We start from the raw sequence: 50969 nt of genomic DNA, 5'->3' as shown, positions 1-50969 counted from the left end.
GATAAACAACTTATAAAACACTTACAAAATGTATAAATGCATATATGCAAACCTAGAAATTATTATAGGTATAACTATCAATATGTTGAACTAATTATCGGTATTATATAATGAGAAAACTCAATGTCTCTAAACAATTGAATATCACCTATAAATATTTGTTTAACTAAACATATGAAACATATAAATATAAATCACACGTGATAGCCAACCAAATTCTAACCTGTGTATGGATATATTTGTTTTTAATATATTAGACATCCAAATCCATTCGATTTGAATTAATATTATTTGAAATTATTATTTTTGGATAAATCAATTCAAATTTATTCAATTTAAATTTTCTTATTTAACTGAGTATTTCAATTACCATTTAATTAAAAAAAATATTTAAATATCAAATAATACTATTTAATGACTAAAAACATTTGTAGTCAACATTTAATAAAATTGAAACAAGCTAACGTTCATGTTAATAATAATAAAAAAATCAATATAAAAATTAACCAAAACAATAATTATGACTGGCTTAGGTAAAAAAAAATTAATTCACATATGTCAACAGATAATTTTGCTAGCTTTGGCCAATAAATTCTTGGTATATCAAGTAAGAAATAAACTAATTTGCAAAAAAAAAATCATAACAATTTATATAAAAAATAAATTTTATCGATATTAATAAAAAAACGTGATCGAATTAATTAAAAAGTAATCATCTTAATAATATTTTAATCTCCCAAACTAAAATTAAGCCGAAGAGAAAATATGAAAACTAAATATATAAAGTAAAAAACATGAAATTTTTTAAATTTGTTCTTTTTAAATAAAATTTTATATTTTATATTTTTCACTAATTCAATTACTCATGAAATTTTAATTTTTTATTGTAAGTTAAAATCCTTCTTTAAGGTCAAAGAATGTATATACTAATACTATAAACACATTTACCGTACAGAAAATAATTATCTTTGGATAATCTTTTGGAAAAAGAAAACACTTTTCAATTTATTGAATTTTCACTTTTACCCTTATTTGAAAGTGACATTCCCGCTTTTGTCCTACTTTGAAACTTCTTGAAAATGCAATCCGGAAATAGAAAATGTATTTAGGAAATATTTAGTTTATGAAAAAAGAAAATATATTCCTGATTTTTTTTTTCTGGAAATCTTTTTCAAAAGATGACTTCAAAGATTTATTTTCGGAATAATAACTTATTTGAATGATTTTTTTGAAGAAAAAAGTTTTTTTAACAATTTTTTAGATAATTTTTTTATAAGTTGTGATTGATTATTTAAAATATACGAAATAAAAAAATAATAATACATAATTTATTGTCAAAAAAATTATTAAAATATAATTACTTTTTTTTTAAATATTTTCTTTTCTATCATTATTTCCCGTCACCTTTCTTTTTCTTCTTGAATCTCTAGATAAAAGGGAAAATATTATTTAAGACACCTAAATATTTTTATTAATTTAATTTTATCTTTTTTTTCTTGAAAAAAATGCAAAATTTAATATTTTTTAAGATCATTTTTACTTTTAAATTCTATGTTAAATAAATGTAAAAGTGGATAAGTTACTCTAACAAAAATAAATAAAAGCTACGAAAAGGAACAGTTAAATAAATGAATTTGGTAGCTGTGTTGAAAACGTGGGTTGCTGTTGCTATCATGGTGTTCCTGTCGGTGGCATCCAATGATTGCGAAAGGGAAGGAGAACAACGACCTCTGGTGGTTATGGTGATAACAGTGACATGCATAAGGATGAGCAACTTCTCACATCATTGTTATAAAAAAAGGTTGATAGAGTAGTTTCCATCCTCTAATGACGTCATCGGCTAAAACAAAAATTTTGTAACGTAATTGGCACCTTAATCGGGTACTGGCTTCCCTCGAAGAAGAAACATGAAATAAACCTGAAGGTGACAGCAATTTTAACTTTTTAAGAAAGTTTAGTTATTGAAAAATTTGGTAAAATTTAGAACTTCAAAATACCCACATAAAAGGACAAAGGTAGTTGAATCATTCAAGACATATTCACACCGCCTTCATTGCTTGTTGAAATGGTGGTTGCGACCTGCAACCTCCGCTTCACTTCTTTTAAAATGGCCGAAACAGGGGACGCATTGTAAGTCCAACACAAAAAAAAAAACAAAGAGAAAAACAGAGGCTTAACAAAGCATAGAGAAATGTCCGCTAATCCAGCAATACTGCAGAGTGAGAAGTTGACCAAGGTAGGCTTATCGTTCAAACAATACTTTCTCCTTCGCTTCATTTTCAAAAATTATTCAATTCAACAATGTTGTGGCAGTATATACTGGAGACTAGCGTTTACCCTCGAGAAGCCGAGACTCTCAAAGAGCTAAGGAATGCCACCGCAACACACCCTTGGTAATTATTCTCTGCCACAATTCTGTCTCAAGACATGTTGACATTATTAAAATCAACAAAGACAAAGTCTTTTATCATAGTTAATGTCTCGGTTGAAACTCGAAAGACTGCTATAAGTTACAGTTTTTGGTACGAGGCTTAGTCAGAATTATAACCTGTTTACTTTTACATTGCATCTTGTAGATCTGCTTCTTTTTTATGTTTCTTGCTTTTAGCTTCTACATCGTTTTAATGAATTTGTGGTGTGGTTATTGTGTTGATCGTGGTCCCCATTCTCAGGATCTACCTAGAGTTTTTCACTCATCTGAATATTTGCGGTAGCAATGTCTGTGCTCAACTAGTAAACAATAAAGGGATTTGTTTCATAAATTTAGTTACCATTTTCACTCTGCAGGGGATTTATGGGCGCTGATCCTGATGCGGGTCAGCTAATGGCCTTGCTCTTGAAGCTGTTGAATGCTAAAAAGACCATTGAAGTGGGAGTTTTTACAGGATACTCTCTTCTCCTCACTGCACTAACCATTCCAGACGATGGAAAGGTTTGCACTTTTCTTTGTTATTTGGTACGTTTAATATGTCTGTTTTATGTCACCAACTCCATTGTCTGTGTGGTGTAGATTATAGCCCTGGATCCAGATAGAGAAGCTTATGAGATAGGACTACCATTCATTAAGAAGGCTGGTGTAGAGCACAAGATCGACTTCATTCAGTCTCCAGCTCTACCTGTTCTTGATAAACTATTAGAAGACGTGAGTATGATTCTGTGTTGCTGTCATGTTACTGACATAACAATGTCATATTACGAGACAGAAAATTGTCTATAATAAATTAAGACCCTAGTTTTTGTTTTTTCTTTTGTTTCTTTCTCCCTTGTACGTAAGAGGATCTAACTCCTTTTACTTTATAGTTAGTTTTTGTTTGATATTTTGGTTCTGTTTCTTCTGTTACAGGATTCAAATAAGGATAGTTTTGACTTTGCCTTCGTTGATGCTGATAAAGATAACTACTGGAATTACCACGAGCGGCTTCTTAAACTGGTGAAGATTGGTGGGTTAATAATCTATGATAACACCCTCTGGGGTGGAACTGTTGTCTGGCCTGTAGAGGATGTTCCAATACCCAAAAGAAAAAACAGGCAGGCTGTTGTAGCTTTCAACAAAGCAATTGCAGATGATTCTCGTGTTGAAATTTCTGTTGTTTCAATTGGTGATGGCTTCACTATTTGCAGGCGTGCTGAATGAACACCATTCCCAATTGTTTCGTGCTCAATAAACACCATTTCCGAATGTTTCGTGCTGTGATCCAAGTGAACTTAATGTACTGTGTTTTTGGTTTTTCATTCTGCTTTTCCTGTGGATGTTAAAATTGATTTGCCTCAAACTGTGGGGTTATTTGACTGTAATGTGAATCACCGAGTGTTGCTGTTTACTATTAATAAAATAAAATGTGTGATTCTTGGCCTACAATGGAACGTCAAGTTTGGTATCGCAGAAATAAGGTGGATACCTAAATTAGTCCAAAAACAACATCGAGGACACTTCAATCTCACAAGAAAAACTAACCATTGAATTTCTCAAGATTATAAGATGAAACACTAATACACAAAATAGCTAAAAACATCTACCGAATATAATTTTGAAACCTCTATACAGTGACTTTCTTCAGAAATTAAATTGAGTTGTTCAAAGCTACACATAACCAACAACCTATCACTAATTTTCGTAGATAAAAAATTAATAATGTTATTATATACGTAACAATGTAAGGGCAAGGATAGAAGGAATTTACAACTGCTACGCAAAGATCGAACGTTACAATTGAAAATTTACATACTTTACAAATGAACTGCCACACATATCACAAATGTTTCTGCACACATCTAAAATTAAAATATCAATAAACTTACTATTTTGAAATTTTCATATCTAACTAGTAATATGAATGATGCCGATGTTCACTGTCTTCCATGAAATATTAGAACAAGGTAATACTTAGAAATCTGGAGCTGAAATTTTCACTAGCAGAGGTATTTCTTATTTCACCCTAAATTGGATGGCAAATGCATTTGTACACGTCTATTTCAACATTCGTAGTTTACTGACGAGCTGAAAAATGTAGCAAAATAATTGGGCTTGAATTTGTTAAGCATATCATAAATGACTACTGAGAAACAGGGATGGAGATTAATTAAAACGTTGTCATCGTTTACATGAAATATCTTCTTATCCAAAACTGCAATTCTTGAGAAAAAGGAAACCACTGCGTAGAATGATAGAATTAACCCTGGACTACATGACTTGGAACTTGAAGTACATTAAGAAATAGGAGGCATAACATTCCTTCATGTTTAAAATACCATTTAACCAAAACAGGACTAATTTCCACAAAGCATCGAATGCAATTCATCATACTCTCCATGCATGAGCTGCTATCTTATAACATTCATACAGGAAAAAAAAAATCTTTGAATGTTTATCTGGAAACATAACTGAACGTGATACACAGCCAAAATAGCATGGCAACGATCATTTCAGTGAAAGTAACCAAGAACCTGGCCGCCTACATTCTTCTTAATGGCTTCTTCATGATCCAAAACACCGTCAGGAGTAGTAATCACAACATAACCCCACTGCACACAGCAATAGAAAGGCACAATTATCTTTTTCCTTTGATTTCCATTGACATATCATTCTTAAAACACAAATTATAACAACCACAATCAGACAAAAACAGCAGTCGGAAGCTGTGACACGAAAACGAATCATTAACATAAACCAACCTGATGAGTAGGAAGAGTCTGCAATCTGTAGGCTTCAAGATCCCTTGCCTTCATATCTTTTCGGTATGTAAGAGCCTTGCAATCGTTAATCCTACCTTGTAGTTCAACCGTTATCCTCCCCACTCTATGCGGATCATAGACTTGAAAGTCTTTGATATAACCTATTAGGAATTTAAGCCAAATTAACTACACTAACAGTGGCACAGTACAGAGTAACTGTTAGAATCTTAAAGAACTTTATATCGGTTCATGGACCCTTGCAATCTTAAAGATATTTCACACACGGAAAGTCATGCTCAGACTCAGACGGAAAAGGATGACAGTAACCAAATCAACAACGAAAGTCATTCAAACTCTGATGACATAAATTTCAGAGACTGAAATCACTTTTGAAAAGCGAATTCATACCATTTCATTATTGCCAGATTTGAAATTGTGAAGCAGTTAAAAGGGGTTTCGAGTTTTAGAAAAAAGAATACAAATTATAAAAATAGTGGCTGGAGAAAGAAAAGATACCATGGTTTTTCATGATTCGGAGAAATGAAGACATAACAGTGGAAATTGGCTTGAGTTCCACCATAGCTTTCCCTCTTCTCTCTGCATTCACCATACTCCTCAAGGCATCGTTCAGGATCCTCCTTCCCATCTCTCTAAATTCTCTAACCAAACCTCCTATTTCTCTCACTAGGGTTTTCGAAATATAGTTAACTTTATGGCAAGGGCATATTCGACATTTCGCTTACGTCAAACTATGTAAATAGTTAAAATTCCACAGTCACCCAAAAAGGATAATGACGTGGAAATGAAGTGGTATGGGGTTTTAAGTGGAGGGGTTCATTTTGTGATTTTAGAATCTGAGTTTGGGTGTCAAGAACCCTAGAGAATCGTCTCCCTTTCCAACCACTTAGAAGTGTGCCTATTGTCCATCATTGTTGGATTTTACAGTTCGTCATAATGTCTGTATGTTGTATAGTCGTCTCTCCCACTTAATGATAAGCGTTCGCCGCTGTCCAACTGTATCGATAACAAAGTCAAAATAAGTGAAAAGTTCAAGCAAAGATTTTGCACAGACAGATCAACTGTGAAAATGACATTCAAAATGAATTTTGTCTTTGCTACCATTTCCTGCATTTTGATTTTTGCAAAAAATGGTTCTTTGAACATAAAATTCTATATAAATGGCATAATAATTGTTTCGACATCAATTTTATGTTCAAAAATGGTTAAGGAATAAATTAGAATGACTCTTGTCTTTGTTACCGATGTAGTTTCTGCACTTTGAGTTTTACAAAAAGATAGTTCCTTGGATATGAAATTCTATATAAATGACATAATAATTGTCTCGACATCACTTCTATATTAAAAAATTGTTAAGGAATAAATTAGACACTTTAAGATGAATGTCATTTTTCATAGTTAACGTGTCTCTCACTTATTTTGCTTTTGCTACCAATGCAGTTTCTGCACTTTGATATTTACAAAAGATGGTTTCTTAGACATGAAATTCTATATAAATGGCATAATAATTTTGTCGACATCACTTATGTTCAAAAATCGTTAAAGAATAAATTAGGCACTTCAAAATGAATGTCATTTTCATAATTGACCTGCTTGTACAAAACATTTGCCTGAATTCTCCACTTATCTTCTCTTTGCTACCAATGCAGTTTTTGCACTTTGATTTTTACAGAGAATGGTTCATTATACATGAAATTCTATATAAATGGCATAACCAAATAGTCCAACGACAACGAAACGGTGAAAACGCATCCCTTTTGATGCTTGTTCCTTCCAAAGGTTCAAACGACAACAAACACTTATCGATGGATGAAAGGAATACGTCAACGGCAATACTTAGACGAATGGTAAACTCTAACAACGCATGTAAGAGAAAAAACGATTATTTAGGTTCTCTCTAACCCAAACTCAAATTCTAATTTTGAAATCACAAAATCAACTCTCCACTTGATATCCTACCTCACTTCATTTCCACGTCATTTTTCATTTTCTAATTTATATTCCATGTGATTTTGCCACGTGACCTTTGTCAAAATATTCTCAATGTTTTCAAACTATCTTTATCCACCGAAAAACAAAACGCAAACACAAACTCTTTTCTCTCTCTCTATGTTGAATGCAATTGCGCAATTCGATTGGCGATGATGGAGGAGCTTCCGGCGTCGCTGTTGGTGGAAATTGTGAGTCGTTTAACGGACACTACCGATGTGGCGCGGTGCAGGGCGGTGTCCAAGGGTCTAAACGCGGCGTCATACGAGGTGCGGTGGCTGAACGTGGTCTGTTCCATGTCGCGCTACCTCAAGTCCCGTTCGCCGGAGACCAAGCACCTCGTCACTCCCTTCAAGACCGTTTTCTCTCACCTCGTATTCCGCTCCACCTCCACTCTTGACTCCGTCTCGCTGGGCGTCGATCGCGCCCTCGGTGGCGTCTCCTTCGACGACGTCGAGGATGAGTCCGACGATCTCTACCTTACCGACATGAACTTCATCAGAGAGTGGCTTCCATCCATTTCCCACGCTCTGAAATCTTTCTCCGTCTCCGATTTCTGGGTCCAGTCTTGTTGGCGCCGATCCGAAGCCTTGTCCCTCATCTCTTCCACCTGTTAGCTTCTTGATTCTCAATTTTTCTTTCTTCATACTTTCTTTCTCTTACAAGAATGCGGTTTCTTGCGCGTGTTTCGTATTCTTTCCGTCAGAATTGGTGTTTCAATTTGTGTTGAAGATTAACATTTGTTTAGATTACTCTGGATGAAATAATATTAAAAGAACCTAATGGTATGTTTGGAAGGTAGAATTGAAGAGAAAAACATAATATTTGAACTTTTGTTAGTTACATTTTTTTTCCTTTCATTTTCTCTCCAACCAAAGAAAATAGTTCATCAACGTTCTTTCCTCCCGTTAAACGTACCATCAATGTCGAAATTTGAGTAGAAGGGAAATATGATGGAAAGAAATTATTGAATTTTTATTTTAAAACACTTTCTCTTAAATCAACCAAAAAAACGTATTGTATTCATTTATATCTTCTTTCTGTCCATCCAAACATCCCATAAGAATATGAATCTAAGTTTTATTTGTCTCTCATGGAAATTTGCAATGTGTCTTATTCAGGCCATAATCTTGGGAAATTGGTCGTGAGGAATGCGTGGTTATCCGTGGATGGTTTGTGTTTGATGCCAACGTTGAGACATTTGACCCTTGAGTTTGTGAGACTGGATGATGAGGACTTAAGCAGGATCAATGCTTGTTTCCCTAATTTGACTCAACTCAGTCTTATTGGGGTTGGTGGACTTAAGGAGCCTAAGATTAATTTCTTACACCTTACCACTTGTCAATGGTCGGTCTCAAATGCTCCACTTTCTTTGATCATATGTGCACCTTGCCTTGTTGATTTTGATCTCAGATGCATCAAACCTAAGTTGGTTGTCCTTGAGGCCCCTTCCTTGTCCAATTTTAATCTCTCCCTCGAGAATACTGATGATCATATGTGCGTGAGTAGTTTTCTCCCCTCAGCGGCCATTTTGCCCCTCAGCGGTCCTCCCGTGAGCTCCTGAGTGCCGCTCAGCGATAAAAGTTGAAAACTGTTATTTTCATGCTTAAAATTGATACTAAAAGCAACCTTTATACTTAGAAACTAGCTTGAAATCATGCTTTTCTTCATATTTTCATAAATAAGAGAGCTGGACAGGTTTATGCTTGATTTCAGTGTTTTTGTGCAGGTTTTAAGGTGAATTTGGTGAAAGAAGTGAAGAAGGAGAGATATGGAATGAGAAAAGACATCAAAAAGTGCAAAAGGAGAAGCCGAAGTCACCGCTCAGCGGCAATTTACCGCTGAGCGGCATTCTGGAGTTCACGGGAGGACCGTTGAGGGGCAAAATGGCCGCTGAGGGGAAGAAACGTGACACGCACTTACCGCTGAGCGGTATTTTACCGCTGAGCGGCACTTTTATGGGCTTGGACCTAATTTTCTGTAATTTACGAATAATATATAAGCTTTAGGGTTTCCTAGGGTTAGGTATCTTTGGCTGGAACGAAGCAAACACTCTCTCTTCCACCCCTTTGAAGGAGGATCTTGGATGCTCAGGCTTCCTCTTCACCTTTCTAGGGTTTTATCTTTCATTCTTTCATTGTTATTCATCTACGTTCACCATGAATATGGTGAACTAAAATCTGTATGTTTGTTGGGGAATCAATGTAATCTTTTGAAGCTCTCATATATGGAATTTGTTTTTACATCTTTTATTTAAGATCTATGCTTTCTTTCATCATTAGTTAGGGTTTTTCCTCTTTGCTTAATGCTTGCATTGTTTAACTCATTCGATGCATGATTATTGGTTTTGTCGATACGGGCGCGTACGGGGAAGTCTAGATCCGGGGAATTTCTCCCAATATTATATTGGTTGTCGATAAGCTCCTGCACTTATGAACTGATCATTAGGAATGCTAGGAATTGTATGAACTCGTGATTAGGGAGAAGCCTTCTTGAAAGGTACTTTAGAGAGTGGCATTAACAATGATGATTTGAATGTTGAATTCCTAAAATATATGAGAGTGGATAAGATGAAATTGACCCCAACAACATATTCATACATATATTTCATTGAAAGTGTTTATCCTTTGCTTTTTGCCATTGATCAAAACTTCATGCATACATATTTAATTTTCGTCTTTTGCATATAAAATCCAAATATTTCGTCTTTAAGTCTTAGCTAATCAAACAACCACACAACTAAACTAGGCCGTGAGTCCTTTGGGAAGAACGATACTTGGTCTTACCAAGTTTATTACTTGAACGATTCGTTCACACTTGCCGATTGAAAAACAAGTTTGTGACATCATATTTTGGTGATCATAAATTTGTCCATCAAGTTTTTGGCGCCGTTGCCGGGGACTCGTGGTTTAACTGGTTAATTTGTGTGATTATTGATTATCTTTGACTTATTTTTTTATTTTATTTTAAATTTCGAATTTTTTTTGTATTATTTTATTTTCTCTTTATATTTTTCAGTTTGTATTTTATTTGATTTTATTTTTCTGTTTTCTGTTTTTCTGTTTTCTGTTTTTATTTTCTGAATCTTATATCTTCTCTTATATCTTTTTGTGCTAACCAAATCTTTTCTAGGGTTTTGTGTTCTTGTGTATGCAGGAGGCAATTCGAACTAGGAGCAAGAAAACAACAGAACCTCTGCTTGAAGGATTAGAAGACAGTAGACGGAGGAGAAGAATCCGAACATCTAGAGAACTTTTTGCTCCTCCGGAAACTCTGTTACAACCATCACCACAAGGTTCTGACAATAGCACAGAAAATATGGAGAATAACAATGTTAGAAGAACTCTTGCTGATTACACCAATATAGCTGGACCTCAGCACTTTAACAGCATAGCTAGACCTAGAGTCAATGCAGCTAACATGGAGGTCAAACCAGCACTGATCCAACTGGTGAAAAGTAACCAATTTAATGGGTTATCTCATGAAAGCCCATATGAGCACCTCACTACTTTCAATGAGATTTGCAACACAGTCAAGATTAATGGGGTGCCAGATGAAGCGATCAAACTTAGTTTGTTTCCTTTCTCATAAGGAGGCAATGCTAAGCTTTGGTTAAATTCTTTTCCAGAAGGAAGTTTCACAGAGTGGGAAGCAGTGGTAACCAAGTTTTTAAACAAGTACTTTCCACAATCAAAGGTAACAAAAGGCAAGCAAGAGATATCTTCATTTAAGCAGGGCATGGAAGAATCACTGGGGCATGCATGGGATAGATACAAAAGTCTGTTACGAAAAACTCCTATGCATGGTTTCAAAGAAGAAGAAGTAGTCCTAACTTTCCTTGGAGGTCTTGGTTCACGAACTAAGATGATGCTTCATGCCTCAGTAGGAGGAAACATTAAATGGAAAACTCCAGAGGAAGCAACTAAAATTATTGAAAATATGGCTACTAATGACAACGAATTCAACATTGAAACAGGAGATCTTAGTCAGAAGGAGTTGTTACAATCAAATGAGGCTTTGCTTATTCAAAATAGAATTATCTCTCAACAGCTTGAAGAGGTAACTATGAAACTTTCTCAAATACCACAGGAAATACAACAGGTCTCAATGGTTCAAGTGCAACAACAAAAATGGCAGATGCAATTTACTCCAGTTGAGAAAACAACAAAGCTTGAAGAGACTTTCCAAAGATTCTTGAAGACGAATGCGTCTTATTGTCATAATGTGGATGCTGCATTTAAAAATATGGAGGTTTATGTTGAGAGAATAGTTGATGAGATGAAATATGATAATCTCAGAAAGGAGTGTAAAACTGTTGTGACCAGAAGTGGTAGAGTGTTAGAGGAGAGACAACAAGAAAGAGAGGAGAAAGAAAATGAGAGTGAGAGTGAAAAAGAAACATGTGAGTGGAAAGAAAGAGTTGAGAGAGAGAAAAAGAAGAGAGAAGAAGAGGAGAGGAGAGAAAAAAGAGAGAGAGAAGAGAGAGAGGAGAGACAAAAAGAAAAAGAGTATGAAAAGCCACTTCCTTATCCAAAGAGTTATTCAAGGAAGGAGAAAGAAAAGCAGTTGGAAAGATTCATGGAATTGTTTAAGAAGTTGGAGATCACTATACCATTCTCTGAAGCATTGCAACAGATGCCAGCATATGCAAAGTTTTTGAAGGAACTCCTCACAAAGAAACACAAGTACATTGAGAAGGAAACTATCAATATACAGGGTAACTGTAGTGCAATCATACAGAAACTACCTCCTAAACTTAAAGATCCGGGAAGCTTCATTATTCCATGCACCATAGGAGATGTGAAAGTTGGAAGAGCATTGATTGATTTGCGAGCTAGCATTAATCTAATGCCGCTATCCATGTGCAAAACAATTCAGGGGTTGGAAATTAAACCAACCAGAATGGCTCTTCAATTGGCAGACAGGTCTCTTAAATATCCATATGGAGTGATTGAAGATGTTCTAGTGAAGGTTGACAAATTTGTATTCCCAGTGGATTTTATTGTGATGGAGATGGAAGGAAATAGTGATGTTCCTCTTATTCTTGGGAGACCTTTTATGAAGACTGCTAGAATTTTGATTGATGTAGAGAATGGGAAGCTTAAATTGAGAGTTGATGATGAAGAAGTCACTTTTGACGTGTCCAAGGCCATGACATATCCAAATGATGACAAGGCATGTTTTCAATTTGATGAACTTGATGAAGTTTGTATGGTGCAAGAAAGGATGGTGCGAAATATTTCTCCATTGGAAAAAACTCTCATTAATGCATGTGAAGATTTAGATAAAGAAGAAGAGAAATTGATTTATGAATGTTTGATGGACTTAGAAACATTGAAAAAGAGTCCAGAGGAAGATCCAATATTCGAAATAATTGATAAGGAAGAAGCAGTCAAAGCATAGACACCAGAATTAAAAAGATTACCGTCACATCTGAAATATGTTTTTCTAGAAGAAGATGGAACAAAGTCAGTCATCATCAATAGCTCTTTATCTCTACAAGAAGAAGAGCAATTGATAGAAATTCTGAAAGCTAACAAAGAAGCAATTGGGTGGTCAATATCAGATCTTAAAGGTATTAGCCCAACTTACTGCATGCACAAAATTTTTATGGAAGAAGATTATAAACCAAGTGCTCAACCACAGAGAAGATTAAATCCTGTTATGAAGGAGGTGGTCAGAAAAGAAGTGTTGAAACTGTTAGAAGCTGGTATCATCTATCCAATCTCTAACAATGAATGGGTGAGTCCAGTACAGGTGGTTACAAAGAAAGGTGGGATGACAGTAATTTATAATGATAAGAATGAACTTATTCCTACTCGGACAGTCACTGGTTGGCGTATGTGCATTGATTACAGGAAGCTGAATAAAGCTACTAGGAAAGATCATTTTCCTCTTCCTTTCATGGATCAGATGTTAGAAAGGTTATCAGGGCAGGCTTTCTATTGTTTTCTAGATGGATATTCTGGATACAACCAAATTGTGGTAGATCCAAAAGACCAGGAGAAGACGGCTTTTACTTGTCCTTTTGGTATCTTTGCATATAGAAAGATGCCTTTTGGATTATGTAATGCTCCAGCTACGTTTCAGAGGTGTATGCAGGCAATTTTTGTAGATCTCTTAGAAAAATGCATTGAGGTATTCATGGATGATTTCTCAGTTTTTGGAAATTCTTTCCAAAGATGTTTGGCTAATTTGAACACTGTCCTCAAAAGATGTGTTCAGACAAATCTTGTTCTTAATTGGGAGAAATGTCATTTCATGGTAACTGAAAGAATTGTATTGGGGCATAAAATCTCTGCTAAAGGAATTGAGGTAGACAAAGCTAAAGTAGAAGTCATTGAGAAACTACCTCCACCAACAAATGTAAAGGGGATTAGAAGTTTTCTTGGTCATGCTGGATTCTATAGAAGATTCATTAAAGATTTCTCAAAAATTGCTAAACCATTGAGTAATCTTTTGATGAAGGATGTTCCTTTTATGATGGATGAAGACTGTCTGAAAGCTTTTGACATATTGAAGAAGAAGTTAGTGTCAACTCCAGTAATTGTAGCGCCGGATTGGAATCAAAATTTTGAATTAATGTGTGATGCAAGTGATTATGCAATAGGAGTTGTCCTTGGCCAGCGGAAAGAACAAAAGTTTCATCCAATTTATTATGCTAGCAAGGTTCTGAACAATGCTCAATTGAATTATGCTACCACAGAGAAAGAATTTCTTGCCATTGTGTATGCTCTAGAGAAATTTAGACCTTATCTTATTGGGTCTAAGGTGATTGCTTATACAGATCATGCAGCTATCAAATATTTGTTGACAAAACCAGATTCTAAGCCACGTTTGATTAGGTGGGTACTACTATTGCAAGAATTTGATGTAGAAATCCGTGACAAGAAAGGAAGTGAGAACTTAATTGCTGATCATTTGTCACGGTTAGTCAACAATGAAGTCACTAGCAAGGAATCTGAAATCTGGGAATCTTTTTCAGATGAATCACTCATGTATATTCAGCAGAGGCCCTGGTTTGCTGATATGGCGAATTTCAAAGCTGCAACAGTCATGCCGGAAGACTTAACTTGGCAACAAAGAAAGAAATTTCTGCATGATGCTGATGAGTCAATATTTTCTCAATTTCACTTAGCTTATTGTACCGAATTTAATCAGGGAATTGTGCTTAAATGTCCAGTATTTTCCCATTTTTCTTAATTGTGCTTAATTTGATCAAAAATTCTTATTTTAATTAATTTGAATTATCTGAGACTAATTATTTGCATTATTAATTGTAGGGAAATTATTGGATAATATTTGGGACATTTGGAGGTGAAAAGAAAATGCCACATCAATTATAATTTAAGTTAAAATGATTGAGGAGGTGTGGATTTAGTTTTTGGAGGTGCATGCGGTAATTTATTCTTGAAGAAAGAGAGTAGCTGATTTTGTTTTGGACTTGGAGAGCTGGAAGGGTTACATCCACAATGAGTGTCCAGCATTGAAGTGAAAGGATTGTCCAGGTGGCTTGGAAAGAAAGAGAGCATGCGGTGGCCCATGAGAATGTTCCATCAAAAGGGGGTGGTGCATGAAGAAGGAAGTCCAGCACACGTCCACGCTCATTTTCTCGGTCCATCACAACAGCTTCATGCGGAGAATGGGAAGCAGCAAGGGTGCACATCCAGCTTTCAATTGGAGAAGCACGCACACATTGCGGTGCATCCAGCAGCTTGGAAGTGGCGTGATGGGCTGATTCATCCAGCGTTGGGAAGAATTGGCAACGTGCAGCAAAGCAAGGCTGGCAGCAGCGGGCCCATCCAGCAAATTGAAGTCCAGAAGCGGTCCGGCAAGAGAGGTGCACGGATTGAATTTTGGGTGTACACATCAACGAGGCCCACAAGCAGCTCATCCATTCTTCACGCTCCAGCTTCAACAATGGTCCAACAGGGGTGTGTCCAGCATTGTCCAGCAGCAGAGGCAGGAGAAGACCTTCACGCTGAGAATGGAAGCATAGGGGGTGTATCCAGCAAGGGCTTCACGGGAAGAAGCCTTGAAGCAGTAGAAACGTGAATGAGGAACACATCCGGGAGGTGCACAAGTGGAAGTGAAGCCCACGGCTGCACGTTACGCTCCAACTTCAACAATGGCATCCAACAGCTTGGTTGCAGGTCCACGTCCAACAAGCATCACGGTCCAGCAACTCCTATCCAGCAAGCTTGGAGAGATTTTGAATTGGAGGGTTTTCACGCGGAGAATGGGAGGCACAGGGGGTGTCCAAAGAAGAATCATTTTCTTCACGTGGACAACAGCAAAGCTTGGACGATCACACGGTTGGAAGCATTGGAGGATTCATTATTAGGCTCTAAAGAAAGGAGGGCTGCCACGTCTTTGAAGGGGGTGTAGCAAGAATTAATTGGGGAGCATTCATCAAAGAGGGCTGGTTCATTAGGGCTGCTGCACGTGGAATTTTGGGGGTTTTTCATCTTTCATTTCATGGAAGCACACAGCTGAGGTGTGTCTCTGCCTAGGGCTGGATAGAGGATGGTCCAGCCGCCACCTAAGTTGGAGGATTTTTTTTAGTTTAAAAAGAAGAACACTGAGTCACGGAGGCTGGAAAATTGCAGCACATGGAGGGTTACGGCTAGAGGATTCATTCACTTTTGGTAGGAGTAGCATGCTGTTACGGAACACTGTTTGGAAGCTGGAAGGTAGTCACGGCTTGCTGGAGGCTCTCATTTTCTTTCTCTTCCAGTAGCTCTTGGGTTTTAATTTTAATTTTGGAAAAAGAAAGAAGTGGTGTTCACGATGTTCGAGATTGAATGAAGAAACGGAGTGTGGTCCGTGATGTGCAGCAAGGAAGAGGTGTTCGGTTTTTACTCTTTCACGCTTGAGTCAAATTTTATTTTCATATCTTATATATTAAAGTGGATTTAGGTTGAAGCAGCTAGCTCATTTCATTCTCATCTTCTTCACTTTCACGTTTGAATTCAATAAGTATAAATTATATTTTATATATGCATTCAAGAAGCAGCATGTTTATTTAAATCACTTTATTGCTTACGTATTTTAATTCATTGATTTTCGTGATGAAATGCATTTAATGTTAAGCTAAAAGTTCACATTCAATTGGTGCATGAAAACGTGCATTGAATTTTCATTCTTGCTGCACGTGAATTAATGCTTTGCAATTGATGGTTTATGGATGTCCTTTTCTTTAACAATTTATTTCACTGCTTCAATTGCTTTAGCTGGAATGTGGGTATATTTAAATGCCGCTAGGTTTTTTATCTTTTTTATTTTTTTTTCTTTATTTAATTTTAATACTCACTTTAATGTTGTCAATTATATTCGGTTGTATTTAAGTTTCATTTTTAATTTAGTTCATTTTGAATCACAAAAACACTTTCAAAATCCCCCACTACGTGTTGACCTGAGACTGAACCACAATTGGTCCTTGAGAGACGACCTAGGAGTCACTTCCTAGTACTATACTGCATTCTTTTATGCACAACTTTTGTGAGAGGTGCGACCCTCTCATCAGATGCCAAGCAGTTTGTTTGGGATGATCCTTATTTGTTCAAAATTGGAGCAGATAATCTTCTAAGGAGATGTGTTACAAATGAAGAAGCAGAAGGAATTCTCTGGCATTGTCATGATTCACCTTATGGAGGACATTTTAATGGAGAAAGAACAGCAGCAAAAGTCCTTCAATCTGGGTTTTATTGGCCAACTTTATTTAAAGATGCCCATAATCATGCTAGAAATTGTGATAAATGTCAAAGAGCAGGGACAATCACTAAACGTCATGAGATGCCTTTACAGGGTATTTTAGAGGTTGAGATTTTTGATTGTTGGGGAATTGATTTTGTTGGACCGTTCCCTCCATCTTTCAACAATGAATATATTCTGGTAGCAGTGGATTATGTGAGTAAATGGGTGGAAGCATTAGCTTGTCCTAAAAATGATGCTAGCACGGTAATTAAATTCCTGAAGAGGCAGATATTCTCACGCTTTGGCACTCCAAGAGTGTTGATCAGTGATGGAGGCTCTCATTTTTGCAATTATCAGCTAGAGAAAGTACTCAAACACTATGGAGTAAAACATAAGGTAGCTGCACCTTATCATCCACAAACCAATGGACAAGCTGAGGTGTCTAACAGGGAAATAAAAAGGATCCTGGAAAAAACAGTGACTTCATCAAGAAAGGATTGGTCTCTCAAATTGGATGATGCTCTTTGGGCTTATAGGACAACAATGAAGACGTCTATGGGATTGTCACCGTTTCAATTAGTCTATGGGAAAGCATGCCATTTGCCAGTAGAATTGGAGCATAAAGCATTATGGGCTTTAAAATTTTTGAATTTTGATCCTTATGAAACTCAATGCACACGCAGAAGGCAGATTTTGGAACTTGAAGAAATGCGATTACATGCATATGATTCATCAAAGGCGTACAAAGACAAGATTAAATTTTATCATGACAGGAAGTTGGTGAATAGAGTTTTCAATCCAGGACAACAGGTATTATTGTTTAATTCAAGATTGAAGATATTTCCTGGGAAGCTAAAGTCAAAATGGTCAGGACCATATGTGATAAAAGAAGTGCATCCGCATGGAGCAATTGAAATATTTAATCCAGCTGCTGATGATCCACAGAGAAGTTGGGTGGTGAATGGTCAACGTCTCAAACCCTATCTAGGGGGAGAGGTGCAACAATTTTCCACAATGATGTTGTTGGTTGATCCTTGAAAGTCTGGGTCAGGCTCATGACGTTAAACAAGTGCTTACTGGGAGTCAACCCAGTATTTTGTAAGTATTTTTTGTTTTTAGATTAGGGATTGATGTACTCTATTGAACACCTGGTTTGTTGTGATGGTTTGCTCTTAACTGTGATTGTGTGATAAGTAATGCTGAATGATGCTTGTGATTAAATTGATGTTGAGATGATGTGCACATTAAAATGCTTATACAGGTGATTCACAAGCTTTGTGAACAAATGCAGGATATCATGATTGTGATTGTGAAATTAAGCAGGATGTGTATGTCAAATGTGAATGAGCTTATATGTGAGGTTTTGAGCTCCAGAGTTGTTATTGTTGAATGCTATTACTTTGAAAGCATGAATGATTTTGCCCAGGTTTTCTATGATTGAATCAATTGCTTGTTTTGCATCATATGATCAAGGCCGTTTGTTGGAAACCTTTTTATTGGCCAAATTCGTAAAATTAGCCCACTAAAAGAGAACACTTTGTGTTCTAACCTTTGAACCCTTAGCCTTGAGCATACAATGAAAACCCTTGATTGAAAATCTTTACCTTGAGTTAAGTAGAAGATCTTGTGTGATATTGTTAAATGTTCAAGTTTGGGGTTGTTGGGAAAACATGAAAAAGGAAAAGCATTGAGCTAAGAGCTAAAAAGTAAGAATATGCAAAGAAAAAGAAAAGAAAAGAAAAAGAAGCAAAGCTCAATGCAAAGGCAAAAGAAAGTTGGGAATGAATAAGATGATTGTGTTGTTATGATTCTCTTAACTCAAGGATTTTGTGATCCAGAAAAACCAATTTTCTTGTTAGCCCAGCCACATTATAAGCCATTGAAAAGTCCTTGTGATGATGCATGCTTGTGAATGTTTTTGATTGTGGTAAAATGAAAGGCAAAGTTGATTCATGTGACATTGTGATAGTAGAGTGAATGAGTGATTACCTCTTATACACTTGTGTGTGAGTGAAACACTTTACCTAGTGAGGAAATATTCCATAAGCACATGAACATCCATGCTTAATTAATTGATCATTCATGAAAAATAGCATTTGTTGGAATTTAAATGACTTTGTGAACACTAAAGCATGTGCACATCTTGATTTAACTCTTGGTCATAAGTTTGATTGAAGTTGCTACTTATCTTGAAAAGAGGAATTTTGAATGAAGTGAGCCATCATATGAATTGGTAGAAGATTGAGTTACATCTTGTTTGCTTGAGGACAAGCAAAGTTCTAAGTTTGGGGTTGTGATAACAGTTGAAAAACTGTTATTTTCATGCTTAAAATTGATACTAAAAGCAACCTTTATACTTAGAAACTAGCTTGAAATCATGCTTTTCTTCATATTTTCATAAATAAGAGAGCTGGACAGGTTTATGCTTGATTTCAGTGTTTTTGTGCAGGTTTTAAGGTGAATTTGGACAAATTTACCGTTGAGCGGTGATGGACAAATTATTCTCTGCCACAATTCTGTCTCAAGACATGTTAACATTATTAAAATCAACAAAGACAAAGTTTGCTATCATAGTTAAGTTAAGGTCTTGGTTGAAACTCGAAAGACTGCTATAAGTTTCAGTTTTTGGTACGAGGCTTAGTTAGAATTATAACCTATTTGCTTTTACATTGTGTTTCTGCTGAACTGGAACGGGGAAGCCTCCTGCCGCCACAGTCCTGAAACACTCTTTTTCCTGCTGTTGATGCGCTCCTTCCCTCGCCTTTGTGCTCCTCCTCCGGTTGTCGGTGTCAGTGAAATGGGGGGTGGACCTACAATGAAAACTCCGACGCTCAAGTCAGAATGGGTTTTTTCCCGTCTATCATTCTTATCAGAATAGATGCATACCTTCTCTTATTTATCTGATTTTAGGGAATATTCCCTCATCCTGCATAGTCCACTCAGAAGGTAATGAAATGATGGTGTTTAGTAATGGCTGGCGCACTAGAGGTGGAGGGACCCACCACTCGTAGCTGCTACCCCTTTAGGTGAACGGGAGACCCCTCCACTTTCTCCTTCAATTATTTGCCAATCACTCATGGGAGGATTCGATCTTCATAGTTGTTTATCGAGGCTGATCGGTGAAGATTTGTCGAGACCGAGCGGAAGGCTTGTCGAGACCGACCGCGTAAGGCCCTGTCGAGACCGAGCGGAGAGAACTCTGTCGACCGACCACGGAGGACGACCGACCGCGGAGAGCTTTGTCGAGACCCAAGCTTTGTCGAGACCCACAGTAGACTGACCACGGAGGACGACCGACCGCACATTGACCATTCACCACCCAACTTCTCTGTGGATCATCAGCAGCTGGATTAAATATTTCAATTGCTCCATGCAGATGCACTTCTTTTATCACAAATGGTCCTGACCATTTTGACTTCAGCTTCCCAGGAAATATCTTCAATCTTGAATTGAACAATAGTACCTGTTGTCCTGGATTGAAAACTCTATTCACCAACTTCCTGTCATGATAAAATTTAATCTTGTCTTTGTAAGCCTTGGATGAATCATATGCATGTAATCGCATTTCTTCAAGCTCCAAAATCTGCCTTCTGCGTGTGCATTGAGTTTAATAAGGATCAAAATTCAAGAATTTCAAAGCCCATAATGCTCTATGCTCCAATTCTACTGGCAAATGGCATGCTTTCCCATAGACTAATTGAAATGGTGATAATCCCATAGACGTCTTCATTGCTGTCCTATAAGCCCAAAGAGCATCATCCAATTTGAGAGACCAATCCTTTCTTGATGAAGTCACTGTTTTTTCCAGGATCCTTTTTATCTCCCTGTTAGACACCTCAGCTTGTCCATTGGTTTGTGGATGATAGGGTGCAGCTACCTTATGTTTTACTCCATAGTGTTTGAGTACTTTCTCTAGCTAATAATTGCAAAAATGTGATCCTCCATCACTAATCAACACTCTTGGAGTGCCAAAACGTGAGAATATCTGCCTTTTCAGGAATTTAATTACCGTGCTAGCATCATTTTTAGGACAAGCTAATGCTTCCACCCATTTACTCACATAATCCACTGCTACCAGGATATATTCATTGTTGAAAGATGGAGGGAAGGGTCCAACAAAGTCAATACCCCAACAATCAAAAACCTCAACCTCTAAAATACCTTGTAAAGGCATCTCATGACGTTTAGTGATTGTCCCTGCTCTTTGACATTTATCACAATTTCTAGCATGATTATGGGCATCTTTAAATAAAGTTGGCCAATAAAACCCACAAATCAATGAGAACTCCCCTTTTCATAACAAAGATAGCAGTCACCAAACTAGGTGCCATCAGAGACCCAAGTATCCTTGATTCCTTCTTTCCATATTCCCCATCTCCATCTCACTCTTGGGAATTTGCTTCTGCATGAAGAGATCAGGCCGCCAGCAACATATGAATCAACATCACGATGGATAAGAAGAGAAACATCACACAACTGGGTGCTTTTATCCAAAACTGAAGAAATAAATGCAAGAGTACCCTCCACTTCATGGACCACTAGATGTGCAATAAGTTGTTTTATCATCTTCATACCAATCCCATCTGCCAAACCTCCCCGTCTAAATGAATTCTCCATCACATGCCAGGCTCCAGGACCTAAACTAAGACATGTTATGTTCGGAAAACAACCCAACAAAGTATCAATCCCAAACACTGCTGCATCAAACTGTTTTCTTCTTCCTACCAAATCCAAGGTAAGTCTCTTCACCGTGCTGCAGTGACGAAACATAGTAAACAAAAAACCAAGAGAGAGGCATTCTACACTGAGCTGAAGGCATTGTATATTAGCACAATTTTTCAACCTGAGCTCATCAGTATTCTCGAGGGAGAGATTAAAATTGGACAAGGAAGGGGCCTCAAGGACAACCAACTTAGGTTTGATGCATCTGAGATCAAAATCAACAAGGCAAGGTGCACATATGATCAAAGAAAGTGGAGCATTTGAGACCGACCATTGACAAGTGGTAAGGTGTAAGAAATTAATCTTAGGCTCCTTAAGTCCACCAACCCCAATAAGACTGAGTTGAGTCAAATTAGGGAAACAAGCATTGATCCTGCTTAAGTCCTCATCATCCAGTCTCACAAACTCAAGGGTCAAATGTCTCAACGTTGGCATCAAACACAAACCATCCACGGATAACCACGCATTCCTCACGACCAATTTCCCAAGATTATGGCCTGAATAAGACACATTGCAAATTTCCATGAGAGACAAATAAAACTTAGATTCATATTCTTATGGGATGTTTGGATGGACAGAAAGAAGATATAAATGAATACAATACGTTTTTTTGGTTGATTTAAGAGAAAGTGTTTTAAAATAAAAATTCAATAATTTCTTTCCATCATATTTCCCTTCTACTCAAATTTCGACATTGATGGTACGTTTAACGGGAGGAAAGAACGTTGATGAACTATTTTCTTTGGTTGGAGAGAAAATGAAAGGAAAAAAAATGTAACTAACAAAAGTTCAAATATTACGTTTTTCTCTTCAATTCTACCTTCCAAACATACCATTAGGTTCTTTTAATATTATTTCATCCAGAGTAATCTAAACAAATGTTAATCTTCAACACAAATTGAAACACCAATTCTGACGGAAAGAATACGAAACACGCGCAAGAAACCGCATTCTTGTAAGAGAAAGAAAGTATGAAGAAAGAAAAATTGAGAATCAAGAAGCTAACAGGTGGAAGAGATGAGGGACAAGGCTTCGGATCGGCGCCAACAAGACTGGACCCAGAAATCGGAGACGAAGAAAGATTTCAGAGCGTGGGAAATGGATGGAAGCCACTCTCTGATGAAGTTCATGTCGGTAAGGTAGAGATCGTCGGACTCATCCTCGACGTCGTCGAAGGAGACGCCACCGAGGGCGCGATCGACGCCCAGCGAGACGGAGTCAAGAGTGGAGGTGGAGCGGAATACAAGGTGAGAGAAAACGGTCTTGAAGGGAGTGACGAGGTGCTTGGTCTCCGGCGAACGGGACTTGAGGTAGCGCGACATGGAACAGACCACGTTCAGCCACCGCACCTCGTATGACGCCGCGTTTAGACCCTTGGACACCGCCCTGCACCGCGCCACATCGGTAGTGTCCGTTAAACGACTCACAATTTCCACCAACAGCGACGCCGGAAGCTCCTCCATCATCGCCAATCGAATTGCGCAATTGCATTCAACATAGAGAGAGAGAAAAGAGTTTGTGTTTGCGTTTTGTTTTTCGGTGGATAAAGATAGTTTGAAAACATTGAGAATATTTTGACAAAGGTCACGTGGCAAAATCACATGGAATATAAATTAGAAAATGAAAAATGATGTGGAAATGAAGTGGAAATGAAGTGAGGTAGGATATCAAGTGGAGAGTTGATTTTGTGATTTCAAAATTAGAATTTGAGTTTGGGTTAGAGAGAACCTAAATAATCGTTTTTTCTCTTACATGCGTTGTTAGAGTTTACCATTCGTCTAAGTATTGCCGTTGACGTATTCCTTTCATCCATCGATAAGTGTTTGTTGTCGTTTGAACCTTTGGAAGGAACAAGCATCAAAAGGGATGCGTTTTCACCGTTTCGTTGTCGTTGGACTATTTGGTTATGCCATTTATATAGAATTTCATGTATAATGAACCATTCTCTGTAAAAATCAAAGTGCAAAAACTGCATTGGTAGCAAAGAGAAGATAAGTGGAGAATTCAGGCAAATGTTTTGTACAAGCAGGTCAATTATGAAAATGACATTCATTTTGAAGTGCCTAATTTATTCTTTAACGATTTTTGAACATAAAAGTGATGTCGACAAAATTATTATGCCATTTATATAGAATTTCATGTCTAAGAAACCATCTTTTGTAAATATCAAAGTGCAGAAACTGCATTGGTAGCAAAAGCAAAATAAGTGAGAGACACGTCAACTATGAAAAATGACATTCATCTTAAAGTGTCTAATTTATTCCTTAACAATTTTTTAATATAGAAGTGATGTCGAGACAATTATTATGTCATTTATATAGAATTTCATATCCAAGGAACTATCTTTTTGTAAAACTCAAAGTGCAGAAACTACATCGGTAACAAAGACAAGAGTCATTCTAATTTATTCCTTAACCATTTTTGAACATAAAATTGATGTCGAAACAATTATTATGCCATTTATATAGAATTTTATGTTCAAAGAACCATTTTTTGCAAAAATCAAAATGCAGGAAATGGTAGCAAAGACAAAATTCATTTTGAATGTCATTTTCATAGTTGATCTGTCTGTGCAAAATCTTTGCTTGAACTTTTCACTTATTTTGACTTTGTTATCGATACAGTTGGATAGCGGCGAACGCTTATCATTAAGTGGGAGAGACGACTATACAACATACAGACGTTATGACGAACTGTAAAATCCAACAATGATGGACAATAGGCACACTTCTAAGTGGTTGGAAAGGGAGACGATTCTCTAGGGTTCTTGACACCCAAACTCAGATTCTAAAATCACAAAATGAACCCCTCCACTTAAAACCCCATACCACTTCATTTCCACGTCATTATCCTTTTTGGGTGACTGTGGAATTTTAACTATTTACATAGTTTGACGTAAGCGAAATGTCGAATATGCCCTTGCCATAAAGTTCACTATATTTCGAAAACCCTAGTGAGAGAAATAGGAGGTTTGGTTAGAGAATTTAGAGAGATGGGAAGGAGGATCCTGAACGATGCCTTGAGGAGTATGGTGAATGCAGAGAGAAGAGGGAAAGCTATGGTGGAACTCAAGCCAATTTCCACTGTTATGTCTTCATTTCTCCGAATCATGAAAAACCATGGTATCTTTTCTTTCTCCAGCCACTATTTTTATAATTTGTATTCTTTTTTCTAAAACTCGAAACCCCTTTTAACTGCTTCACAATTTCAAATCTGGCAATAATGAAATGGTATGAATTCGCTTTTCAAAAGTGATTTCAGTCTCTGAAATTTATGTCATCAGAGTTTGAATGACTTTCGTTGTTGATTTGGTTACTGTCATCCTTTTCCGTCTGAGTCTGAGCATGACTTTCCGTGTGTGAAATATCTTTAAGATTGCAAGGGTCCATGAACCGATATAAAGTTCTTTAAGATTCTAACAGTTACTCTGTACTGTGCCACTGTTAGTGTAGTTAATTTGGCTTAAATTCCTAATAGGTTATATCAAAGACTTTCAAGTCTATGATCCGCATAGAGTGGGGAGGATAACGGTTGAACTACAAGGTAGGATTAACGATTGCAAGGCTCTTACATACCGAAAAGATATGAAGGCAAGGGATCTTGAAGCCTACAGATTGCAGACTTTTCCTACTCATCAGGTTGGTTTATGTTAATGATTCGTTTTCGTGTCACAGCTTCCGACTGCTTTTTTGTCTGATTGTGGTTGTTATAATTTGTGTTTTAAGAATGATATGTCAATGGAAATCAAAGGAAAAAGATAATTATGCCTTTCTATTGCTGTGTGCAGTGGGGTTATGTTGTGATTACTACTCCTGACGGTGTTTTGGATCATGAAGAAGCCATTAAGAAGAATGTAGGCGGCCAGGTTCTTGGTTACTTTCACTGAAATGATCGTTGCCATGCTATTTTGGCTGTGTATCACGTTCAGTTATGTTTCCAGATAAACATTCAAAGATTTTTTTTTTCCTGTATGAATGTTATAAGATAGCAGCTCATGCATGGAGAGTATGATGAATTGCATTCGATGCTTTGTGGAAATTAGTCCTGTTTTGGTTAAATGGTATTTTAAACATGAAGGAATGTTATGCCTCCTATTTCTTAATGTACTTCAAGTTCCAAGTCATGTAGTCCAGGGTTAATTCTATCATTCTACGCAGTGGTTTCCTTTTTCTCAAGAATTGCAGTTTTGGATAAGAAGATATTTCATGTAAACGATGACAACGTTTTAATTAATCTCCATCCCTGTTTCTCAGTAGTCATTTATGATATGCTTAACAAATTCAAGCCCAATTATTTTGCTACATTTTTCAGCTCGTCAGTAAACTACGAATGTTGAAATAGACGTGTACAAATGCATTTGCCATCCAATTTAGGGTGAAATAAGAAATACCTCTGCTAGTGAAAATTTCAGCTCCAGATTTCTAAGTATTACCTTGTTCTAATATTTCATGGAAGACAGTGAACATCGGCATCATTCATATTACTAGTTAGATATGAAAATTTCAAAATAGTAAGTTTATTGATATTTTAATTTTAGATGTGTGCAGAAACATTTGTGATATGTGTGGCAGTTCATTTGTAAAGTATGTAAATTTTCAATTGTAACGTTCGATCTTTGCGTAGCAGTTGTAAATTCCTTCTATCCTTGCCCTTACATTGTTACGTATATAATAACATTATTAATTTTTTATCTACGAAAATTAGTGATAGGTTGTTGGTTATGTGTAGCTTTGAACAACTCAATTTAATTTCTGAAGAAAGTCACTGTATAGAGGTTTCAAAATTATATTCGGTAGATGTTTTTAGCTATTTTGTGTATTAGTGTTTCATCTTATAATCTTGAGAAATTCAATGGTTAGTTTTTCTTGTGAGATTGAAGTGTCCTCGATGTTGTTTTTGGACTAATTTAGGTATCCACCTTATTTCTGCGATACCAAACTTGACGTTCCATTGTAGGCCAAGAATCACACATTTTATTTTATTAATAGTAAACAGCAACACTCGGTGATTCACATTACAGTCAAATAACCCCACAGTTTGAGGCAAATCAATTTTAACCATCCACAGGAAAAGCAGAATGAAAAACCAAAAACACAGTACATTAAGTTCACTTGGATCACAGCACGAAACATTCGGAAATGGTGTTTATTGAGCACGAAACATTTGGGAATGGTGTTCATTCAGCACGCCTGCAAATAGTGAAGCCATCACCAATTGAAACAACAGAAATTTCAACACGAGAATCATCTGCAATTGCTTTGTTGAAAGCTACAACAGCCTGCCTGTATTTTCTTTTGGGTATTGGAACATCCTCTTCAGGCCAGGCAACAGTTCCACCCCAGAGGGTATTATCATAGATTATTAACCCACCAATCTTCACCAGTTTAAGAAGCCGCTCGTGGTAATTCCAGTAGTTATCTTTATCAGCATCAACGAAGGCAAAGTCAAAACTATCCTTATTTGAATCCTGTAACAGAAGAAACAGAACCCAAATATCAAACAAAAACTAACTATAAAGTAAAAGGAGTTAGATCCTCTTACGTACAAGGGAGAAAGAAACAAAAGAAAAAACAAAAACTAGGGTCTTAATTTATTATAGACAATTTTCTGTCTCGTAATATGACATTGTTATGTCAGTAACATGACAGCAACACAGAATCATACTCACGTCTTCTAATAGTTTATCAAGAACAGGTAGAGCTGGAGACTGAATGAAGTCGATCTTGTGCTCTACACCAGCCTTTTTAATGAATGGTAGTCCTATCTCATAAGCTTCTCTATCTGGATCCAGGGCTATAATCTACACCACACAGACAATGGAGTTGGTGACATAAAACAGACATATTAAACGTACCAAATAACAAAGAAAAGTGCAAACCTTTCCATCGTCTGGAATGGTTAGTGCAGTGAGGAGAAGAGAGTATCCTGTAAAAACTCCCACTTCAATGGTCTTTTTAGCATTCAACAGCTTCAAGAGCAAGGCCATTAGCTGACCCGCATCAGGATCAGCGCCCATAAATCCCCTGCATAGTGAAAATGGTATAACACAAACAGTTTCCTGATGTTGGATATGGTAACTAAATTAAAGAAACAAAGCCCTTTAATGTTTACTAGTTGAGCACAGACACTGCTAACACAAATATTCAGATGAATGAAAATCTCTAGGTGGATTCTGAGAATGGGGACCACGATCAACACAATAACCACACCACAAATTCATTAAAACGATGTAGAAGCTAAAAACAAGAAACATAAAAGAAGCAAATCTACAAGATGCAATGTAAAAGCAAATAGGTTATAATTCTAACTAAGCCTCGTACCAAAAACTGAAACTTATAGCAGTCTTTCGAGTTTCAACCAAGACCTTAACTTAACTATGATAGCAAACTTTGTCTTTGTTGATTTTAATAATGTTAACATGTCTTGAGACAGAATTGTGGCAGAGAATAATTACCAAGGGTGTGTTGCGGTGACATTCCTTAGCTCTTTGAGAGTCTCGGCTTCTCGAGGGTAAACACAAGTCTCCAGTATATACTACCACAACATTGTTGGATTGAATAATTTATGAAAATGAAACCAAGGAAAAAGTATTGTTTGAACGACAAACCTACCTTGGTCAACTTCTCACTCTGCAGTATTATTGGATTAGAGGACATTGCTCTATGCTCTGCTAGGCCTCTGTTTCTCTTTGTTTTTTTGTGTTGGACATACAATGTGTCCCTCGTTTCGGCCATTATAAAAGAAGTGAAGCGGAGGTTGCACGTTGCAACCCCCACTCCTTCATCTGTTCAACAAACAATCAAGGGGGAGTGAATATGTCTTGTATGATTCCAAACACCTTTTTCCTTTTATGTGGGTATTTTGAAGTTCTAAATTTTACCAAATTTTTCAATAACTAAACTTTCTTAAAAAGTTAAAATTGCTGTCACCTTCAGGTTTATTTCATGTTTCTTCTTCGAGGGAAGCCAGTACCCGATTAAGGTACCAATTACATTACAAAATTTTGTTTTAGCCGATGATGTCATTAGAGGATGGAAAGTACTGTATACACCTTTTTTTATAACAAGGTTTAATCATTCACTAAGTCCCTATTTTCGCATGGAATCTCAATTTCGTCCCTTTCTTTCTGAAAATATCAATTGGGTCCCAATTTTATGAAAATTGCAACAAATCGATCCTTTCCGTTAAATTGGCTGGACGGCGTTAAAAAAATTGATGAGTGGATGCTGTGATGACGAACGAACGCTCGTCCACCAGCGAACGAACGCTCGTGGACCTCTTACTGCTGGACGACCGTTCGTTCCACACTGGACGACCGTTCGTTCGGTGGTCGACGAGCGTTCGTTCGCTGGTGGACGAGCGTTCGTTCGCTGGTGAACGAGCGTTCGTTCGCTGGTGGACGAGCGTTCGTTCGTCATCTCAGCATCCACTCAAAAAATTTTTTAACGCCGTTTGACACTATTTAACGGAAAGGATCGATTTGTTGCAATTTTCATAAAATTGGGACCCAATTGATATTTTCAGAAAGAAAGGGACGAAATTGAGATTCCATGCAAAAATAGGGACTTAGTGAATGATTAAACCTTATAACAATGATGTGAGAAGTTACTCATCCTTATGCATGTCACTGTTATCACAATAACCACCAGAGGTCGTTGTTCTCCTTCCCTTTCGCAGTCATTGGACGACGCCAAGACTAACACCATGGCAGCAATAAACAACCACCTTTTCATTTATGAACTCTAATATGTTAATAACTTTTTATAATTTTTTGAAATATGTTATTACCTTATATGTTATTGTTTGAATTTATTTTAAAAAAATATTTCAAACAGATTAATCACGATGTAAGAATTGTAAAAAGATATCAAAAAAATTATTAAAAAAATATTTTCCTTCATTTCTTTAACAAAGTTATTAAAAGAAATTGTTAAAAATATATTTTCCTTCATTTATTTAACTCTTGATTGTGGTAGCTTTTGTTTATTTTTCTTAAAGAATACGTGACTGTGAGACCCTAAATAATTAACGCACCCAATCCCACACTCTGATCATCATTGAATGCACCGTGCCACGTCAAAACGCACTCACACCCACTCTGCATGAAACTGCCAAGTGTCACGGCTGGATCATTCGAAAAACGTTAGTGGAAGACAAGTGGCATGTGGAGAATGGGCGTTCGTCCTGCGTGGGAAGGGAAAATGATTTTCTGAAAAACCCTTCTCCACTCTTCTGCATGTTTCATCTTCTTCCCCGAATTTCTGATTTCAAATTCTCCAACTTCTCTCTAAAACTTCTTCATCTTCTCTCTAAGATAACTCACCATCATCTCTTCCGATCTCATTTCAGACACCGTAGGAACCTTCTCTGCACTGTGAGCATTATTCTGAACCGAACAAAACTGAGAACTGAACTGGTAAGTTCTCGTCTCTGCACCTTCATCTATTTTAGTTCATGCGAACCAATTTCTGGTTGCATGCATGAGTTATAGGTCTGAACCTTATGTCATTTTGGTTTATTAGATTTAGTGAGAATCTTGGAGTGACTCGTTGGGTAGAAAGCCGTGAGAGCACTAGAGAAACCATAAGCATTTGGGAGTTCACTGCTAGACCAGGTAAGGGAAGTTTTAGTAATTTAATTTAATACTGGTTTGATGTCTATGACAGTAATGAAGTATGCTGGTTGTTTAAAATGTATGAAATATATGAATTTTGAGTGTGCCTGAATAAGCATGGTTGCCCTGGATGGATATTATGAATGTTGTTTGAACCGTATGCAGAGAATGAGATGTATGAATTGGACTATGATTGAATTTCTGTATGATTCGGAATGAAAATGCTTGGAACTGGATGTTGATGATGATATGTTTGAAACTGGAAAATGGAAAATTCTGTATTGATGAAATGATAATATGAATTCTGTAATGTATGATATTGATGTTGGAGATAAATTCTAAGTTATGGATCTTATGAAAACTGTGAAATTATCGTGTTTGAAAACTCTGGAAATTTTTATCTTCTCTGATTGATCATGTACGCTCGTTATCGAACGGTCTTATACCGTTCGGTTTCTCTGGAAAATCACTTAGAATAAGGGTTCTTTCATTTGGAAAGGACTCTGATTAAGAACGAGCGTTATTGGTGTCAAGAGTTAGGTGTGAGCGTTCGGCTTAGCCTAGATTGTACCATGATTGAAAATAAATTGAAGTATAGTTAGGACGCTCGGTTTTGTTTACCAGCGTTCGTCATAATCAGCGCTTAGTATTAGACTGAGCGTTCGCCCAAAGGAACTCTCAGTCTTAGATTGAGCGTTCGTCCTAGTTAGCGTTCGGTCTGATACCGAACGTTCGTTCAGATGAGCGTTCGTTCTATTTGGTGCTCGGTCATTGACCTAGCGTTCGTCCTAATGAGGGTTCAGTTTCTACTGAACGCTCGTCCTTATCATTGCTCGTGAGCGAACTTCACAGCGTTCGTTCAATTTATTAATTAACGTTCGGTCTTTGACTGGCAGTGTTTGTTTCCGAATTTACTAATGCTCTGATTATTTATTTGAAATCATTTAAACTGTGATGGTCCTTTTCATTTAATCTCAAGTCTTTATTACTTAGAATTTTTCCTAAGTATTAATTGGATCTTTTAGACTCAATTTCAATTAAATTAGTCAAGTGTCTCAACGTCTGTGAATGAATAATGGTGCGTTTCTTTTGTTCAGAAACGTGATAGCCGTGTACTGTAATACAATCATCTGAATCTATTAAATGACAAACTTTGTTTAAATTAAGAGAGTGGAACATAGAATGAAAATGTGAATAAGAGAACTGTTTAATATGTGCGAATGGAATTTGAATGAATTTTATGGGATTGGATTGTGAATGAGCGTTCCAAGGAGGAACGTCTCCATGATGTGAATATGAGAAGTAGTGTAGTATGACCATGGTAAAGCTGCTGATGGCTGTTTATCCTGATATTCCGTGAGTACTCATCCTCATGTAGAGGGGAGTAGGTCATGCGTGGGAATGGCAGGAGGCCCTAGTCCTATTGAGTACTTTGGACTGATAGGGTTAACCTCGGGTGGCAGCTGATGGATGTTTCCAGTTACCACACCACCCGGGTGCAAGAACGCCTGTAGATACATGGCTTCATACAGTCCGGACAGTCCTTAATTATGAGAGTTTGGAATGAGTTACTGTATGCTTGGATATCTATTTATTGTTGTATGAACTGTATGACTGATTTATTATGTTAAAATATGTTAATTGTATGAATTAAATTACCTAAGCTTACCCTTGCAATTTCCTTGTGTTGTCTACTGTTTCTGTATGTCCGTCTTGTCAATGCAATGATCATCCGTTGTGGATGTGAGCAGATGGTGAGGCACCCCTGGAAACAATGCTGGAAGAAGAAAATTTGGAGGATGCCAACTTGGTAGAAGTGGAGGTTAAAGCTGAACAGTAGCTTGTTCATTATTTAGAAACTGCTAGCGTTATTAGGTGCTGTATTTTGATACGTTCGGTTAATAGTTTTGTAAGACCGTTCGTCCAGTTTGTGTAGCACTGTAATTAGTCTTTCTGTATAGCATTTTGGGACGTTAGGTGCATAGTTCTGCTGAACGCTGTAATTACTGTATGTTCAGTTATAAATTTTGGAGCAGCTGTTGTAAATATTAAGACTGCACTGAATTTTCTGTAAATGTGATCAGTTCTGATTAATGGTAATTACTAATTATTGGGATGTTACATTTATTGGTATCAGAGCAGTTAGTTCCTAAAACGACCTGTGAGTTACGGGTTTGTCATGTTCTCCTATAGAGAATTGAGATTAAATGGTATGTTCTACCGTTTTTCCCAAATCTAGATGCCAATTCTATATATTCAACTAAAAGCTTTGAGAACAGAGAATGTCTGGATAGAAGCAATAAGGATGTACACTCATGACTTGTGCCAGAGATGTTTTTCTTTTCTGAGTCCTGATTGAGATTTGACCCTTCTAATTATTGAACTCGACCGTCCGGTTTCTTGCTGATCGTTCGGTCTCTTGTTGGTCTTCTTGTGACCGAACGTTTTATTAATTACCGTTCGGTCATGCACTGTCTTGTTGACTAAGCTGATTTGGCTTTTGGCCGTAGTCAGCGTTCGATTTAAATATGATCCCTGAGTTAGAATGAGGAATATTTTCTCCTTGTATTTTCAGTAGGGGGGCATTTAGGTCTTTCCTCTCTTATTTACGGTTACGGGTACGTTTAACTCCACGACATGGATGGGATGAACAATCACCGATATGCAGCGACGGAACATTTCGTTAGTTCAGACTTATCAACATTTGAAGAGCGTTCAAGTTTTAGCAGAGACGTCTCAGTAGCAGTATGTGGATTTGGTGTGGAAGGATAGTACTAAAGCTAGTCGTCTACTTCTTCTCTTATTTACCAACAGGAGTGGAATATATGGGAGTATTGCTAGGGCGTGTGTAAATCGTGATAAATCGAGAATCGAGTTTAGTTGAGAGTTTCAGGGACTTAATAGTATAGGTAAGGATGCGAACGTTATTAGGGGCCTCCGTTGGTGGTAGCGAGGGAATCGTTCGGTAGCACTAATCAGAAGTGTAAGCGGTGTAGAAAGAAGGTTTGTTACGACCAAGAATGCCTAATAGGCAGAAAAGCTAGCTTCAACAAAAGGGAGATAGTAGATTTTAGGTTAAATAGCCGAGTCAATAGTGTTGAAAATCATAGGTAGTGATGTTAGAGTAAAGCCGAGCGTTAATTATTTTGAATGACCCAAACAGTTTCTGATTAACTGTCCTTGGTAGTTACTTTTCATTTTTCTCATAAATACTATACCCTGGTACTTGTACAACGAATTGAAAATCAGTGAAATAAGTATTCTCAGTGCATGTGAAATTGTATTTTTCCCTCCTTGATCGTTCGGTGTAAATGAGATTTTACCGTTCGGATTAACACGCTTGGCGTCTTAAACCAATTGATTAGACGCTCGATACCAAACTCCCGTTCTTTTTCTATCCCAACAAGTAAGATCCGGTAATCTCAATTTTTTTTTTTACTCTTCGTTAATCCTTGCAGTGTTAAAAGGTCCATAAGATTAGATGTTCAGTGATAGGGTAGTGAGTGTGTTACTTGCTGGCGTCGCTTCACTAGGAAGTCATTCCAGGTAAATATTGTGTAAATCACCTTGGGTAGCCTAACGTTAATCAGAAACGTTTGAATTATCGAGTCCCCAAGAAGAGGCGCCTAGGTTATCCCCTCAACGTGGAGTTGAACTTTTCTCTGACCTGGTACCAGATGCGTAATTAGTGTTAGTAGCCTTTTATAGAATAGCTTCAGCAGAGTAGATGGAATTTGAGAAGGCAGTTATTATGAACGAGCGTTTTACTATAAGTGCACCAGTTTGGTCAATAAATAGGAAGGATGAATCGAAATGCAACGTGAAGAACGTCTAAGGGTAACCTTACTTTAAAACTTTGGATGAATAAAGTGAAAATTTTAAGACTTGTGTAGGCTATGATGATCCATGAGTAGGGATGAGTTGAGGACTAGAATCGAATGGCATCAGACGTTTCAGTTGGAGGTAGTATGTGAACTGTTTGTCAAGGATCTGAGTTAAGCAGTTAGAAAATCATTCTTGATAGTCGGTTACAAAAGCGGACATCGTGCGGGTTATGGGTAGCATGACAAAAGGTAAAGGTAGAACCTTCGAGAGAGCATGACAACGACATAGGATTATCAAGAACTTAAGCCAATTACCTTTATCGAACGGTCAAAAAGCCATAATATTATAGTAGTTAAGGGACGGGTTGACCAAGGGTATGTGCGTTATAATAATCAGTTGAGAAGCAGTAGGGGAGTAGTCGGATTGCTTAGAACGCAATCTAGTAGCAAGATAAGTAGAGATTTTCATCTGCTTTAGTTCATCTTTTAGTACTGTACAATCATTGAAGAGTAAGTTGGGGAAACCAATTGACGATTTGTTCAACTTATTACTCCAAGCGAATGGCCAGACGGATAGGAAAAATCCCAAAACAGGAAGACCTGGGCATACGCATGTTTTGAGTCGATTATGGGTTAGAGATGAAGTCTCATTTTCTCCAAGAACCAAGCAGTTCAGTCCTTGCATAAACTGAAGAAATTTGATACTCTCCACCAATCAATTGGAAAAGTTTCTATGCTCTCCTTCTTAAACAGTAACTGTCAGATAGACCAACTTTTAATTCATTTAGTGGGTTTTCTTGCTGATTAGTCGTTCGGTTTTCGTTTAAGCGTTCGTAGTGAAACTTTCTATTCTCTTCCTTCTGCACGTGAGTTATAAACGAACGTTCTATTTTTCTCTTCTTGGACATTCGTTATCTCCATTCTTTACTTGGATTAGCTATATATATATACATATATATATATGTATATGTCTTGAATTTCAATTAATAATAATTTTTCCCCGTGATGATCAGATTACTTGTTTATGTGTTTTCTCTCCTCTATTTCTCTGATTCCTTCTGTTTCTCTGTTCACACTCGAATCAAACAGTGATAAACTTTCCCATTTCACCATTTTCTTTGGAAAGACTCGTGATTTCCTACTAGTAATTTTCCCATTCTGTATTTATGTCATGAGTTGATCGACCTTTCAAAGCTATTATCTCTTTAATGAAATGTTGTCAACCAGTTCTTTACGTCAGCGTTCTTCTGTAGTTCATTTTCTTCCCATAATCATTCAGCCTTACTCAAATATAACCGATCGGTGTGGTTGAAACCGATTACGCGTCTGCCAGTCAATAGTTAATAATGTGCTCGCATGGCCTTTGATCGTGCATCTTCCTGGGTATTATGGAAATGGCTCATGGCGATTGTGTAAAAGTGGTATCAATCTGCTCAAGGCATTTCAGTAGTGCGGCTATCGATCAAGCTGTGCCATCCCACAAATCCATTCTTTTCCGTCATCAACAATCGCTACAAACGAACACGTTCGCTATTTCCATCGTCGCTCACAAGTTACTGTAAACAGTGAATTCCCTTCAACCGAACACACCCTTAAGGAGAATAGGGCCAGTTGCGTACGACATTGCCTTGCCTCCTCAACTGTCCAACCTTCACCCATTTTTTCCACGTTTCCCAACTTCGGAAGTATATAGCTGATCCCTCACACATACTGGAGTTGGAAGACGTCCAATTTCGCCCAGACCGAACGCCGGAGCTACAACCAGTTTGCGTGGAAGACAGCCGCATCAAGTACTACAAAGAGAAGGACGTTCGTCTAGTGAAGGTGGTGTGGGACGCAAAGACTGACGACTCAACATGGGAGGTTGAAGAGGCTATGAAGGAGTTATACCCTCAATTGTTTCCTGGTAAGTTTTAGAATTTTCGAGGACGAAAATTTTTGTAGTTAGGGGGAATGTGAGACCCTAAATAATTAACGCACCCAATCCCACACTCTGATCATCATTGAATGCACCGTGCCACGTCAAAACGCACTCACACCCACTCTGCATGAAACTGCCAAGTGTCACGGCTGGATCATTCGAAAAACGTTAGTGGAAGACAAGTGGCATGTGGAGAATGGGCGTTCGTCCTGCGTGGGAAGGGAAAATGATTTTCTGAAAAACCCTTCTCCACTCTTCTGCATGTTTCATCTTCTTCCCCGAATTTCTGATTTCAAATTCTCCAACTTCTCTCTAAAACTTCTTCATCTTCTCTCTAAGATAACTCACCATCATCTCTTCCGATCTCATTTCAGACACCGTAGGAACCTTCTCTGCACTGTGAGCATTATTCTGAACCGAACAAAACTGAGAACTGAACTGGTAAGTTCTCGTCTCTGCACCTTCATCTATTTTAGTTCATGCGAACCAATTTCTGGTTGCATGCATGAGTTATAGGTCTGAACCTTATGTCATTTTGGTTTATTAGATTTAGTGAGAATCTTGGAGTGACTCGTTGGGTAGAAAGCCGTGAGAGCACTAGAGAAACCATAAGCATTTGGGAGTTCACTGCTAGACCAGGTAAGGGAAGTTTTAGTAATTTAATTTAATACTGGTTTGATGTCTATGACAGTAATGAAGTATGCTGGTTGTTTAAAATGTATGAAATATATGAATTTTGAGTGTGCCTGAATAAGCATGGTTGCCCTGGATGGATATTATGAATGTTGTTTGAACCGTATGCAGAGAATGAGATGTATGAATTGGACTATGATTGAATTTCTGTATGATTCGGAATGAAAATGCTTGGAACTGGATGTTGATGATGATATGTTTGAAACTGGAAAATGGAAAATTCTGTATTGATGAAATGATAATATGAATTCTGTAATGTATGATATTGATGTTGGAGATAAATTCTAAGTTATGGATCTTATGAAAACTGTGAAATTATCGTGTTTGAAAACTCTGGAAATTTTTATCTTCTCTGATTGATCATGTACGCTCGTTATCGAACGGTCTTATACCGTTCGGTTTCTCTGGAAAATCACTTAGAATAAGGGTTCTTTCATTTGGAAAGGACTCTGATTAAGAACGAGCGTTATTGGTGTCAAGAGTTAGGTGTGAGCGTTCGGCTTAGCCTAGATTGTACCATGATTGAAAATAAATTGAAGTATAGTTAGGACGCTCGGTTTTGTTTACCAGCGTTCGTCATAATCAGCGCTTAGTATTAGACTGAGCGTTCGCCCAAAGGAACTCTCAGTCTTAGATTGAGCGTTCGTCCTAGTTAGCGTTCGGTCTGATACCGAACGTTCGTTCAGATGAGCGTTCGTTCTATTTGGTGCTCGGTCATTGACCTAAACGTTCGTCCTAATGAGGGTTCAGTTTCTACTGAACGCTCGTCCTTATCATTGCTCGTGAGCGAACTTCACAGCGTTCGTTCAATTTATTAATTAACGTTCGGTCTTTGACTGGCAGTGTTTGTTTCCGAATTTACTAATGCTCTGATTATTTATTTGAAATCATTTAAACTGTGATGGTCCTTTTCATTTAATCTCAAGTCTTTATTACTTAGAATTTTTCCTAAGTATTAATTGGATCTTTTAGACTCAATTTCAATTAAATTAGTCAATTGTCTCAACGTCTGTGAATGAATAATGGTGCGTTTCTTTTGTTCAGAAACGTGATAGCAGTGTACTGTAATACAATCATCTGAATCTATTAAATGACAAACTTTGTTTAAATTAAGAGAGTGGAACATAGAATGAAAATGTGAATAAGAGAACTGTTTAATATGTGCGAATGGAATTTGAATGAATTTTATGGGATTGGATTGTGAATGAGCGTTCCAAGGAGGAACGTCTCCATGATGTGAATATGAGAAGTAGTGTAGTATGACCATGGTAAAGCTGCTGATGGCTGTTTATCCTGATATTCCGTGAGTACTCATCCTCATGTAGAGGGGAGTAGGTCATGCGTGGGAATGGCAGGAGGCCCTAGTCCTATTGAGTACTTTGGACTGATAGGGTTAACCTCGGGTGGCAGCTGATGGATGTTTCCAGTTACCACACCACCCGGGTGCAAGAACGCCTGTAGATACATGGCTTCATACAGTCGGACAGTCCTTAATTATGAGAGTTTGGAATGAGTTACTGTATGCTTGGATATCTATTTATTGTTGTATGAACTGTATGACTGATTTATTATGTTAAAATATGTTAATTGTATGAATTAAATTACCTAAGCTTACCCTTGCAATTTCCTTGTGTTGTCTACTGTTTCTGTATGTCCGTCTTGTCAATGCAATGATCATCCGTTGTGGATGTGAGCAGATGGTGAGGCACCCCTGGAAACAATGCTGGAAGAAGAAAATTTGGAGGATGCCAACTTGGTAGAAGTGGAGGTTAAAGCTGAACAGTAGCTTGTTCATTATTTAGAAACTGCTAGTGTTATTAGGTGCTGTATTTTGATACGTTCGGTTAATAGTTTTGTAAGACCGTTCGTCCAGTTTGTGTAGCACAGTAATTAGTCTTTCTGTATAGCATTTTGGGACGTTAGGTGCATAGTTCTGCTGAACGCTGTAATTACTGTATGTTCAGTTATAAATTTTGGAGCAGCTGTTGTAAATATTAAGACTGCACTGAATTTTCTGTAAATGTGATCAGTTCTGATTAATGGTAATTACTAATTATTGGAATGTTACAGTGACTGACAAAAAATCGATTCCGGAAAGGGGAAAAAGTTGACCGGAAAAAATAGATTCTGATAGAAAAAAATACATATTTCGGTGTTTCTGGAAGAGATAAATCATTATTCAAAAAGAAAAATTCGAAAGTCAGCTTTTGAAACAGATTTCCAAAAAAAATCAGAAATATATTTTCCTTTTCCAGAAACAAAATTCCGAAATACATTTTCTATTTCCGGATTGCATTTTCGAGAAGTAAGTTTCAAATAAGGGCAAAAGCGGGAATGTCACTTTCAAATAAGGGTAAAAGCGAAAATTCAATAAATTGACAGGTGTTTTCTTTTTCCAAAAGATTATCCAAAGATAATTATTTTCTTTGCGGTAAATGTGTCTATAGTATTAGTATATACATTGTTTGACTTAAAGAAGAATTTTAACTTACAATAAAAAAATATTATTTTGATAAAAAAATTAGAATTTCATGAGTAATTGAATTAGTGAAAAATATAAACTTTTAAATTTTATTTTAAAATTTTAAAATTTTCATGTTTTTTACTTTATATATTTAGTTTTCATATTTTCTCTTCAGCTTAATTTTAGTTTGGGAGATTAAAATATAATTAAGATGATTACTTTTTAATTAATTCGATCATGTTTTCTTATTAATATCGATAAATTTATTTTTTACATAAATTGTTATGATTTTTTTTTTTGCAAACTAGTTTATTTCTTACTTGATATATGTAAAATTCGGATAAAATAAAAATAACTTTTATTTTTATTTTAATACCTTTTATAAATAAATACTTATTTATGATGTGTTATTGGGTGATAAAATTATTTAGAATTGTATAAAAATTAATTAGTAATTGTTTTTATCATAAATTTCCAAAATGCTTAAAGTAAAGTTCATATAATATTATTTGTGTTATTATTTCAACAATTTGAATGGGTTCTGGTGGTAAATGAGGTGGTGCTGATAGTAGTAGTCTTGTGGGACAGCGTCTGGTGTAACCAATAATTGAAAAGAGTCGATTTTGTTTCTTTTATTTTTGTATGCCATAGTGTTGGGTTGGGATAGATTCATTTTACCTTTTGCATGACGTTGTTATATTTTTTTAATGAGAAGAAATTTGCTTCGTGGAAGTTTTGTAGGGCATTATAATTTCAGTTGGTTTCCTTAATTTTAGAAAATTATTTTTGGTAAGATTTGAGAGTAGTAGGAGAGGGTGTTAAAAACTATAGTAGGTCAAGTCCAATAAAAACACATTCAGAAGTCGTGAGAATAAACCGTAGTAGTATCCTTTCACCTCAAAAGAGAGAGTGCTGGAGAGAGAGATTTTATCCCTTGCACCACCATGAGCTAGTGAGTGGGAATAAGAATGCTAAGAATTTTCTACTGAAATCCAGGTAAGGGGAGTAGCTAGGATATATCATGGATATGTAAGGTTTAAGATATTTTCTTTACGTTATAATGAGCCTGTGCAGTATAAGATGAATATAGGTGAAGAGGAAGGAAGAATGGGGTTGTGATAAAATATATAATATAGGTATGTGCGTGAAGGATTGTGTGGGAGAAGTAAGGGTAGTTTTGTGAGAACCTGATAAATTAATAAACACTAATCTATTCTCTGATCACATTTTACTGCACCTTGCCACGTCAAAAATCCACTCTCTTTCTCTCTGCATGCACTGAATGCCATATGTCACTTTGGAAGCTTCTAAAAGCTGTAGTGGAAACCAAGTGGCAGTGAGTAACTGCTCAACCGTTTGACGAGGGAGAGAAAATAATTTCTCTGAAAACTCTTCTCTTCCTTTCATGCAATCTTCTTCTTCCTCACGAATTCTGATCTTCCATCTTCTCTGCATTTTCTCTGCACTCTTCCATCTTCTCTCTAAAATACCTCACTATCAACTCCTCTGATCTAATTTCAGAGACCGTAGACACCTTCACTGCACCGTGAGCGTTATTCTGATCCGAACCAAACTGAGAACTGAATTGGTAAGTTCTCGTCCCTGCACTTGTCTGTTTTAGTTCATGCGAACCAAATCCTGGTTGCATGCATGGGTTATAGGTTTGAATCTGATGTCCTTTTTGGTATCTTAGATTTAGTGAAAATCGTGGAGGGATTCATTGGGTAGAAAGCTGTTATTGACCGAGAGAAAACCTTAAGCAACTGGAAGTGCACTGCTTGAACCGGTAAGGGAAGCTTTAGTAATTTAATTTAATATATGTTTGATCTGTATGACAGTAATGAATTGTGATGGATGTCTGAAATGTATGCAATATATGAATTTTGAATATTCGTGAATGAGCAGAATTGAAATGTATGTATATCAGGAATGTTGTGTGAAATTATGCAGTGAATGAGATGTATGAGCTGTAATGTGATTGATTTCTGCATAATTTGGAATGATAATGATCTGAACTGTATGTTGATGATGATATGTTTGAAACTGGAAAATGGAAGATTCTGGAATTATGAAATGATAATATGAATTAGGTAAGGTATGAGATTTATGTTAAAGATAAATTCTAAGTTATGAATAGTATGAAAAACTGTGAAATTCTAGTGTTTGAAAATCTGGAAAATCTGATCTTCTTTGATTAATGGTGTACGCTCGTCATCGAACGGTCTTATACCGTTCGGTTTCACTGGAAAATAACTTAGAGTAAGAATTCTTTCATTTGGAGAGGATTCGGATCGAGAACGAGCGTTATTTGTGTGAAGAGTTAGGTTTGAGCGTTCGGCTCAGCTTAGCGTGTCCAACCATCTAAAAATAAATTGAAGTGTATTAGTACGCTCGGTTTTGTTACCAGCGTTCGTCATAAGTGGCGCTTAGTATTATACTGAGCGTTCGTCCAAATGATCTCTCGATCTTAGATTGAGCGTTCGTTCCAGTTAGCGTTCGGTCTGATACTGAACGTTCGTTTCCATGCGCGTTCGTTCCCATGCGCGTTCGTTCTATTTGGTGTTCGGTCATTGACTGGCGTTCGTCCTAAGCAGTGTTCGGTTTTATAACTGAACGCTCGTCCTATCATCACTTCGTGAGCGAACGTATATGGTGTTAGTCCAAATTCTTATTTAACGTTCGGTTTTTCAATGGCAGTGTTCGTATCTGAATCTTATCATATTCTGGTTATTTATTTAAATATATCTAAATTATATTTATCCTTTTTATTCAATATCCAGTATTATACTTAGAATTATCCTAAGTATTATTCATATCTTCTTGAATCAATCTCAATTAAATTCTTCAGTGTTCTTAACTTACGTGAATGGATAAAGATTCGTTTCTTTTGTTCAGAAACGAGGCTGCAGTGCACTGTAATACAGTCGTCTTGATCTATTAAAGAGTAACTTGTATTTAAATTAAGAGAGTGGAACACAGAATGCAAATCTGAATAAGAGAAATTGTGAATATGTACGAATGGTGATTTGAATGGAATTATGAGATTTGGATTGTGAATGAGCGTTCCAAGGAGGAACGTCTCCATGATGTGAATATGAGAAGTAGTGTAGTATGACCATGGTAAAGCTGCTGATGGCTGTTCATCCTGATATTCCGTGAGTGCTCATCCTCAAGTAGAGGGGAGTAGGTCATGCGTGGGAATGGCAGGAGACCCTAGTCCTACTGAGTACTTTGGACTGATAGGGTTAACCTCGGGTGGCAGCTGTTGAGGGCATCCCAGTTACTACATCACCCGGGTGCAAGAACGCCTGTAGATACATGGCTTCATACAGTCCGGACAGTCTTTAATTATGAGAATCTGAATGAGTTACTGTATGCGTGGATATGTGTTTAATATTGTATGAATTGTATGACTGATTTTATATGTTAATTTATGTTGATTATATTGAATTAAATTACCTAAGCTTACCCTTGCAAATTTCCTTGTGTTGTCTACTGTTCTGTATGTCCGTCTTGTCAATGCAATGATCATCCGTTGTGGATGTGAGCAGATGGTGAGGCACCCCTTGAAACCATGCTGGAAGAAGAAAATTTGGAGGATGTCAACCTTGTGGAAGTTGAAGTTAAAGCTGAGCAGTAGAGGCGCGTTTCTGTAGTAGCTTTAGTTAGTTTTCTGTACTGTATTTTGACATTTCTGTATATAGTTATGCAGAATAGTAAATCAGAACTGGTTTCTGTATTTATTTTGAATTCTGAATACTGTTAAGTGCTGCATATTCAGTTTTAATATGGTGAGCAGTTGATGTAAATTGTTGTGCGTGCTGTTTTCTTTTTGAGCAGCTACTGTAAATATTAAGACTGTACTGTATTTACTGTAAATGTGATTAGTTCTGATTAATGGTGATTACTATTTATTGGGATGTTACAAGTTTCATGAGATGAGGTTACTTGTTTGGTGAGTAGAAATAAAATGAAGAAAGAGAGATTACCTTACGTAAAAAGTGAAGAGAGAGAGAGAGAAAAAAATAGGAGAAGAAAGTTGACTTTTCTATATGAGAGGGGTATATTTATTAAGTGTATGGATTATTTTGCTTTCCTCTTACATGTTTAAAGGGGTGCATGAAAAGTAGAATGAGAAGTGTACATTTTAGTCTTTTACTTTTTTTTTTTGGCATTGAATGGTGTAGATTCTACTAAAGAAAAGAAAAGTGAGATGAGGGAAATTTGGGGTTTGGTTTAAATACTGGAACCGTTAAGATAACTTAAAGTTCTTTTTATATTATATTATGATATATATATATATATATATATATATATATATATATATATATATATATATATATATATATATATATATATATATATATATATATATATATATATAAATAGGAGAATTATTAAGTTTGGCAATTGATTTATCTCTTGACTGGCACATGTAACATCCCAAAATATAGTAATACCATAATTCAGAATTAATTACAATTAACAGTGAACAGTAAACAGTCTTAATATTAACAAGAAACCAAGGTTCAAAGCCTAACGGCTGATGTACAATTAACGAGCGTATTCCATTACAGAGAAAATAAAACAGAACAACTTAAGGTTCCAGAGTACAAATTTCAGCTCAAAAATAACGAGCACTAATAACGAACGGTTTTACAAAAATGACAACCGAACGTTCCAAAATAAACTAATATATATATACAGTACTAAACTAAGGAGCGCTCTAAGGCTCGGCTTTAACTTCAACTTCCACCAGATTTGCATCCTCCAAATTTTCTTCTTCCAGCATGACTTCAAGGGATGCATCACCATCTGCTCACATCCACAACGGATGATCATCGCATTTTGACAAGACGGAAACACATGGACAATAGACAACACAAATGGAAAACGCAAGGGTAAGCTTATACTGTTTAATTAATATAACACACATACAGTTCGTAATTCGATTCACACACACATCAAGTAACTTGTTCATGTAATTTAACATAGAAAGATATATAAGACAGACCGTCCGGACTGTATGAACCGTGTAGCTACAGGCGTCCTTGCACCCGAGTGATGTAGTAACTGGGATACCCTCAACAGCTGCCACTCGAGGTTAATCCTTCGCCCCTGCTAAGTGAGGGATACAAAAGACCTCCTGCCATTCCCACACATGACTACTCCCTTCTACGTGAAGATGAGCATCACGGAATATCAGGATGGACCAAGCCAGCATTAGCTAACCATAGTCATACTTTACCAACTCAATCTTTCAATATATATATATGAGACGTTCCTCCCTGGAACGCTCGTCCAAAATCCAACAGCATAATTTCAGTTCTCATAGTGTTCACACTTTAACTTATCATATTCCATCATCTTTTACATCATTAAGTTTAGGAGTCAAAAATAACGAACGCTCAATCCATTGAAGAAGTAGGACGAACGTCCAAATAAAGTTACTGGATACTCAGGGAAATATACAACAAACGTAATTTTCTATTTGGCCAGTTAGATGAACTGACTCGACTTGAAGTGTACTGGTGCTTAGAAAATATTTGTGATAGAAATATGAACCAGATTTAATACACAATGGATTGTCAAGAATAATTAGAATCATATCTGAAGATGGTTGAATAATGAAAACTAAGGCCAGAGATTTAACGGACGTACGGATAATGAATGTCTAATACTTTAGAACGAACGCTATTTTATCAAATAATTATTCAATTAGTACGAACGCGAGGTATGAGACCAAGCGAGATTTAGAATGGACGCTCGTGATAAGACCGAACGCATTATTAATAACGGACGTTCGACATAAGGCCGAACGCTATGAATGACGAATCGCTCGACATAAGGCCGAACAATATAAAGACGAACGTTCAACAGAAGGCCGAACGCTATTTAGGACGAACGCTTCGGTATAAGACCGAGCGTTACTTATTCATAAAGTTTTAAATATTTAAATACTGCTGAGCTAGACGAACGCTCAGACATTCAATTTGGGACGCTCGTTCATGAGCAGATTTCCTTCCAAATGAAAGAATCCCAATCTAAGTTATTTTACTGAAAACCGAACGGTCTAAGACCATACAGTGACGAGCGTCATTTATCAGAAGGGATGATTTGAAATTTCAGATTTTTCAATCTTAACAGAATTTTCCAGATTTCCAATTTTATAAACTTCATAACTTTCATTCCAGATTTAATTCACTGTAAACATCATCATCATACAGATTTCAACATTTTAATCATTCCAACTATACAATAACCATACTCCATTCACACATAATCAGATCAATCATGCAATTAAATCAAAATCAACATCATATAATACATACGAGCAGTGTTCGTTCATAACAGATAAATCAAAAACCAGAAATCATATCAGATATCAGAAAACTTCCATAACAGCTAAAACTTCAGATTTTTCATACATGCAAATCAGAACATATAACATACAGTATCAATTAAACATATAAGCTTCCCTTACCTGATCTAGCAGTGCACTTCCAAAGGCTTAGAGTTTCTCTCGTGCTCTCACGGCTTTCTATCAGAAATTCACTCAACCACTTCAACTTAATCTAACACACCAAAACCGTAAACAGATCAGACTTCTAACTCATACATGCAACCAGAATTTTGGTTTGCAGGAACTAAATGGACGAAGGTGCAAAGACGAGAACTTACCAGTTCAGTTCTCAATTCTGTTCGGATCAGAATGAGGTTCACAGTGCAGGGAAGGTTTCTATGGTGTCTGAAATGAGATCAGAGGTTTAATAGTGAGTTATCTTAGAGAAAAGATGAAAACGATTTAGAGAGAGGGTAGAGAATTTGGAAGCAGAAATTCTGAGAAGAAGATGAAGCATGCAGGAGGAAGAGGGAGAGTTTTTCAGAATTATTTTTCTCTTCCCATTGCAGAATAAACTCCCCAACCTCCACACGCCACTTGTCTCCCACTAACCATTCTCAGAATGCTCAAACCGTGACACATGGCAGGCGCATGCAGTGGAAGTGTGAGTGCATTTTGACGTGTCACGGTGCATTAAAATAGTGATCAGAGAATGAATTAGTGTGTATTAATTTATCAGGTTCTCACATTCCCCCTAACTACAAAAATTTTCGTCCTCGAAAATTCTAAAGCTTACCAGGGAATAGGTGAGGATACAATTTCTTCACAGCCTCTTCCACCTCCCATGTTGAGTCACCCGTCTTGGCATTCCACACCACTTTCACGAGATGAACATCTTTGCCTTTGTAGAGTCTGGTGCGGCTGTCTTCCACACAAACAGGTTGCATCTCCAGTGTCCGGTCTGGGCGAATTTGGATGTCTTCTAACTCCAGTACATGTGATGGATCAGCTATATACTTCCGGAGTTGTGAAACGTGAAAGACTGGATGAAGGTTGGACATTTGAGGAGGTAAAGCCAGTTCATAAGCCACTGATCCAATCTTCTTCAGAATCTGATAGGGTCCTACGTACTTTGGTGACAGCTTCTTTGGACGAAGAACTCTTCCCACTCCAGTGATTGGATTCAATCTCAGAAAAACGTGATCACCAGCAGAGAACTCTAAGGGTCTTCTTCTCTTATCAGCATAAGATTTCTGTCTGCTTTGAGACGTTTTCAAACGTTCCTGGATCAGTTTCACCTTCTCGGTTGTTTGCTGGATCAAGTCAGGTCCGGTTAACACATTCTCGCCTTCTTGGAACCAACACAAAGGAGTTCTACACTTCCTTCCATAAAGAGCTTCAAACGGTGCCATTCCTATGCTTGCTTGAAAGCTGTTATTGTATGTGAATTCAACAAGCGGCAGAACTTCATCCCACACTCCCATATGATCTATAACGCAAGTCCTCAACAAGTCTTCAAGAGTCTGGATGGTTCGCTCAGATTGGCCATCCGTCTGAGGGTGATAAGCAGAACTCATTTGCAGTTTGCTTCCCAATTCTCCTTGCAGTGACTGCCAAAAACGAGATGTGAATCTCGTGTCCCGATCTGATATAATACTCGAAGGAACTCCATGCAGTCTAACAATCTCTCTAATGTACAATTTGGCCAAGTTTGTCATGGACATCTTTAAATTAACAGCCAGGAAATGGGCGCTCTTAGTCAATCTATCCACAATTACCCAAATTGAATCATGGTTTCGGACTGTACGTGGCAGATGAGTCACGAAATCCATGGAGATGCTATCCCACTTCCATTCTGGAATCTCCAACGGCTGCAGCAATCCTCCTGGTCTTTGATGTTCAGCCTTGGCTCTTTGACAGGTTAAACAAGATGACACAAAACGTGCAATGTCACTCTTCATACCAGGCCACCAGAATGACAAACGAAGGTCCTGATACATCTTAGTCATGCCAGGATGCATGCTAAGACGGCTGTGATGTGCTTCCTCCAGGATGATCCGTTTCAGTTCGCCATCATTGGGAACGCACGTCCTACCAAGGTAACGTAGCATACCATCCGTCCCAGCATTAAACTCCTTGGCCTGATTTGTACCAAGCACGCTAAAAATTTTCACCAATTCTTCATCCTCACGTTGCTTCATCCAAATTCTGTCAAACACATCACTGGAAATTCTAAGATTACAGCACTTTATAACGTTCGCTCCTAAATCAAATTGTAATCTTAGATCTCTAAAACTCTCCACCAATTTCAGTTCCTTCACCATCATTGCAGAAACTCTTACGGCCTTCCTACTCAATGCATCAGCCACCACATTAGCTTTTCCAGGATGATACAACAGTTCGAATTCATAATCCTTCAAGAATTCAAGCCACCTCCTTTGCCTCATATTTAATTCCTTTTGATCAAAGAGGTACTTGAGACTCTTGTGATCACTAAACACTTGAAACGTTGCACCATACAGATAATGTCTCCAGATTTTTAATGCAAACACGACTGCTGCTAGCTCCAAGTCGTGTGTGGGGTAATTCTTCTCATGGATTTTTAACTGCCTGGAAGCGTATGCCACTGCCCTTCTTTCCTGCATCAGTACACAGCCCAAACCTTGATAGGATGCATCACAATACACTTCAAAAGGTTTGGCTGTATCTGGAATGACCAACACAGGAGCGCTTGTCAATTTCCTCTTCAATTCCTGGAAGCTCTCCTCACATTTATCTGTCCAAGCAAACGGCTGGTCCTTCCTGGTGAGGTAAGTCAGAGGGGCTACTATCTTAGAAAATCCCTCAATGAAACGTCTATAGTAGCCCGCAAGTCCCACAAAGCTTCTAACTTCCGTGACAGAACGTGGACTCTCCCAATCTAGCACTGCCTTCACCTTGGCTGGATCCACTGCAATACCACCAGCAGAAACAACGTGCCCCAAAAATTGGATCTCCTTCATCCAGAATTCACACTTTGAACGCTTGGCATACAGCTCTTTCTCCCTCAATACGCTCAAGACAATCCTCAAGTGGTCTTCATGTTCTTCAAAGTTCTTGGAATATATGAGGATGTCATCAATAAACACCACAACAAACTTATCAAGGTACGGCCTGAAGATTCTGTTCATATAGTCCATGAAGATTGCAGGTGCGTTTGTCACTCCAAAGGGCATCACCACATACTCATAATGGCCATAACGAGACCGAAATGCAGTCTTCTGAATGTCCTCTTCTTTCACTCTAATTTGATGATAGCCCGAACGTAAATCAATTTTAGAAAATACACACGCACCATGCAACTGGTCCAGCAGGTCATCAATCCTTGGAAGGGGATACTTGTTCTTGATGGTCAGCTTATTAAGTTGTCTATAATCAATGCATAGCCGTGAGCTGCCATCCTTCTTCTTGACCAACAATACAGGCGCTCCCCATGGTGAAGCACTTGGCCTGATGAACTTCTTATCCATTAACTCTTCAATTTGCTTCTTAAGCTCCACCAACTCAGCTGGTGCCATTCTGTAAGGTTGAACCGAGATGGGTGCAGCAGTGGTTACCAAATCAATTGTGAATTCTACCTCACGGATGGGAGGTAGACCAGGTACTTCATCCGGAAAAAACATCTGGAAATTCATCCACTACTGTTCGTTCTCCACTGTTATCAACATTGGATGAACGCTCCATCTCACTGCTTTCATACGTCATGATAAGAAAACAGCTTGCCCCCTCCATGATGTCCTCCCTAAACTGCCCAACAGTGATTGACAGTTCTTCCTCTTCTTCACTTGGAAAAACTAACTCCTTCTTCCCACAGTCTATAATAATATGGTTGGTAGCCAACCAATCCATTCCTAGAATTATTTCCAAGTCCTTCAAAGGTAAACAGATTAAGTTCACCTTATAATTATGCCCCTCAACCACAATAGGACATCTAATGCATACGGTAGATGTCCTAATCTCTCCAGCCGCTGGTGTTGATACCACCAAGTCAAACTGCATATCCCTCTCCACTATTCCCAGCTTTTCAACACACGCCTTCGAGATGAAGGAGTGCGTCGCCCCAGAATCAAACAGTACATGACAAGGCATTCCAAACAGCAAGCATTCACCAGTTATAAGATTACCTGCGCTTGCTGCCTCCGCTCCAGTGATAGCGTACACACGACCTACTGCTTGTGCTCGTCCCCCCCTGGGCTGATTTCTTCCAGCGTTTGGTGGTCTCATCACTGCTCTTCCACTCACGTTACACTCGTTCCCCAAGTGTCCATTTCGTCCACATCGGTTGCAGTATTTTCCTCCCACTAGTTGAGGGCAGGACGAACGATAATGCGGACCCCCACATTGAAAGCAAGTTACGTTTCCTTGTCCAGTTTGTCCGACAGGAATCAATGCTTGAGAACCACTCTTATTGGCTGATTGATTCGGACGAGAGTAAGGTAGTCTCCTTTGAACAGAACCTCCCCTGGACACAATTGGTCCCCTACTAACTTGTTGTTGCTTCTTGTGTCGTTCCGCCTCTGCCAAGTTCTTCTCCAACACCTTGGCCCTCTCAACCATAGCAGGGAACGTTCTGATACACAAACTAGAAATTACAACCTTTAGATCACTGCGTAGACCGTTCTCAAATTTTCTGCACTGCCACTCCTCACTGGCGGCCATCGTATTGAAACGAATCAAGTGTTTGAACTTGTTCGTATATTCAGAAACTGACATTCCCCCCTGAACCAGCTGTAAAAATTCAACCTCCTTTGCAAAACGGACACTGTCAGGAAAGTACTCTTCATAGAATTTGTTTCTGAACACTTCCCAGGTAATCTGCTGGTGAGTGTCCGTTAAAATGGCTCTAGCACTAGCCCACCAGTGGCTTGCTTCTCCCGTCAACAAGTACTCAGTGTACGCTAAACGGTTCTCATCCGGACACCTCTTAGCATTGAAGATCCTCTCCATATCCCTTCGCCACTGGTCCGCCTCATCAGGAAGGCATTTCCCACTGAATTTAGCCGGATGATGTTGGAGGAAACTCTCCAAACTCCATTCAGCTGCAGGCGGGGCAGCATTAGAAGAAGATGCTCCAGGCACACCTCTAGTTGCAGCCAGTATCTCCATCAATTGCCTTTGCGTGTTTTCAGAATTAACACGCGATGCCTCCAAACCTTGCATAGCAGCTTGATTTTGCTGCATCAAGGTAGCGTTCTGCTCCAGTAACGTGGTATTCTGTTGATGTAGTCTTTCAACCACGGTTTCCAACAACCTAGTGTTGCTGGACGTATCGGACTCATTCGGTTGAGGAGGAGGAGGAAGTCTAGGTGCCATTTGTTCTCTGGATGCAGAGAAAAACAAACGAGCATTAGTTATGTCCAAGAGTTAAAACAATAATAACTCATTAAACATGCAATAAGCACACAGCAAAAACACAGTGCACTCATAACCCTACAGTGTCCTTAGAAGAACAAAACTGCTCTGATACCACTAAT

General features: G+C 37.6%; 6 protein-coding genes across 6 annotated transcripts; 3 read left to right on the top strand and 3 right to left on the bottom strand.

Moving 5' to 3' along the window:
- The first annotated feature begins 2050 nt into the window (after positions 1–2050).
- LOC148193250 (putative caffeoyl-CoA O-methyltransferase At4g26220) lies at positions 2051–3876 on the top strand. The gene is made up of 5 exons (XM_088098451.1): positions 2051–2236; positions 2314–2393; positions 2788–2932; positions 3011–3142; positions 3344–3876. The coding sequence occupies exons 1-5, from the start codon at positions 2192–2194 to the stop codon at positions 3632–3634; spliced, it is 693 nt and encodes a 230-aa protein (XP_087954577.1). The 5' UTR covers positions 2051–2191; the 3' UTR covers positions 3635–3876.
- Positions 3877–4686: 810 nt separating this feature from the next.
- Positions 4687–5882, bottom strand: LOC148193249 (small ribosomal subunit protein uS8my). Its single transcript, XM_088098452.1, has 3 exons — positions 5689–5882; positions 5173–5333; positions 4687–5022 (listed from the first exon to the last, which is right to left on the bottom strand). Exons 1-3 carry the CDS (start codon positions 5816–5818, stop codon positions 4924–4926), a joined length of 390 nt encoding a protein of 129 aa, XP_087954578.1. The 5' UTR covers positions 5819–5882; the 3' UTR covers positions 4687–4923.
- A 1364-nt stretch (positions 5883–7246) lies between these two features.
- LOC148193248 (F-box/LRR-repeat protein At4g29420-like) lies at positions 7247–8743 on the top strand. Its single transcript, XM_088099392.1, has 2 exons — positions 7247–7791; positions 8301–8743. Exons 1-2 carry the CDS (start codon positions 7332–7334, stop codon positions 8741–8743), a joined length of 903 nt encoding a protein of 300 aa, XP_087955518.1. The 5' UTR covers positions 7247–7331.
- Positions 8744–20875: 12132 nt separating this feature from the next.
- On the bottom strand, positions 20876–23182 carry LOC148193247 (F-box/LRR-repeat protein At4g29420-like). The gene is made up of 2 exons (XM_088099593.1): positions 22604–23182; positions 20876–22094 (listed from the first exon to the last, which is right to left on the bottom strand). Exons 1-2 carry the CDS (start codon positions 23061–23063, stop codon positions 21196–21198), a joined length of 1359 nt encoding a protein of 452 aa, XP_087955719.1. The 5' UTR covers positions 23064–23182; the 3' UTR covers positions 20876–21195.
- A 1346-nt stretch (positions 23183–24528) lies between these two features.
- On the top strand, positions 24529–25720 carry LOC148193246 (small ribosomal subunit protein uS8my-like). The gene is made up of 3 exons (XM_088098474.1): positions 24529–24719; positions 25075–25235; positions 25385–25720. The coding sequence occupies exons 1-3, from the start codon at positions 24590–24592 to the stop codon at positions 25481–25483; spliced, it is 390 nt and encodes a 129-aa protein (XP_087954600.1). The 5' UTR covers positions 24529–24589; the 3' UTR covers positions 25484–25720.
- Positions 25721–26547: 827 nt separating this feature from the next.
- Positions 26548–28295, bottom strand: LOC148193245 (putative caffeoyl-CoA O-methyltransferase At4g26220). Its single transcript, XM_088098475.1, has 5 exons — positions 28209–28295; positions 28052–28131; positions 27476–27620; positions 27266–27397; positions 26548–27064 (listed from the first exon to the last, which is right to left on the bottom strand). Exons 1-5 carry the CDS (start codon positions 28251–28253, stop codon positions 26774–26776), a joined length of 693 nt encoding a protein of 230 aa, XP_087954601.1. The 5' UTR covers positions 28254–28295; the 3' UTR covers positions 26548–26773.
- Positions 28296–50969: the final 22674 nt, after the last annotated feature.

Source organism: Vigna umbellata, chromosome 9, assembly GCF_029865625.1.
Source record: "Vigna umbellata cultivar VRB3 chromosome 9, Vumbellata_1.0, whole genome shotgun sequence".
Classification (NCBI taxonomy): domain Eukaryota; kingdom Viridiplantae; phylum Streptophyta; class Magnoliopsida; order Fabales; family Fabaceae; genus Vigna; species Vigna umbellata.
The sequence above is the reverse complement of the archived record's forward strand: the minus strand, read 5'-3'. Positions and strand labels throughout refer to the sequence as shown.

Bases quoted from the DNA above. Each gene is read 5' to 3' on its own strand.
- LOC148193250 (XM_088098451.1), top strand. From the start codon at position 2,192: ATGTCCGCTAATCCAGCAATACTGCAGAGTGAGAAGTTGACCAAG. The intron at 2,394-2,787 runs GTAATTATTCTC...TTCACTCTGCAG, and splicing joins GCCACCGCAACACACCCTTG to GGGATTTATGGGCGCTGATC. The intron at 3,143-3,343 runs GTGAGTATGATT...CTTCTGTTACAG, and splicing joins TTGATAAACTATTAGAAGAC to GATTCAAATAAGGATAGTTT.
- LOC148193249 (XM_088098452.1), bottom strand. From the start codon at position 5,818: ATGGGAAGGAGGATCCTGAACGATGCCTTGAGGAGTATGGTGAATGCA. The intron at 5,334-5,688 runs GTATCTTTTCTT...AATTCCTAATAG, and splicing joins CCGAATCATGAAAAACCATG to GTTATATCAAAGACTTTCAA. The intron at 5,023-5,172 runs GTTGGTTTATGT...TGCTGTGTGCAG, and splicing joins AGACTCTTCCTACTCATCAG to TGGGGTTATGTTGTGATTAC.
- LOC148193248 (XM_088099392.1), top strand. From the start codon at position 7,332: ATGATGGAGGAGCTTCCGGCGTCGCTGTTGGTGGAAATTGTGAGTCGT. The intron at 7,792-8,300 runs GTTAGCTTCTTG...TGTCTTATTCAG, and splicing joins GTCCCTCATCTCTTCCACCT to GCCATAATCTTGGGAAATTG.
- LOC148193247 (XM_088099593.1), bottom strand. From the start codon at position 23,063: ATGATGGAGGAGCTTCCGGCGTCGCTGTTGGTGGAAATTGTGAGTCGT. The intron at 22,095-22,603 runs GTTAGCTTCTTG...TGTCTTATTCAG, and splicing joins GTCCCTCATCTCTTCCACCT to GCCATAATCTTGGGAAATTG.
- LOC148193246 (XM_088098474.1), top strand. From the start codon at position 24,590: ATGGGAAGGAGGATCCTGAACGATGCCTTGAGGAGTATGGTGAATGCA. The intron at 24,720-25,074 runs GTATCTTTTCTT...AATTCCTAATAG, and splicing joins CCGAATCATGAAAAACCATG to GTTATATCAAAGACTTTCAA. The intron at 25,236-25,384 runs GTTGGTTTATGT...TGCTGTGTGCAG, and splicing joins AGACTTTTCCTACTCATCAG to TGGGGTTATGTTGTGATTAC.
- LOC148193245 (XM_088098475.1), bottom strand. From the start codon at position 28,253: ATGTCCTCTAATCCAATAATACTGCAGAGTGAGAAGTTGACCAAG. The intron at 27,398-27,475 runs GTTTGCACTTTT...TGTGTGGTGTAG, and splicing joins CCATTCCAGACGATGGAAAG to ATTATAGCCCTGGATCCAGA. The intron at 27,065-27,265 runs GTGAGTATGATT...CTTCTGTTACAG, and splicing joins TTGATAAACTATTAGAAGAC to GATTCAAATAAGGATAGTTT.